This window comes from Arachis stenosperma, chromosome 8 (genome assembly GCF_014773155.1).
Source record: "Arachis stenosperma cultivar V10309 chromosome 8, arast.V10309.gnm1.PFL2, whole genome shotgun sequence".
NCBI classification, from domain to species: domain Eukaryota; kingdom Viridiplantae; phylum Streptophyta; class Magnoliopsida; order Fabales; family Fabaceae; genus Arachis; species Arachis stenosperma.
Genome location: NC_080384.1, coordinates 20,306,587 through 20,367,534, shown reverse-complemented (window position 1 = coordinate 20,367,534; position 60,948 = coordinate 20,306,587). Strand labels below are relative to the sequence as shown.

Genomic DNA, 60,948 nt, shown 5'->3' with positions numbered 1-60,948 from the left:
ATAAAATAAAGATCTAGTTTGAATTTGAATTTTAGGTAAACCTAGGATATAAATAAGTGAACATGGTTCACAGAGGAGGAGTTCAGAACTCTAGCCGAATCCTTTCAGCATTATTTTCATCCTTCTCCATGAGTAACTAATTCCTTTTGTTAACAGTTAGGAGCTCTGTTTACTTTTCATGGATTATTAATCTAAGTTTTATTTTATTTTGAGGTTATGCATTGATCTATTTTCAAGATTGAGTTTTCGTTCTTCATTCTTTAAAGATTAGAAGTATTGGAAAATATTCTAATTCTATTTTGAATTCTGTTATTACTTTGAGAAATTTAATATCAGAATTAAACTTGAAAACTCTTTCTCATGACTTTTTTATTTGACTAGGAATGGTATTCTAAAGAGTGTGCGACATTTGTTTCTCATAATTCTCAATTGTTCGGGACTAGCTTTGAATATGTGACATATAATTTGAACTATAACTACTTTTGAATCTTATTTGAAAATAAATCAGAATTGTGCTAAACCTCTTTTCTTAATCGATTGACCAAGGAATTGGCGATTGATTAATTAAAGAAAAATTGAATTGCCAAGGAATTAGAATTTAATTATTTATGATTTGTCATGAAAAAATCTTTGCATGCATAAAAATATATAAACATAAGGTTTAATCTTCTTGGAAAATAAACACCTCCAAAACCTTTGACATTCTCAATCATTGTTTTCTCACAATTAATTACACGTTCATCATTGCTTCCATAATCATTCAAGCATTCAAAGTTTCAAGCAAGACACGGTTTCACCTTTTAATAATCCAGGTTCAATTGATTTAATTAGTGATTCAATTCGATATTTGCTTGCTCAATCCCTTAATCCTTGTGAAAACGATATTCACTCACCGTGGTATTACTTGAACGATTTGGTACACTTGCCAGTATTTGTGAGCACTAGTTTCGCTCATCACATTTTTGGTGCCGTTACCGAAGATTAATTGAGATTCACAACATAAGTCCGGTTGAATCACTAAATTAAATCTTTGTTTTATTCTACTTTATTTTTCTCTTTTTTACTTTCTTATTATTATTCTGCTTCCGTTTCTTTATCTTTCTTTATACACCACACGTGCCTTTGATTTGTTTCTCTGTGCATGCAAGAGAATAAAGATCTCACATCTCTCCAGTACGATCCTGAAATAGAGCAAACTTTATTTCGATTGAGAAATAAATCAAGGAAAGAGGAAAGAATGGCCGAGGAATAAAACAATGAAAGAAAAACCCTGGGGACTTCACCACACCCACCACTGACAGTTGTGGTAGCAACATAATGAGACCTAACATCCTTGTCAAGAATTTTGAGTTGAAGCCTTCACTCATCAAATTGGCACAGCAGGATCAATTTAGCGGCAATTCTCAAGAAGATCCAAACATGCACATATCTAGCTTTCTACAGATATGTGACACAGTTAAGAGCAATGGAGTCTCCTCAAAAGCCATAAGATTGAGGTTGTTTCCGTTCTCTCTAAGGGATATAGCCAAACAATGGCTACAGACTCAACCCTTAGACAGTATAATAACGTGGGATGATTTGGTTAACAAATTTCTAACCAAATACTTCCTACCACAAAAGTTGGCACGGTTGAAGAATGATATTCATACCTTTACCTAGAAAGATGGAGAATCACTCTATGAAACCTGGGAGAGGTACAAAGAGATGATGAAAAAATGCCCTCATCATGCATTCCCTGAGTGGCTGCAAATTTAGACCTTTTATGATGGAATATCCCATGCCTCCAGGACCTTAATTGACTCATCAGTTGGAGGATCCTTACATTGAAAGACACCTGAAGAAGCTCTAGAGTTGATAGAAATATTGGCTAACAATCACTATATGTACCCAAACGAAAGAATAATGAGAAGAAGAGTAATAGAACTAGATACATTGGATACACTTTTGGCACAAAACAAAGCCATGTCCCAACAAATCAACTCACTCACTAAACAAGTGGGGGCACATGCAAGTCTCGGCCATAGGAACACAAGTCGCAACATGTGATTTGTGTGCAGGAGCTCATAAGGATGAAGATTGTGAACTATTCAAAGGTAACTAACCCTCCACTGAGCAAGTAAAACATATGGAAAATCCTTCAAGAAATCCACAAAATGATCTATTCTCAAAGACATACAATTCCGAATGGAGGAACCACTTTAATTTTGGTTGGGAAATCAAGGACAGAGGACTTTTAATACCCCATCCCAACAATCAGCACCTCCAGTACAACCATAAATTCTTCAAAAGCCTTCCTCCCTTGAGATTGCTTGTCTCAGTCAACCTCTACATTTTTACAACAAACCGAAAGCTTCATGCAAGAGATGATAGCAAGCTTCAAGAATCAGGAAACCTCTATCAGGAATTTAGAAGTTCAAATGGGTTAAATTACTAAGAAATTAAAAGAAAAATCCACAAACTCCTTTCCAAGTGACATAGTACCTAATCCTAGAGAAGAATACAATGCCATTAATCTAAGAAACGAAAAGGTGGTGGGAAAGAACCCACAATAAGCAAAGAATGTGAGAATCCCTCATAGGAGAATAAAAAGCAAACACAATACATTCATACACGACCATCCATAGTACCAAAAGAAGATGCAAGGGAGAAGACATATACACAGAGGATTCCATTCCCATAAAGGTTGCAAAAGGAGAGTTAACAACAACAATTCTTCAAATTTCTGGAAGTGTTCAAGAAACTACAAATTAACATCCCATTCGCAGAAGCTTTGGAGTAAATGTCCCTTTATGCAAAGTTTATGAAGGAATTTTTGCTAAGAAGAGGACTCTAAAGGAAGATAAGACAGTGATTCTCACCAAAGAATGCAGTGCTATCATTCAAAGAAAATTGCCACAAAAATTGAAAGAGCCAGCACTACAAGAAAATCGTCGGATACTGTCGGATTCACCGGCAAATTTATCAAGAAAATCCGATGGTAATATGTTTACCGTTGGATTTAGCGGCGGAATAAATTCGACGGTATAAACCTCGTGGATAACTATTTATCAGCAGCTTTTTTCGTCCGTCGTTAATTACTGGCGGATTTAGCGGCGGATATAAATTTTCACTTGGCCGATAGGAAAGAAAACAGATAACACCGGAGTCTGGATTTGTGAGAATACAGGCAGTGATCATTCTGATTGGTATGGTATATATATGTTATACAATATAATTCAATTAAGGTATTTTTGTTGCACTACAGACAAGGTGTGTATGTTTAAATGTGAACAATATGATCCAAGATCATGACATGAAACACAAAAAAACAATGACTACAATATCTCTGAAATAAATGTAACCAGAAAATATAGGCACTATGATCCTTTTATTCTACCTCAAAATGCACGACAGGTATACGATTTGCCTTATCCAAAGTTATGCAAGTCTAGTTAGATTGTTGTGGTTAAGATTAAGTCAAGAGATTGCATCAAGTCTGATGGGACAAAGGGTCAGTAACCTTACCGAATTGATAACCCAATTCCTTTGAAAATGATGGTTGACACCAGTGATCCGATCACCCTTAGGTCGGCTGTTATGGAAGATGACATTATTGACCTTAGGGTAGACGAGGACACACTACCTCTAGAGGACGACGATCTTCAAGAAGAAGAAGAAGAAGAAGAGTTCGATGATAGGAAATTACCTTGGAAGATGGGGATGATGAACCAGAGGAAGAAGATGATGAATCTGAGTAAGGTTTACCTAAATATAGTTTAACTAGCTTGTTGTATGTTTAAACCTTATTTTAGTCAGATCATATAATAATAACGCACGTTAACCTTAGTTCTATCTTATATATTTCTTTATTTCTTTCGTGTTTTTATTTTATATGTTTAATCTTTTACGTCATATATAAATCACTTTTTCAGGTGAATTACTAATTCATACTTTACTTATTGGAAGTTATATTTTATTTATTGGGAATTGATTATTGATTATTAACTTGTAGGATCCATTATAAATTGAAGAAAATGAAAAAATTGACTTTTTCGTGAGATTTACGTCGGAATTTTTTCGTTTTATATTAACACTCAATCTTTAACTAAATGATGTCATTTCATAAAAATAAAAATTAAAACGTATCTTATTTTAATGATCAATTTTAATCTGAACTCAAATTTTAGAAACTAAATTGAGTATTATTAACTCCAAATTAAATAGATCAGCATTGTACATATTCAATAAAGAAGTGTTACAAATTATTACAAATTATTTTATAAACATTTTGGGGCATGAAAATCTCGATTGCAGTTTGCCAACTGGCTCTCCGTTCCTGGATAGATTGTAGATAATATGCGATGTATGTCCTAATAGATGATTGTGAACTCATCTCTATCTTGTTATGTGAAAAATGTGTATTTTAGGGCCTCTCTAACATGGTGGAAATCTATCTCAGCTCCTTCGAATAAGGCAATAATGCATCAAGTAGTCACTGCTTAAACAAATTCCTATTTTTCCTTGAAAATATAAGACCCTTTGATTTCGTTGAAAATTAAATAAACAATATATTATATAAATTTAAAAAAAAAAAACTAAAATCACATTCACATAAAAATCATCCGTGCTAACGTAAATTATTTAAACTAAATAAATTAAAACTAACTAAAATTAACATACATATAAATTTTATCAAATTCATCGAATAAATTTCTATTGTATATTTTTTTAATAAAAATATTATTTATACATTAAAATTAATTATTAAAATTTGTTATTATTTATTTATATATAAATATATATTATTTAATTTATTTTTAATATATATTTTATATTCTAATATATATTTTATATTAGTAGTTGATTTTAGTGACTGGTTTTATTATAGATACTGCGTATACTTCCCTCAAATACCTATTGAACATAATAACTACCCTATAATTTATGTGATCTTAAATATCAAAAACAGCCCCATTTATTATATTTTGGAATCCAAGTAAAAACACACTTCTAATTCGAAAATGAGATTTATCATAAAAAATTAGTCTAGCATAATTAATATATTCTTAATTGTTAATCTATGCAATGAATAAAGTTTTTATTTGTCTTAATACTATGCAACAATATTTCAATCTACCCTAACGAAATAAAAAGAACTTGCAAAAAGTTTAACATATTTTAAAATTTATTTTTAATCTACCAAGTGTATCCACATTCATAAATCCTCATTATGTCACTAGTATATTTTATGTCTACAATGCATAATAATAATAAACACAGACTTTCTAATAACAAGTAATAATAGCTAAAGTAAAATTAATTAAACGAGAAATCTCCATATACAAGCATTTTTTTATACAAGTCTTTACAAATTATTTAATTGCATTAAATAAAAAATCATTATATATATAATATTATATCTTAATATATGCCATTCATATACTCTAAATAGAGTGATATAACATCTAAGAGTTAAATTTGGACCGTAATAAAAATAATTTTTAATGACAAATATTTAGTGAAAATAAGGTAACGACGACAACGTCTTAATTTAACTTGTAATTTGTAATGGTTATATATTTATTCGTTATAATAATAATAATAATAATAATAATAATAATAATAATAATAATAATAATATTATTATATATTTTGTAATTATTAAAAGGATTTTAATCGAAAATTATATAATTGTCGTTAAAAATTTTGACGACAAAACATAAGAGTCTTCTGTCTAGTTTTCGATAAATATATTAATATCAATTTTTTTATTGTAGTTAAAAGTAAAATAAATAATCGCTAAAAATTATACATTGATAACGTAAAATTAATATTTTATTATAATTGTCTAATTATATCTCTTCTTTTAAATGACTATTTATGTAATTAATATAAAAGATAATTATTTTTGTTAATATAATATTACATAATAAATATACACGTAAAATTATTTTATATATACTTAAAATTAATTTAATATTAAATTTAATATTTAATTTGTATATTTAAAAAAAATACTAAAAAAACTAATATAATTTATTATTTTCAGTCAACAATTAATCAATAATATTTAAAATTATATACTAAGAATATGTTGTTAGATTGTTAGCCAAAATTTTACTGGATTTTAAATATTTTTTCAAAATAAAAGAGGGTGTCTTCCAATTAGCATCTAGTAAAATCTAAAAACAACAATTAGGGTATGAAGATGAGAGCAACTTATAATGAAACTTATTTCATATTGTCTTATATTTCATCCAGTATGAGAAGAATTTGTATTCAAGACAATATACTAAACAGAATATTTAATGAATATACAAATTAAAGTATATTTTCCATACAATATATATTACCCTTGCCAGGGTGGTTGCTTTTGATTTTGGTTGCCATACGAAGAAGAATCCAAATGATGATGATGAAGACCAGATATATTGAAAATATCTCTCTGAGAAAACACCCCAATCCCCAAAAAATCTCTAGTCTCATCGTTGACACCACCGCCACCGCCGCGGGATCCCGCGGATCTTGAAACAAGTTCATCAAAGTTATTACTATTATTATTATCAGCATCTTCTCTCGTAGGATGATTCATGATTCCTCTCATTAGAGCCTCCTCAAAGGTACTAGTACCATCCATCATATCATTATGAACAAGAAGAGAAGCTTCTTTTGCGTGACTGTCATAAGATGCCAAGAAGCCATGATGATGACGAGCAAACATCATCCCTGTCCCTATCTCTTCACGTGAATCCATGTCCAATAATCCAGAAACAGATGATGAAGATGTGGCCATTGACGACAAGGTGCCATACCCCGTGGTGGTGCTTTCAGGCACGTGACCCCGATGGTGATGATGAGCGTGTAGATAGGGTTTACCCAGCGACACCGTTGCACCTATTTCTGATGCCTTTTGTAACAATGCAGTAGCAGACATGAGATTATGAGAAGAAGAAGAAGAATAAGAAGAAGCCATGCCTTCAAATAATAAAGCATTATTATTAGGTGGCAACATAGTAATATTAGGGTTAGGGTTTTCATGGTGGATCATTGTAGAGAGCGGCGACGTCGACGGCGGCGGCGAGGAGAATAATAATGTTGGATTATTATTATTATTATTATTGTTATGAACTACTCTTCCATGGCTTCCTTCTCCTCCTACCGACGTTGAGTAAGACAACCATGATGGAACATTTTCTGATCTAAAATTAACTTCCTGCAATTCCTTCTTCACTGATGATGATGGGTTCAACAAGGTTGTGATTGCTTTCGTACTCTCTTGTGCTAGAGCATCACAGAATGCCCTGTGAGCGATGAAACTATCCCTCCTACAACCACACAAAAAAAAGGGAAAGCAGAAAAAACAAAAAAACACACAGGGAAACATATATTTAGGTGGAAACTTCACGTGAAGTTAGATGATTTAACTGATTTGACTAAATTTTTATTTAACGACTCTCAACTTAGCTTCACGTGTGAAGTTGACTGCACCTGATTTTTCACCATAAATAATAATAGTAATAACCTTCAACATATAATTATTCACAATATTGCATAAATAATGATAAACCATATTTAAGTGCTCTTTTGACGCATACACTCTTTTTGTCATCTTTTTAGCACATTTCTTTGTTTTACTCGGAGACATAAAGGATAAGATAAGTAACAATGGAAGGTTTATATTACAACCACTTTTCAATTTACCATTAGAACATGTGAGCACTATTAGCTACTACATACATTAAATCATTAATCAGGTGTATATTTAAAGTAATAACAAGTATAACCAATTTAAATTGGTTAGCTTATTAATTAGTTTAAGTAAATGTTTCTGTATGTAGCATGCTATTCACCAATCATAAACTGTTAAATAAAAACCAAAATGTAATAATAAGTATAGTTTTGATGGTACCTGGAAAAAATGGTTCCGCAGTCACATTTGTACTCTCGGGTGCCACAGATTTTGGAGTGAGCTTTCCAATCTGAGTGAACGGCGTAGCGCTTGGAGCACCTGTCACACTTCCACTTCTTCTCGCCGTGCTTTCTGCAGAAGTGCTTCTTGATTCCGGTGAGGTCGCCGAGTGCCCTTGAGGGGTCATGGTGAACGCAAGTTGGCTCTGGACAAACGTACACCTTCTTCCTTATTATCTCTTTGTTACTTCTTTGCTTTAGCTTCCATGGCAGATTGTGGCCCCTTCTATGAAGCTGCAGATTCTGGTCTCTTTGAAACCCTTTGTTGCAAACATCACAAACGAACCGGTTTGTTGCCAACAGGCTCTTTGGTGATAAGGCTATCACTTCAGCATCAGGGTCTAACAACAACCATATAGTCAAATCAGTCAAATTATTTAATGATTTTCAACTATCAACTATTCTAATAAGTACCTGGGTGGCCTGGGAGATTTCTCTTCTTCTTTATTGGTAGCGAAGTAGAGGCACTTATCTCACTTGATGCAGATGTCATGTTAGAAAGATATTATATTATTGTAGCACAAAGTAATAAAACCTAGGTACTAATAACGGGAAACAAAATTATATTATGAGAAGATCCCACTTCAGTTTGTAACGCTTTCTTTTCTATGCTTTAAGTTCCATGAACGTAAGCTTAATTGCTTTCAGATCCGGGTCTTGATGAACAAGAAGTAATAATCTTGCTAGAGAGAGAGAGAGAGAGAGAGATGTAATTGCGTGTGTGAAGGTGATGAAGAGGGAATAGAAAGAAAGAGATGATAAGAGAAGGGTGAGAAAGGGACGTGGTTGAAGCTCGCACCCATACAAAACCCAAACCAAAACCAAAAACCAAACCCATCAAAGCCAAAAGACGTGCAATTTCTGTCTTTTCCTTTGTTCCCAGCTCTTTAATTAATTTGTGGAAACTCAGGTGCATTCGATTTCAGTGAAGTTGATAGTTAAGAATCGTTAGATGAAAATTTAGTCAAATTAGTCAAATCATCTAACCGCTCTCAACTATATATCAACTTTACATGAAGTCGACTGCACCTGAATTTTCACTTAATTAATTTTTATTAATAAATGCTGGCCCTTGTCTAAAATTCTTGTCCTTAATAATTGCGTTACATTATGACACTATGATTTTAATTTTCCCCTTCGAACTATACATATGTGTATATTGGAGTGATAGTGATTGATTTAATTTGCCGCCGGGCCAACATTCTCTGCTCCTAAAAAGTAGAGATAAAGCTAAGTAGTAAACACGAGATTATGATGAAATGTTGATTATAAACTTTTCCAACTTTTAATTAACAGCATATGTTGTAGGGTAAAACTTAAAAGCAAACCTGCTTTTCCTCTTATGCACTCACACTTCCAAGAATAGTTTAATTAGTTTCTCATCATCATGATTATTACCACACATGGGAAAGGAAATTATACTTATATATAAATCGTCTCAGTTTTTATTTGATTTTTCGTTATACAACTTCAAAGAGTATAACTTTTATTTGATTTTCCTTTATATACATTTCAGTCATATATAATAATGTAAAGGGATTGGACGATACCTATATCAAGATTCCACAAGTATAAGAATTCAATGAGTTAATACTACTTAGATTATTGTCTGAAATTATATTTGTGTTTTAATTTGATACTTAAAATTTTAATTTATTCAATTTAGTATTTATGATTTATGTTAATTTTTAATCTTATTTTTATTATAAAAAATATTTTACAATAGACTAATGACTATTACATTAAACTCTGAAACAATTTTTTGATGTACCATTTAAAAATTTTTTCCTAAAAAACTTTTTAAATCCTTAACTAAAATTAGGATTATAATTTTAAAGATTTTATAAGAAGAATAAGATAAAAAAAATTATTTATTACATTAGATAGTCATTAAAAAATTTAGTATAATAATCATCAATCCATCTCAATATACCATTAACAGTTTTGTAACCAAAAAAAGGGTCAAAAATCAACATAAATTACAAATATAAATTACATAACTAAATTAAATAAATCAAAATTTTAAAAATTAAATTGAGACATGAATATAACTTTAAATACTAATATAAATATTAACTCGACTTCAAACTATACTAACTTGGACATAGGAAAGCAGTATCTTGGCTTGCATGCATAAGCTAAATAAAGGGTGAGACATACATACAATTAAGTAGTTCTTAATAATTAAACAGTAATCAAACATGTAAATCTTTGAGAAATTTTGTGACGCATAGGCCTTTAAAGAAAATAGTGTCAAATAAGTATTAATTTTTTTTACTATAAATGGATGAATCATATATCCGATATTACAAATTATCAGATATTTATAAGTCAAGTATTTCAATTCATCGTGAATTTATTTAATATATTTTTCAAGAATCTATAAATTTATTATAATTTTTTAAATTATTTGTTAACTTTAACTACTTACCTGTCTCAAAGTGAGATGTCAGAAATGTGTACATGCCACAGAATAATCCCATAGAAATTAGACAGTAGATATACATTATTAGAACGTGAAAACTCAGGTTTAGCTTTATGTGGAGTTTATAACTAAGAGTTATTAGATAATTTAACTGATTTGATTAATTTTCATTTAACGATTCTCAAGTATTAATATCACGTAAAATTAAGTAAACCTGAATTTTCACTTTATTAGAATAACTAAAAATCCTTAGGTACTACTTTTACTTGCATGGCAATAAGCAATCAAAGATAGATGATCGTAGCTCAAAAATAATTATATAGGAAACATATATAGTGGGATATGATTAATTGAGAGAGACAATAAAATATAAAGACTAACTGTCTATCTACATCAATCTCAATAATTATATTATATAAATGAAGCCAATACAATAATTTATCCACTTTATTATAAGGGGTAATGGGGTCCTCAGGCACCGAAAGCCTTAGAAGGAAAGGCCATATGAAGTTGTGAACTCTCTTTAATTTGAACCCTTACTCATCATGATAAATCCAACCGGATCAAAATATCATCACAAATTGACAATATTTTGCATTCATCTAAAACAAAATTTTAATTTCGATACTATATTTGGGTTGGACCCAATTGAATTTCAAGCCCATCGACTAAAACAATTTTCATGGTATCGTTTTAGTAAATACCCATTTTGGGCCTATGTCCTGTAAGGGATAGAGGCACTATAGATGTTGATTTGAACCAACTTGGGTTGGTCGAATGATCAGCTCACTCGTCCGCTTAAGCAAGTGTCGAGAGTTTGAACCCCACTTTATGCATGCAGCAATTTATTGGTCAGCAACAGACCCTTAAATTGAGCTCAAATTTGCGATAGATTAATAGATTAATTCTTAACCTGTCGGGTTGGAGAATACGTTTGGATAAACAAAAAAAATGTTGATTTGCTAATTGACTTTTCTACATCTACTTCAAAATGAATAAGGTCTAAGGTGACTGTTTTTATCAAAATATCTTTATAGGAAGAATTATTTAATAATTTATAATATTATCTTCATATAAAGATATTTTTATAAAAATAACTATCAATAAATAAATATAATTGACTTGCCAACAAACTATAATTTAAATAGTATAATCTCCCAATATTTATCTAAAGGTTGCAAATTTAAGTCTTATTTCTAATTTTAGAAAAAAATAAATAAATATAGTTTAGTTTAAAATTCAGCTAAATTTGAGAAATTTAAGAGTTATCTAAAAAAAATTCTTCTTTTTATGTTTATGTGATGAGCATGTGTGACTAAAAACAAATGTTAATAATTAATCAATTAATTTAATCCACTATTGAAGAGATTAAGTATATTATACTATCTCCCTCTATTATTAGACAGAACTGAATTATTAAACAAATAAACAAATGAAGGGTTTGCTATCAATATCATCACTTCAATAATCGGATTGGTTTAGCGTAGGCCTCACTTCTAATTTTTAATCATTATCCTTAATCAATTATACATTAGATTATTATATAGTCAAGATTCAAGAACACAACTTGAGTCAAACAATTCTAAATTAAATATCTGTTATAAGCACCAATACAAGAAGGAGAAAATCTAAAAAAAAAAAGAAAAGAAAAGATTATTGTCACAGTTCATTTGGTACCTGTAATCCTCTTAACTTTTCCCTTCAGTCCCTAATTATCATCATGGAGATATCTGCAACACTAGTATTAGTGTTACTTGCCTTATTTACTTTTCTGCAAAACGTTGCTAATGGATTTGATTCATGGCCACAAACTAACGCTATCAATCCTTTCAAGTACAGGGTACCTGAAAACCCGCCTTATCGAACTTCTTATCACTTTCAGCCTCCACAAAATTGGATGAACGGTATTACACACCCCCATTAAGCTTAGAAACATGTATCTCTATTTTCTGTTTCATTGACTAATCCTTTTCCTATATGGTTTTTCAAGTTTCACTGAAGAAAGTTTGGTCATGGATGTCTTCATGATGCAGATCCTAATGGTAAGCCTCTGAATATATAAAAGGCTATGTTTTAGTTAGTATGTTTAGTGTAGAAAATATAGAAATATGAGACAAAGATAAGATAATAAAATTGTGTTTGTCCTTGTTCTGTTATCTCTAAATTAGATGGAGAAAAAATTTGGTAAATTTTGTTTTAGGATAAGGATATTTTGCCCTTTTGTCAAGACTGTCCTTCAATTTGAGATTTTGCTAATGACCCATAATATGAAATAAAGCTATACAACTATTGTTTCAGTGGAATGTGAACTACAGCTTTAGAACTGATAAAATTGTGAAAGAATAAGAAAATAAAAGAATGCGAACTTTTATTGATTGTTGATTGATTGAATTGAATTGAAGTGTATTGTAAACGATGAGGGTAAAACTAAATATAAATAGAGCATTGTCTTATGAAAGATAAAAGCAAATCAAGATAAGATAAGAACAACTAAAGATAAGATAAAGATAACATAAGATAAGATAAGGACAAAAAGCATAATTGAGTTTATGTATTCTGTTGGGCTGAATTTGTGGGCCACGAGACTTTTTTATTGTTGTCATGAGCTAAGGTAGAAGAGTAATTTAATGAGAACTACTTGTTTCAATGAGATCCAAAAAGCATGATCAGGTGACTTATTTTGATCTATCTGTGACAGGACCAATGTATTACAAAGGAGTTTACCACCTTTTCTACCAACATAACCCTACTGCAGCAACTTTTGGTGATGGAATAGTATGGGGACATTCAGTGTCCTATGATCTCATCAATTGGATTCACCTAAACAATGCTATTGAACCAAGTGAGGCATATGATATCATTAGTTGTTGGTCTGGTTCAGCCACAATCCTCTTAGATGGAAAACCTGTTATCATGTATACTGGTATTGATCATAACAGGCACCAAGTTCAGAATTTGGCTATGCCAAAGAACTTATCAGACCCTTTTTTAAGGGAGTGGGTGAAACACACTCAGAACCCTGTGATAATTCCTAGTGAGGTTGCTGAAGTGGACAATTTTAGAGATCCTTCAACTGCTTGGTATGGAAAGGATGGTAAATGGAGAATAATCATTGGTGCTCAAAAGGGTGATCAGGGGAGGGCAATTTTGTACCAAAGTGAGGATTTTGTTAATTGGAAATTAGAAGATGCTAATCCTTTTTATGCAACAGATAATACTGGAGTATGTGAATGCCCGGATTTTTATCCTGTGTCCATCAATGGGACTAATGGGGTTGATTCATCTGTCGAAAGTTCGAGTGTTAGGCATGTCGCGAAGGTAGGCTACCTAAGAATGGCACATGACTACTATTTTGTGGGAAAATATCTCTCTGATGAAGAGAGGTTTATTGCTGATGCTAAATTTACAGGAACTAGTTTGGACTTGAGGTATGACTATGGTAAATTCTATGCTTCCAAATCATTCTTTGACTATGCTAAAAACAGGAGAATATTGTGGGGTTGGGTAAATGAATCCGACAGCGAAAAAGATGATATTGACAAAGGCTGGGCTGGTGTACAGGTATCCTTTTCCATGATATGCATTTTGCTCTTGCTCCTAATCAAACAGCATCATTGAACATTGTTTTAAAGTCATTAAGATATGGAGGATCATAGTTTGATGTATCATGTATGCAGTCAATTCCAAGACAAGTTTGGCTTGATAACAAAAGTGGGAACCGATTAGTACAGTGGCCAATCAAAGAAGTCGAAAAACTGCGAAGCAAGAACATCAGTATTAATGGAGAGAAACTCAGAGGTGGATCAATACTTGAAGTATCAGGTATCACTGCATCACAGGTAAGTGAAAAATGTAAAATGAAAGTGTTTTCTTCTCAGATTTTCCTCAAGAGATATTCAAGTGACTACTAAAGTTGTGTGTTAACCAGGCTGATATAGAGGTATTGTTTGAGATTCCTGAACTAGAAAATGCTGAATCCTTTGATCTCAGTGATGTTGATCCTCAACTACTCTGTAGTAATGCTCCAAGGAGTGGCATAATAGGGCCATTTGGTTTATTAGCTTTAGCTTCAAAAGACCTAAGAGAGCATACTGCAATTTCTTTTAGAGTATACAAAACATCCAATAAATTTGTAGGCCTAATGTGCAGTGATCAAAGCAGGTTAGGTTGCTTCTTTGAGAATATTTTTGGTTCATATAATATATTTTAGGATTAAAATTCATTAAGGAGTTTTGTGGTTTACAACTTCACAGGTCCTCACTGCAGAATGGCCTTGATAAAACAACATATGGAACTTTCTTTGATGTAGATTCTAATCTCAGAACAATTTCACTTAGAAGCTTGGTATGTGGGTTCCTTGTGATTAACTTCATCCTTGTTTCATCTTGTTAATCTGTTATAATACTTGTTGTTATTGTGCAGATTGACCACTCTATTATTGAGAGTTTTGGGGAAGGAGGAAGAGTTTGTATCAGTAGTAGAGTTTATCCAAAGCTAGCTACTGGCAATGAGGCACATCTCTATGTGTTTAACAATGGAACAATGAGTATACTAATCTCAAAATTGAATGCCTGGTGCATGAAGGAAGCTGAGATTGGACACGTGAAAAATATGAGCTATAAAACTTGTTAGCAGGGTTTAGTAGGATACATTTTATGATATCAATAAATCTAGGTGGCCACAAGATTTCCAAACCAAGTCCCTTTGTTATGTGCACTTTTTTAATGATGATGTCTTTTTCTTCTTTTTGGTCAACTTTAACTTCTTCTTCTCTAGTTCGATCTTTTCTTTTTTCTTTTGTCTTTTCATCTTCATTTATTATTTTTGTCATCCAAGTCTTCATCTTCTTCTCCTTCTTATATATGTTCAAAAAATTAAAGCATAAAAATTTTTAAATGATCATATATTATTTAGAACATTAATATCTAACTAATAAAATATATACAACACAAAAATTTAAGTGTATTATACAGAAATTTTAGTGCATAGTATTAAATTTTTTTATGCACAACACGTAAATTTTTAAAAGACCACAACTTAACCAACAAAATATATTTGTAGCAAAAATTTTTATATTATAAATAAAAATTTTATACTATGTATAAAATTTGTTATGCTATATCGATAAAATTGTGTTATATATAAAAAATTATATTTATATATATAATTTTTTATGCTATGTCAATAATTTTTTGTGTTCTTCAACAAAAATTTTTGTATTAAAAATAGACAAGGAGATGCGACAACACATGCACAGGGTTTTGTTTTTTATTAGACTTATACTAATTTAGTTGGACTTAGTTATAAAAACACTTTTACTTATATCATTAGCTTTGCGATATTGAATATTTGATATTTATACTACTTTTATAATATAAAATATTTTTTTAATTATTTTTATACGATACTTGTATTTTCACTTTTTAATTTTGATATTCGCCTTCCAATAGTATTTTCTAGCATTATTGAAACTTGATGTGTTTTACTATGATGTAGAATATGTAAATTTAAATATCAGATTTGTTAATTTTAATTTTAAATATTTTTAAACATACAAAATAGACCCCTCAAATTTGTCATTTTAGTATTTAATTTTTTTATAAATATGTTGATCAGACTCTCGAATTTATTTTAGTAAAATAAAAAAGTTACTTCAATACAAATCAGATGTTATAATTTAGGTGGATTCTATGGTGTAGAAAGGAAATTATTTCTATATGTGCAGAAGGATAGGTGTCAATGCATTAGTAGTTTATGTTGATGGCCCTTGGATGGGGAAGAATTAACTAGAGTACACAATTGTTGATTTATTGGACCCACAAAAAAAAAGAGAGTGTGTGACATTATATATGTGTCATAGAGATAACTTATTAGATTTTTTATTTTAATAAATTAAATAAATATTTTATTTATTAAAATAAATAATTTAAAAAATTATTACCATGTAGACGAGATATATATATTTTATAAAAATAATAAAAATATTAATAATTTAAATTAGACCAAATTCTTAAAAATAGAACATTTCAATTAATATGGAAGGTGGACGATCTTAACTGTACTACTTCCATCCACCCGCGTTTTTTATTAGAATTTACACTAAATCAATTCAAATAATAATAAGGCGGAATTCAAATCTCCAACACTTGCTTAAGCAAATTAGTGAGCTAACCACTAGACCAAGTTCATTAATTAGTTAGTTAAAACCGCCTATTTCTTCTATTATTTTGAAACTGCTCATCTTTTCTATTATTTGAAACTGCTTATCTTTCTTATTATTTGAAATATTCTATTTTTAAAAGCGGAAAAGCTCTGCATACAAGCCATTAGGGCTTGTATGCTCTACAAGTACATTAAACAAATACGCGCTGCTCCACGTACGTTGATTACACGTGCTATATAACATCCCGCGTATATCTAACTACCAAATTTAAAATATTTGTTTCCTTCTTCGTTTTCGATATTTTGAGATTTGGTTGTTCTTCTTCTCGCGCATCTTCCCTCCTTCTTCTCCATCGTTCTTTTGCTGTCCTTTTCTCACTGGTATGTTCTTCGTTTACGTTACCTTTTTCTCTCTCTGCAACTCGACCTTCGTTTTCTATTTTGATTTGTTGTTTTCTGAAATCAAATTTTGAACTCGTTTTTGAAGATAATGGATCATTCAACCTCTGATTGTCAGCTGAATCCAGGCGAAGTGGATTATGAGTTTGAATTTAACGAATTTCCTGAGGTTTGATTTACATAAGATTAGTATGATTTTTCTTTCAGTAATTGGTATAGCATTGTGTAGTTGAAAAATTGCTGAACATTGACTGTGAAAGTAACACGTTAACATGAATCTGTCCATTCAATGTATTAGTTGTGACTAATTACCTGGAATTTATAGCAGACGCTCGGGTGTAGATCAATTCTTCTTTGGGTGTATTTTAGCTAGAAGTGTGGGTGTATCTACACTTTACTGGTTTTTTGTTATTTTAATTGAGTTGTTGTTGTTCAGGTGTATTATATCAGACACGATTGGGTGTGTTTTAGTTTTTGACATGGTGTATTCTGCAGCCTGAGTATTTACAGTTTATGGCTTTAAAGGTCATTCTGTAGTTGAGTTGTTGCGGCTCGGGTGTATCATATTAGACATAATTGGGTGTATTTGAATCATATCTATGGGTGTATTTACAGTCTGACACGGTGTATTGTGCAGCCTCTCTCGGTTGTTGATGACGAGCTTGTTCCGAAGGTCGGAATGACCTTTACCACCCTTGAAGATGCTGGAAAATTTTACAGGGACTATGCCAAGGCTGCAGGTTTCTCTACAAGAGTTCGGTGCACAAATAGGAAGGGAAACGAGATTAAGAATCAACTGATTACATGTAGCAGAGAGGGAAAATGGAAATCTAAAATATCTCCGACCGAGAAGACCAATCCGACAGCCAGTCTAAACTGTCCTGCAAGAATTTATATACACACATTGAAGGATGTCGGTGCTTGGATCATTTCAAAGGTTGTGCTGGATCATTCACACCCCTGCTGTCCAAGCAAAGCAGAGATGCTCAAACAGCACAGGGAACTAAGCATGTCCATTCGTCGTACGATAGAGAATAACGAGGAGGCCGGTATCAGACCAAGCAAAACCTACCAATCATTTGTTGCTGCTGCCGGGGGTCACCGCGAGTTAAACTTTATCGAAAAGAACGTGAGGAATTACATTACCAGGGAAGTGCGGAATGTTTCCGAACAAGAAGATGCAAAGGAATTTGGGAAATATTTCTTAAGAATGAAAGAGAAGAATCCGAATTTCTTTTTTGAGCTCGAACTCGAGGAGGATCAATCGATTAAGCTGGCTTTTTGGGCCGATGCCAGAAGCAGAGTCGCCTTTGAGTATTTCGGAGACGTCATTTCATTCGACACCACCTACAATACAAACAGGTAACAAACTGTCCCTGTTTATGATGCTAAATTAATTTATTTTTACGAATCCGCAGCAGAGGTGTATATTGGCTGTTTCATTGGGTGTATTCGAAGCATTTGTTAGGGTGTACCTAATGATTTTGCATTCTGGACCATGGTAATTTGTTTCAGGTATAATTTGGTCTGTGGTTCTTTTGTCGGGGTGAATCACCACGGTCAGTCAACACTTCTCGGATGCTCTTTGATGAAGAACGAAGAAATTGAATCATTCAAATGGTTATTTCAATGCTGGCTTCGTTGCATGGGAGGAAACGCTCCGAAAGGGTTTCTCACCGATCAGTGCGCATCAATGAAAAGGGCTTTAGAGGCTTGTATGCCAACAACAGTTCACCGCTGGTGTATTTGGCACATCATGAAGAAGATTCCAAGCAAATTAAATGGGTACAAGGGACATGCGGATATCGAACAAGAAATGAGCCATGTTGTTTGGAACTCTCATAGCAAAGACTTATTCGATAGGAATTGGAACGATTTTCTGCTAAATTTTGGTCTTGCGGACAACAAGTGGCTTTCAGGTAATGTGTTTTTAAAATCTGCAGCAGAGGTGTAAATTGTATGTTCTCTCGGGTGTATTTTACGGTTTGTGTTTGGGTGTATTATGCAGATCTGTACGAAGACCGTCACATATGGGTTCCTATCTATCTGGATCACCACTTCTGGGCAGGGATGAGAAGCACACAAAGGAGCGAGAGCATGCATTCATTTTTTAACAAGTACATCACCCGGAACAGCCCGCTTATTCAGTTCGTCAAACAATACGATAATTGCCTCGGAAGCAGGGAGCAAGCAGAAAGAGAATCAGACGCTGCAGATTTTCATACGGTCATACCGTGTGCAACCAAATCCTCAATTGAAGCTCAGTTTCAAGATGCGTACACTCATGCAAAGTTTAGGGAAGTCCAAGCGCAATTCAGAGGAAAGGCGAATTGCATCACCAGATTAAAGAATTTCGCTCTAGGCTATTCAATATACGAAGTCGGAGAACAAGTTTCCAGCTCAATATTCAACAAGTTCGCTGTTACCTACGACTCAGTCGCAGCCGAGGTAAAATGCCAATGCTTATTATTCGAGTCGAGAGGGATACTGTGCCGTCACGCACTAAGCGTGTTAAGCTTCGAACAAGTAAGCCAAGTGTCCCCTAGATATATACTGGAACAATGGAGCAAGAAGGTAAAGAGGCGACACACACACATCAAGAGCAGCCACGACGAGCCACTAATGGAGCCAAGAAGCAAGAGGTTCGACCAATTGGTTTTTCGTTCGCAAAATATTTGCGAATTTGCCTCCGAATCGGAGGAGCTGACTGCAATTCTACACCGTACGTACGATAACGTCATGGCCGAGATGGAAGCATTAAAAGCCAAAAGGAAGGGGAGATCTTCTTTATCCCACGAAGACGCCAACTTGGAATCAGTTAACGAGCTTCAAAGCCCGCCAAGGATTCGAACAAGAGGACGTCCAAAAAACAGGCTAGGTTCAAAGCTAGAGAAACAGATTGCAAATGCCACAAAGAAGAAGAAGACGAAAGTTTTAAGCGAGGTACAAGGAAATGTTCTTTAAATTTGTGGCAATTGAGTTTATTTTTGTCGTTAATAGTTTAGCTAATGTGTGAGTGTTATATTCAGATAAACATGTTTGATGCTGCATCAGCGGCGCATTCAAATTCCAACCAATATCAAGGACACGTTATGAATTATCAGCTCAGGGTACCAGCGGCAGGGGATAACTCTTTGGGTGTATAGTTTTATAGGATATGGGTGTAAAAGCTCTGTTTCTTTTGGGTGTATTTTTGTTAATTCACAATTTACATATAGACACATATATAGATACATATAGAACAAAAGCTATAAAAATTCGCAGGTTATGGGTGTATATTTCATTTGATGTTTTTCTTCATATTTTAGTACATGTAATTCATACATTTTGAGTACATCGCAGACAGTTGGGTGTATAGTTTACGCAATCTTGGGTGTATTATTAGACTTGCGTTGGGTGTAACAGTTTATAATTTGCGTTCACCACCTGTAATACAGTTTTTAATACATCACAGACAGTTTACCAGCACAGATAGTTTAACTATGGGAAAAAAAATACATGGAATAGAAGTTGTTGATAATTGGCAAATATTTACATCATTTGTTTAAATTACAACTACGCAGCAGTTGGATTACCCAGTTTCTATATCAGCAGAATTAATCTGACAAAACGGACTCAATAATACAGAGGATGGCTTCGACAGCCTTATAGCACTACTCTCTCTAATTGCCCGATCTCTCTGTTTATTCATCTCACTGAATAGTATCCTGGAAGCATACTCCACTCTATAGTGGTCCACCTCCTCCTACAATTAAAAAGTATATTCTGTTTAAACAGCAATATTAATTCAGTAAAGTAATACAGAGTTATATAGTTCTAAAGATAGTTACCTGTGGCCAATTATCCCATTCATACTTCCCCTTTTTGATGTTTTCCGGCTCAATTAACTCAAGCCACTTCATAACGTAGATAGCGCAGTCATAGCTGAAAACGAAAAAAATAAATTACAAATCTCATTTAGGAAAGTTTAATGTTCAGACTCACAAATTTATACCTTGTTTTTTGCCCTGATATTTTAACATATGATGCTTTAATTTCCTTTTCCTTCTCGCCTTTCTCCAGAGGTTTCCCACCGGCATATGTTATCAAACTTGAAAATACATATCCCTTAAATACCAAAACAAATCATTAATACACCCGAATGAATGCACAGGATACACCCAACTGAATATGAAATATACACCCAACACAACCTTCGAAATAGACCTATCTATTAAAGTAAAGAAGACAGAGGCAACTTACAGTGAATTTATTAATGTCCTTTCTCTCATCGCTTGGAGCTTTTTTGTGTAGCGGGTCAAGTATTTGACATTTCCGCTTTGTTGTATTTATTAGCCATAACCACCAATGTCCCGAGTGGCAAACAGGAGCAAAAATCTGAAGGATTGCCACATTTCAACAGTGTGTTATTTTATTTGGCATATAAGTAAATAAATTAGCGTACTAACAAATTTAGCAAACGAAAACTTACATATGGATGCGAACTTAATTTTTTTCTATCTATGAAGTGAATGAAACTCGGGTAGGCTTCCACCCTGAATTCCTTTTCCGTTTTCGGGGATATGAATTCCCCCTTTGGGTGATCCGAAAGTGCCATGCTCTGCAAGAATTGCGAAACAAGAAATGAAATACTGAAAATACACAACTTACACCCAATCGAACCCAAAAAATACACCCAAATCAATGCAGAAAATACACCCAAAGTTCGTAGAAGTAACACTTACCACAATATCGGGGGGGGGGGAGACAGTATATTTGTTCCTGAAACCTCTTTTCATTTTTCTGGTTTAGGATGAGGCAGATGGCAGATACAATCTAGAAATATATGCCGAAATCAATTTTACATTAATAAACATTGCAGTTTACTTTGGTGTAAAAACATTAATGTTAGTCTAATATTACCTGAGATTCTATATCACTTTTTGCCTGGAGGGATGCAAGGTGCGATCTGATCAAAATGTATTCTCCTTTGCCAATCAGATTGCAAATCTCCTCATACTCGTCAGTATTGCCATTTGCGTCTTCCTTCAGTCTCGTCCCCCAGATGTAGCACTTTTGTTTCATATCATCTGTAATTTGATTTATTCCCCCTGGAGTTTCAAACTTTGCAGAACTTTCTCCCCTAGTCTCCCTCTGAATTTGTGGACTTTCGTTTGTTCCCATCGCCGCATTGCTTGCTAATTTTTGGACCAAAGTGTCTAATTGTTCTAGCATACTTGCAGTTTCTGGAGATTTTTCCCTTTCTGTCTCCTGCGTTGACGCCCCCTCCTGGCTGGAATCAGTCAGTCCAAGGCTGAATGATGGTATCCCTGAATCTGTTTTAGGAACATAGGTTGCTGTCCGTGCCATCATCAACAGGGCAGCAGCGTCTTCTGCGGCTGGATGACTGCGTCATGATGTATAAGAATAAGAGTAAGAATAATAATATACGGATGATAAGCAAAGATTGATTTTAGTCTGATGAACTTACATTTTTGTTGGAGCTGGGGGAAGCGTGGGTGTGGTTTCTTGAAGTTGCTTGGGGGATTCAGGAGTGCTGCACAGTAACACAAAATTAATCATGGCGTAAAGAAAAAATTGATCAGGAACAATATACACCCAAACTGTATGCAAATATACACCCAAACCCTAAACAAATATACACCCAATACTATTTCTTACTTTTCTGTAGTCCCTTCAATCCGTAGCATAGGGGTTGGTTCGAAATCTGTCTCAGGGGTTGTTTGGGATGCCGGCACAAAAACCTGGATCGGGACTCTAAACAAGAAGAAAAATGAAAGGTTAACAACGCCTTTGAAAATAATAAGGTTATAAGGTTGAAATATTCTTGGAAAACTCACATTGCAAGCGCTTCCGACGGTGTTTGTTCCCTCACAACCATCATATTCGAGTCAATCGGACTCAACCTAAAATAACCCAAAAAAGGTAAAAAATACACCCGAACAATTCAAAAAGAAGACAGGCTTTGTTTTTTGAGAACTTACATAGTTGCAGTTTTTGCTTTTTTTTGCTGCCTTTTTTTTCTTGAATAAAATAATAAAGGGCTTTTTTTTCAAAAAAAAAAATATATACAGAATTAGAAGTAGAAGGTAATAGAAGAACAAAAGTAACGGTTATTTGAAAGAGAAATTACATGCTCTGTGATGGCTGGTTTACGCTACTCTGTTCTGTGCGTCCTTGAGAGGAAGGATCATCACTTCCCAAGTTCACAGCCGGTAGTCTAAACAGATTTCATGTTATTCAGACAAAATAAGATACAGGTATAAAATACACCCAAATGAATGCACAAGATACAACCAACCGAATGGACAATATACACCCAATAAAACAAACGAAATATCCCTAGTAAACAACACACACCCAACTTGATCCACAAAATAAACCCAAATGTTTCCAGAAAATACATCCAAATCATGATAACAAGATTTTATTAAATAATAAAGGTTCTTACGTTTCAGAGGACACATAGCGACCTTCTGTCGATCGCAGGTCAGCTTGGTTCTCCCTGCGAAACAAGATACAATTATTAGCAAACAAAACACACCAAAATCTCAAATACACAGCCCCGCAAGACATACCCCTCCGCAGCAGATTTATCAACGGTTCCCCTTAGCCATTCATCGATTTCGTCACTTGATATTTCATATCTCTCACTACATTCATAAAATAAGATGTTAACAAAAATAATTACGATGATAGACCGTAATATAGCTTACGAGGTACTGTACCCGTCAAAGTATTGATCTTCTTTAGGAGGTGAATCCTCCACAACAACTTTTTCCTTTTCTTGTTGTGTTCTGGGTAGAAAAAAAAGAATACCAATCAGAAATAAAAAATTAATTTTATCACAGAATATTAATGAAAGAAGTGCTTACTCTTTTGGTGTTGTTTTTGTTTTTTTCTTTTTCTTCTCCTTCTCCGCAGGTGATGATTCTTCACTCCTATAAGTTAATAATAGACACTTCAATTAATACATGAAATCTTTATAATGAAGCCAAAAGAAAGGAGTAATAATTTCAGGACATTACTCATCACTTGGTTCAGATTCAGATTCTGAATCAGAATCTGGCTCCTCTTGCCTCTGCTTTCTTTTTCTGGAGTCCATTCTGGAAGGCAAACAACATCATTTAGAACATACTTAAATACACCCAAATGAATTCACAAGATACACCAACTGAATTAAATATACACCCAACGCAGCAAACGAAACACACGCTGCTTAATAAACTACATACACCCAACGTGATCAAACAAAATACACCCAACTCGAAAAAGAAATTACACCCAAGTATGGTTCTTACTTTTTCCCCTTTTTGCTGGGGTGTTTTCTTCCTGAATCCTCTGAGTCTTCTTGAGCCTCAGACTCAGAGGTAGAAGTGTCACTGTCAGTAGTTTCTGTCTTCGAAGACGAAGTTGGACTCGCCTTCCTTTTTTTGTTTTTTTGATTTCTTGTTTTTTTTTCTTTTTTTTCTTTTTTTTTTCATTTTTTCTCTTGTCTCTGCGATCTTCAGAATCCCCTGAAACATGAGATATTTTAGTTAGCAGCATTCAGGTAAATAAAATACACCCAACTTATTATGTTTACTTACCAAAATTTCCTGTCTTTCTGCAGACATTCTTTCCACCAACTGCTCCTTAGTCCAGTTGGCAATCCAGGGCTTTGGTGGTCTTTGAGTCCTGTTTTTGCCTTTGTTTTTTGAAAGATGAAAGTAGATTATCATGAGGGCGAAGAGGCAGCCATTAATTGATTTCTTCTTCTTCTCCTGGTAGTCTGTGATGCCGTTGACCATGAAGGTCAAAACATGCCCCCCCAGTTTCTCTCTGATATGCCGCCCATCTTAAAAATTGGGGCCAGGTGCACGGGCGATATTTTGTTTATCGTCGTTGGCAAAAGGAACGCCATCTGTATGTAGAGGATGAATATCCTCTTGAACATCAGGCGTTCCTCTTTGCTGCCAACGTCGATTTCCATCATTTCATCAGTAAGACTTTTGAGGGTCTTACCCTGGAATCTTCTATAAATTATTTTGTCATCATCAGAAAGTTTCTTATACTCAACTTTCTCAGGAAATAGATCTCCTACAAAAAGGAAGACAACAAAGTATCCAAGTCGGTTCAAAAACACCCAAGCATCAACTTATATAGACCCAAGCAACAACTTAATATACACCTATAATTTTAAGCTAGTTACCTGTTGCATTGATGCCAAGTGCATGACCTATTTTTCTTGGTGTTATTTGGAAAGAACCATATCCTGTCTTCAGTCTATTCTCCCCAAGTTTGAAGTTGTTTGTCAGCTCCCTTAAGAGTTGGTGATCCACCCTTAGTGGTGGGATGTGCATCAACCCACCGAATCCAAGATCCCTCACAATTGCCTTCTTCTCCTCAGTCATGTTTCTGAACTTATCACTCAGGAGATGTGTGGCACACTTAAGGTCTTTTGTTTGGTTTCTTGCTGCCATTTTCTCTGAAACGAACAATACACCCAAAGATAACAGTAAGATACACCCATATATATATGAGTCAGATACACCCATTAATAACAATAAGATACACCCATTGATAACAGTAAGATACACCCATATATGATTCAGATACCCAAAGATATCAGCAAGATACACCCATTGATAACAGTGAGATACACCCATAGATATTATTCAGATACATGCGTATAGATATTAGTCAGATCACTCAACCATGCTTCAATATCAAGCCACATTACAAGGTTAAGCAGTATACACCCCCGAATCTACGGAATAAACCCCCAAAATCAACAACAATAACAGAGAACTTAGAACAACAACGTAGAACTTAGAAGAACGACGTAGAAACTTAGAAGAACGACGTAGAACTTAGAAACATGTAACAAAGAAGCAAGAATAATAGTAAACCCTAGAAGAACGACGTAGAAGAAAAGTAAAATATACAGGAATCTAATGAACTTACGTTGAGTATTGTTGCTTTGTTTTTCTCTTCAGATTCTTCACAGAGAGTTTGATGGTGTTTTGATGGAGGTTTCGAAGAACGATTTGTATATTTTGAACTTTGATTTTCGCTCGAAAATTGGAGGGTTTCCTTGTTTTCGAAGTGCCTTGAAAAATGGAAGAAGTGGAAGAAGTGGAAGAGTCTGCCATACGTAACCGTTTGAGTGTTGAGCGATTTAATTTAAAATATTAATATTTTTTATTATTTTCAAAAATTATATTTTTATATTTGCAAATACATATATCTCGTTTACAGTAACGAGATATATGAAAATTGAAAAAAATACACATATCTCGATACGGATAAAATTATCTCGTTTACAGTATAAACAAGATAAGAGATGCTGATGTATTTTTCTAATAATTTTTAAAATTATTTATTTCAGAAAATAAAATATTTATTTAGTTTATTAAAATAAAAAATTCCCACATATTATTTGATTTATTGTTAATAAATATGTATTTCACTAATCAAATTAGAATTAAGTCCATTAGATGAAAAAAATTTTGAAAAAAAAATAATATTTTTTTAATATTAACCAAAATATTTTTCATAGAATTTAAAAAAGAAAAAAATTTGGAGACTAACTTATTTTCAATCTTAAAATTATTACTATCATTTAGTGGTTAACAAATTTAATTTGTTTTTATAATATATGTCCTAATATATACTAATTATTTTATATTTTTAATATTTACATGTTTAATTTATAAATTGAATTGATAATTACTATTATTAAAGGTATCCCATTTTTTTAGAAGAAAATATTAACTTTGAACAAAAGACTAAATTAGAACGATATAAATATTTTAGACAAAAATAAAATGTTTTTAAACATTAAGGATAAAAGAGAACTTTGTTCAAATATTATGGACCAAAACAATATTTTTCAATTGTAAAATGTTATTTATTTTCAAATATTTAATAATAGGGTAAAATATATTTTGTCCTTAATGTCCTTAAGTCCTTAATGTTTTCGATTCATTCAATTACAATTGAAAAAAATATTTTATTTTTGTCTAAAACATTTATATCGTTTTAATTTAGCCTTTTGTTCAAAGTTAAATATTTTCTTCTAAAAAAATGGGATACCTTTAATTATAGTAAATTATCAATTCAATTTATAAATTAAAACATGTAAAATATAAAAATATAAAAATAATTAGTAATATTTAGGACATATAATTATAAAACAAATTAAATTTGTTAACACGGTAAATGAATAATAATTAGCTATTACTTAAATTATACATTCTTTCATTTTTAATAGTAATAATTTTAAGAGTGAAAGTAAGTTAGTCTCCAGATCTTTTTCTTTTTTAAATTCTATGAAAAATATTTGGTTAATATTAAAAAATATTATTTTTTTTCAAAAATTTTTCATCTAATGGACTTAATCTAATTTGATTAGTGATACATATTATTAACAATAAATCAAATAATATATGGAAAATTTTTATTTTAATAAATTAAATAAATATTTTATTTTTTGAAATAAATAATTTTAAAAATTATTAGGAAAATACACCAGCATCTCTTATCTTGTTTATACTGTAAACGAGATAATTTTATCCGTATCGAGATATGTATTTTTTAATTTTCATATATCTCCTTACTGTAAACGAGATATGTGTATTTGTAAATATAAAAATATTTTTTGAAAATAATAAAAATATTAATAATTTAAATTAAATCAAACTCTTAAAAATAGAATATTTCAAATAATAAGATAATAATAGAAAAGATGAGCAGTTTCAAATAATAGAAGAAATAGGCGATTTTAACTAACTAATTAATGAACTTGGTAGTGGTTAGCTCACTAGTTTGCTTAAGCAAGTGTTGGGGATTCGAATTCGCTTTATTATTATTTGAATTGATTTAGTGTAAATTCTAATAAAAAACTCGGTGGATGGAAGTAGTACGGTTAAGATCGTCCACTTCCATATTAATTGAAATGTTCTATTTTTAAGAGTTTGATCTAATTTAATTATTATATTTTATTATTTTTATAAAATATTTTTTTTATTATAAATTATATCTCGTTTACATGGTAATAATTTTTAAATGATTTATTTTAATAAATAAATATTTATTTAATTTATTAAAATAAAAAACCTAATAAGTTGTCTCTATGACACAGATATAATGTCACACACACTCTTTTTTTTTTGTGGGTCCAATGAATCAACAATTGTATACTCTAATTAATTCTTTCCCATCCAAGAGCCATCAACATAAACTACTAATACATTGACACCTATTCTTCTACACATGTAGAAACAATTTTCTTTCTACACCATAGAATCCACCTATAATTTATGTATCATAAAATATAAATAAATACTTTTATGATGATATTTTTACATGATAACATCTTCATATAAATATAATATTATAAATTGTTAGATATTTTAATATAATTGACCGAATATATTTAACTGAACTATCTAATAATTTATAATAATACTTTATATAAAGATATCTTCATGTAAATATATCTATAAAATATAACAGTCAATTTTGCTTACAAATTTTATTATTTGTCCATTCTAAAAGTCTAATTTATTAATTGAAATTAAAAAAATATATTAAAAAATATACACCATCTACCCATTACACCACATTATTTACCATCTTTCTCAATTCCTTTGCTTAAAAAAAATTAGCCTCATACTTCATCATTATAGCAATAATTCATTTGAGGATAAAGGAAAGGGATTTTTTTTTTCTTAAATAAAATAAAAAATTATCTAATTTCTTAAACAAGATATTTGAACTTTATTTCTCAGAATATAATTTTTTTTTAGTAATTAAGGCAAATTCATCGCACCTCTGACGAATTCTATATAAATTATGGAGTTTGCCGCATCTCTCGACGAACTCTATAATTTATATAGAGTTCACCGCACCCCGGCGAACTATATGATTTATATAGAGTTTGTCGAACTCTCAGGTGAACTCTATGTTACGTTTCCAAAATAAAAGTATGCCTGTTGGAGAGCAGATCAAAGAGCCACAATTTCATTGTCCACTTTCATTTTCACTGTTGACATTTTTCTCTACAATGTCAAGGAATCCATTGTTATCCATTCATTACGATGGTGAAATAGTGTATGATGAAGAAGGTTCTATCGTTTTTAGATTGGGACAACCGATAATTACCTATATGACACCAAAAGTCAACAATCTAACAGCGTTAAAGAATTTGATATTGAATTCCGTCGGGCAACAAGAGGCAAAAAGGGTAAAAAAAAATTTACTATAGATATCCGACCAAAGTAGATGGCAGTTTGTTTTATAAAAGGTATGTTACAGTTGTCTTCTCTTTGTTGCTAGTATATTTATCAGGCCAAGGTTATGAGAAATATTTCTATTGTTTTAAATTAGGTATCGTCTACGTGACGACAAGGATGTACGACTTATAAGGTCATGGCACAACCGATGGACAAATGTTCATTTGTTGAAATTATTCGTGTTTCTCCTTGAGTTGGGTGGTCGAGGATCATCTGCAGATACTGTCGATGATAGTCCGTTGAGTGGAGCTGTTAGATGAACTATCAGAAGGACGATGGGTGATCTAAATATGCCACCTGAAGGTAGTCAAGAGGGGTCTAATGTTAAAGTTTGTGATGTTGACTTAATGGATGATGGTGTTAAAAGTCATGATGGTTCTACTATCAGGGATCCGATGATGGATCAGTATGAAGTTAACCTCAATGACGGAGACGACGTTGACGAAGAACCACCCGAAATTCCTGATGATGGTGACAAGGAAGAAGAGATGAACTACTATGGTGAAACACAAATCGCTCTACACAGCCTTTCATTTCTCGACTATATGACCGGCCGAATCATTTCACGAGGTTGATCTAGATACAATGACTTCCGATTGGTCATTTACCTAGGGAGGCCTCAAAGAGGATCCAAACAACGAGTTTGAGGTTGGACAACAATTTAAGAACAAGGAAAAAGTCATATTGGTAGTTGAGCAGTACAGCATCAACAGTAGTAGAAAGTGACCAGTTGAGGTACAATGCACAGTGTATCTAGTTCGGGACCGATTGTAATTGGAACATACTCATAACATATCGCCGAAAGCAAGAAAAGTGGGAGGTTAGGAGATACACTGGTCCTCATACTTGATTGCAAACATCGATGGGTCAAGACCATCGTAGGTTGTCCTCTGGGTTGGGAACAACACCCAAAATTTACTTACATAACTCCTCAATGGTCCGTCCCTAATGGTACTGCTCCCATCCACCAATGCATTCACTCGCAGGATCACCGTCAATCTTGAGTCCTAGCTGATAGGCCACGTCCTGTAGGGTGATAGTCATCTCCCCGCATGGTAGATGAAACATGTGGGACTCAGGCCTCCACCTTTCAATCAACGCCGACGCAAGTGGCCAGTTGTGCTCGAACTCGACCATATAGGCCACATACTCAAACTCGGTTCATCTGAGATATGGCATAATCTGCTCAAGCGGCCGTGTCATCAAATTCTGCTTGGTGCGCAAGATCTGAGGCGCCTGCCAAATGGAAACAAAAAATTAACAAAATAAGGACGGTGAACACATAAAATAACAAGTTCACTGTTTATTAATTACACTAAAATAAACAACAATGAAAAAAGTGTACCACTCGATCAAGCATGCCAGCAATGTGCTCAGCATGATCCAATCTGTACATAGTATCCTCATAGCCTAATAACTGCTGCTCCATCTAAACACATTCTAGTAAAATGAAATCAGATACACCGAATTCAGTTCTTTTTACGTTAACTAAATTATTAAAAAATATATTTTAATCTATAATAGCTTATAAACTTACTAATTTAAATTTAACCCAACTAACTGACGTAGTCAACTAACATCCTAATTAACAACTAACTAAATCCTAAATTTTACTAATCATGTTTCTTTCTAATCTAACTTAACCTAATTAATTATTTCACTAATTACCTTCTAATTCACAACTTAAACTAATTATTCTGACTAAACTAACAATTTACTCTGTTATACTAATTAACATGTTATAGGTAATAAACAACAACTATACTTGAAAACAATAACATAAAAAATCTAACTAACATGTAAACAGTTAACAATAAGTCTAACTAACATATAAACAGTAAATTTGTAACTCTAATTAACATGCAACCTATAACTAGTAATTTTATCTAACATGTAAACAATAACTCTAACTAAGCTAAAAAAAAGTAACTCTAACAAACTTATTATTTACTAATCTGAAACTGAGAATGTCGTCTACAACAAACTTCACGGACATCGAAAAGACAGAACGGAAGAACAAAATAAATTGAAGGAGAGATTGGAAAAGAAAGAGACAAAAGAAAATTGTCCCACCAGGTATATACAGTACGCCAAACTCACCTTAGAGTTCGTCGGAGGTGCGACAAACTCCATAATTTATATAGATTTTATTGGGAGTGCAGCAAACTTGTTTTAATTAAAAAAAAAGCATATTTTAAAAAATAAAACCCAAATACCTTGTTTGAGAAATTAAATAATTTTTTTATTTTATTTAAAAAAAATCCTAAAGAAAAGAAAGGGAAAAATCACTATTGATATCCATTATTGGATAAACTCAAAGAGATGTCTTTCCATTCCCAAACTAAATATTATTGATGGAGATAAGATCGGAAAATGAAACACGTAGCAGTAGTTGTTATGCCTTGTGATGGTTCAACAATCTGGATTCAATTCTCTTTGCTTTCTTGGTTTCATTCCCTTCCATTTGAAAACTTCCCAACATAGCAGTAGATCACTACACGTGGAATAATCCACGCAGTCAGAGAGAGTAGAGAGAGAGAGAATCAGTAACAAATGAAAATGAAACAAAACTATCTTTATCGGTTTATCCATGGCTGCCGTGACCGGAAAGTCAAAATGGAACAAACAAGATAAAGAAAAGAAACCCATTCCACTCTTTAACCATTTACTCTATCACCATTAGAAAATAGAAGCCCATCACGTTTTTACGATTCCCTCCTTTTCCTGATTCTTGATATTGATAAAGGTATTAAAAAAATTATAAAAAAAAGAAAAAAAAATCAAACTTGCTTTGAAGAACTACGAAATCACATAGGCGGTGTGCTCCGGGCACCCTTGTTTCTTTATTAAAGGAAAACCAATAATGGGTATTTGCAATTTTGTGCAAAGTTTTTAACTTGGAGAAGAGGAAAGTATTGTGGTGAAGGAACGCAAAAGGGGGAAATTTTGAAGGATGAGCGGTGAGGATGATGACCCAGAAAGAGCAAGATTGAGATTAAAAAGAGAACAAGAAAGATCGTCGTTGAATTCAAAGCTAGTGAACTTTCACCGTGATCTCATGGCTGGGGCGGTGATGGGTGGGGTGGTTCACACCATTGTGGCCCCTATTGAGAGGGCCAAGCTTCTTCTGCAGACGCAAGAGAGCAATTTGGCTATTGTTTCGAGCGGGCGTCGAAGATTCAAGGGCATGTTTGATTGCATACTCCGCACTGTTAGAGAAGAAGGCGTTCTCTCTTTGTGGCGTGGTAATGGCAGCAGTGTTCTTCGCTATTATCCTTCCGTTGCACTCAATTTCTCTCTCAAGGTTTGTATTCTTTCCTTAAATTCATTCTTTTTCTTTTTCCCCCAAAGAATTTATTGACAATCTTCCATATTTAGGCATTAGATTCCCCATCAATTGAGCCAAGAAACTTAACACACTATGCATATAACATGGAGAGTTTGAGTGATATTATTAGAAAACATAGAGAGTTTGATTGATATTATGGACCATTGCAGTGAGTCTCTGATTACTTCAATGTTAAATGGTCCTTGAAGAGTTGAAGTATTTGCAGTCATATATCATTTGCATTTTTGTTGACATACTATTTTGGTTGCGTCGGAGACTACTTTAAAGGTTTATGTTATGTTTGAAAACAAAATGAAGAATGGTGGATGATGTCATCTTCTAGATGCCCTGTGAATGAATCTGTTGTATGACTATTTGGAACTTGTATTCCATGATGGTGTTTGTTCCATGTTCCCAACATTTTTGCACCTCCCGTCTTTGTGGTGCTATCAAGGATGACTAGTTCTAATTAAATGCCTCTTTCTTTCCCTAACTTTATTAGATGTTTCCATTTTCCAGTCCTTTAGGTTAGATTTTTCTTGAAATGCATGATATCAGATAGATGTTTCTGCATTCCTTGCTGCCTTCATGTTATTGAGACTAGTACTCAATGGCCAGAAAATTTGTTTGTTTCTGCTGGGACTAAGAGTAATACCAGTTGACGAATTCATCTATGGGCATGGGTGTGAGTGCAAGTGCAAGTTTGTAAAAGCATCAAATTATGAAAACCACAAAGAACATGTATCGGCAAAATAAGATAACTACAGTTAATATTTTTCAATAGAACAATATATTGATCAACACGTTTTGCAATAGGAGTTAGGTCTTGATGCTAACTATAGGAGTTAGGGACTTACATAACTTAGATACACACGGATTGATTCATTATTCATTTCGTTTAATGTTTGATTCGAATGGTCAGGATTTCTCGGCACCATAAGAGAATTTCCTTTTGGAGAAGGATAATTTGTGTGCTTTCAATTATCAAATTATCTGCAACTTTTTTTTCCCTTCCAATTATTATTTAGCTCCAGCATAGTCAATATAGTGTTTCAGCATAATTCGAGATTAGTTAAGTAGATTGTTTCAGGATCACCAGTTACTTTTTTAAGATGAAAGTAATTTGATTCGTCACTCTGCTTTTTCTTTCTCCCCATCAACCATCACCACAAAAAATCTAACAGATGCAAATAGGAGCATCATTTTTAGATTCCAAAACATCTATAGATTTATAGATCACAATTAAAGGGAGTGAATGGAACTGATGAATTCTGAGCTGGGCATCTGATTTCATTGTTCGGAAGGAAAATATTTTCTCTCTGGAGGATTTTATGTGAAGTTTCATTGAAGTTGCTGAGTGAAGAATATGGGAATTCTTTCTGGCCAAATGCACTTTGCTGATAGTGGTCTATAGTATAATAACAGCAGTATCTTTACCACAAAAAGAACAGAAAGGATTTAAGCATTTATTCTCATTTAAGCTGATGCTTTAGTAAAGATGCGACATACGTACAACAAAGTTCCTCGCATAAGATGCGACTCATGCAGCCATTATTATTGTGTATTTAGTGTCCTAACCTAAGACATGACATGATTATTTGGAAGATAATTAAGTCTAAAGTTGCTAATCCAGCTATTCCACACTTGAACAGTGACCCCAAGGTTAGTTAATAAATTGCCAAAAAGCAATCATAAGAACCCTTGAAATCTACTTTTGGTTGTGTTGCTTTGCTATTCCCTGTTTCCTTTTCCTTCTTGTTCTTTTTTAACCATGAGTGATTCAGACAAAGGTGATCACAGCTTGGTGCCAGACCATATTTTCCGTGTAAATTGTAAAATAATGAGGATTTCTTGTCGTGAGATGATAGATGGTATTTTTGGAAAATAAAATTCACACCAACTTACCTGTCTTTGCCCTTATTGAAGTATAATATGCAATATTAAAGAAGATAGTGTATAGAATAGTGTATAGAAACATGCAACATTTGAGTAGAAAGTTATGTTTCTGTAACAGAATGTTATAGTTAATGTAAGAATCTTGATAAATTGTTCCTTCAACAGGATCTATACAGGTGCATGTTAAGAGGTGGAAACTCTCATGACAGTACTATCTTCTCCGGTGCATCTGCCAATTTTGTCGCTGGTGCTGCGGCCGGTTGTACAGCACTTATCTTAGTCTACCCCCTTGACATTGCACATACCCGCCTTGCTGCTGACATCGGAAGGAAAGATGCACGTCAGTTTCGCGGCATCTACCATTTCCTGGCTACCATATTTGAAAAGGACGGGATCCGGGGGATTTACAGGGGCCTTCCTGCATCCCTACAAGGAATGGTGGTCCACAGGGGCCTTTACTTTGGAGGCTTTGATACAATAAAAGAGATTCTATCCGAAGAAGAATCCAAGCCGGAGATTGCTCTGTGGAAGCGCTGGTTGGTAGCTCAGGCAGTCACAACCTCGGCAGGGTTGATATCTTACCCATTAGACACGGTTCGCAGGAGGATGATGATGCAGTCGGGGATGGAACGGCCGGTGTACCACAGCACCCTTGATTGCTGGAGGAAGATCTATAGGACAGAGGGGTTGGCTTCATTCTACCGCGGCACGGTTTCAAATGTGTTTAGAAGCACAGGTGCTGCAGCTATCTTAGTCTTGTATGATGAGGTTAAGAAATTCATGAATTGGGGGAGATTGTAACACCACCAACTTACCAACGTTCATTGATTTCATTGACACCTAGGACTAATTACATCATTGCATCAAATTTGGTATACACTTAAAATGAGGATTAGGATTAATTTTTGTAAAGTTCAAGTGAGCTCAATTACAGTTCATTTGTTATGATGTGTCTTCATTCTTCACTGGCATTCCAACAACAATGCCATGTTGCTCATATGGCTCTGATATACCAATTTTTCCTTTGTATATTTTTTCAATTATAAGAGATATGACGAGGAGTTGTGATTGGCAAGAAAGAAAAGAAAAGCGCTTGCCCTTTTTCTGTTTAAACTTTAAATATATGTACTTGTTATTTTTCTGGTTCTGTTTTCAATGTTTCAAGTTTCTACAAGTGAGGACCCTACTGCCACAGCGTTGTCTCGTGCTGCTACAGAGCACAAGTGTGAACCCAAAGCAGACAAGAATCCCCTAAAGGCTATGAAAAACTAGCATAACATATCCTTAAAAAATCAGTAATTATTATATGTTTATATACATTTATATATATTTACACATTTTTAACTAAATAATTAACTACTAGAATAATTAAATTTATCATAGTAAAATAACAGAAATTTATATAGTTTTTATGTTAAATTGATATTTACAAATAGTTAAATAATTTGAGATATTTGATTTTGACCGTTTTTATTTGAACACATGACTTTTGCATTTTGGCACACATTGCTTTGTACCATATTGACATAATCTGATAAGAAACTTTCTAATCATCGAAAATTTTTGCAACGAACTTTTGGTTAGCCAACCAAGTCTTGCTATAACTTACAGTATAGTTGAATTTAAATTAAATTTCTGCAATAATAGATTTCACTTTTAGCAATGGATGTACTTCAACCAACGACCTAATAGCATCTTCAATCGTGTCTAAGTCCAATATGGCTTGATCTTGTGAAATCATGCCCATGGTACACGTGTGTTTGCTATTGTATCTCCTGATATCCCAACAACATTTCTTTCAAATCAAGCTAGCTCAGATAAACTAATCACATCTTCTATCATGTCCTTTGCATTTTGTGTAGAATATCTGCAGCTTCGACTCATATGCCATGTAATCAACTCCTCTAGTCTCTAGAGATAGTGTAGCTTTTGATTGTAGATATCACCGACTCTCTAGAACCAAATTTTATTTTGATACTAAACTCACCGTCTTTTGTCATTGCATTGCCTTCACCTACCAAATGCGAACTATCGTTAGTCATTCGAGCTTAAATAAAAAAATGATAATGGTAACTAATTTTGAATAAATATAACATACCCATATTCGCATACTCATAAAATTTCGAAGCATGCATGGCTGCGAGATCCAGAGCTCACATAAAAGACGGAATACCGAAGAGATGCTAGTTGACAATAGTATCTACTTCATTTTGCACTGCCAGATTGACTGCCTACTTTCTGTCATCATTTTTGTCATCAATTTCATAGTTGACTTCGAATTCCTCTTCACTGTCATTGTGATCATTTTCCCAAGATATGTCCTTGATTTCATCTATATTCAACTCCCTGTCAACTGCATCCAGGCACATATGTTGTTCAAACTCAACGTACAACTCGATCATCGGCACGTGAAATTGGGTTTGTTGATTGTGAGAATACAGGAAGGCAAAGAGCAAACTTAGGGAGTAAAATAAGGTTTGCAAGGAGTTTTAATAGGAGAGAACTTGTAGGGAGTTTTCATAGGAGGATTTTATTCTTGATCATTGAAGTTATAGCATAGATGATACTATATATATTTCTATAGCATTGTAATTGAAACATCATCAAAAATAAAAAAGAAAATTAATTCACATCATATTTTCTCATATTGTCTTTGTTATAGTTAGTGCATTATTGTGGGTAGTGCTCAATTTCATATTACTTTGTATCTATTAGAAGTCCAAATTCCGCTGCAGACTCAACAATTGGTATCAAGAGCCAACGTTATATTATTCATTATTTGCATGGTAAAATTTAATTTTGAACATAATGGCTTCTACTAGTGGTAATGTCAAAGTAGGCAAATATGAAATCGAAAAATTTAATGGAAAAAGTAATTTTTTCTATTGAAGGATGCAGATGAAAAATCTGCTTATATCACAAAAATTACACAAGGCACTGACAGGAAAAGAGAAAAAGCCAGAGGAAATGAAAGATAGGGATTGGGAAGAATTAGATCTTGAGGTGCGGGCTGCAATAATCTTATGCCTTGAGAGAGATGTTGCTTTTTGGTAAATAAAGAAGTAACTGCAGCAGGCGTATGGGTAAAGTTGGAGAGTAACTTCACGACGAAGACTCTAACTAACAAGATCTACTTAAAATCCAAATTGTATACATGCAAGATGGAAGAATACCTCAATTCGAGAATATATCAATAAGTTTGATAGGATTATATCAAACTTAAAGGATATAGATGTTAAGATTGATGATGAAGATCAGGCACTCATATTGTTACTTTCTTTACCGAAGTCCTATGAAAATCTGGTGCAGACATTGATGCTGGTGGGTGACACTCTGACCATGGATGAGACGAGAGCGTCACTTTTAGCGGATGATCTACGTAAGGTTGCTACAAGTGTAATGTCATCTCCAAATGGAAGAGAGTATAATGATCAAGTACAAGGATTGTTCGCAGCTAGAGGAATGACTAATGAAAGAGGAAAAGGTAATAAGCGTGGAAAGTCTAGGCCAAAATCTAGACCTCACGCGGAGAGAACATGCTTTAAATGTGGGGAGCTTGGACATTTTAAAGCAAATTGTCCAAATAAGAAGATAACTTTCAAAAAACAGAACAATGACAACCCAAAAAAAAAAGCTAGAAGCAAGCTACGTCTCAAATGATTAGAAGGACTATTACTCTGTGACAGAACAATCTTATGAAATTTTCAATAAGTGGATTCTTGATTCAGGAGCATCTCACCATATGTGCCCAAATAGGAAGTGGTTTACTACCTATTCAAAGCATAAATGGTGGCACAATTTTAATGAGCAATGATCATGCTTGAAAAACTGTGGGGTTGGGTACTATAAGAATCAAGATTTATGATGGAATAGTAAGAATCTTAAAGGATGTGAGACATATTCAAGACTTGCAGAAAAATCTTATCTCCATAGGTTTGTTGGAGAAAAATGGTTGTAAAATAGTTGCGAAAAATAGGGTACTAAAAGTTGTTCGTGGTTCTTTGGTAATGATGAAGGGAGTTCGTCACGATAATCTTTATTCTCTTTTGGGGACAACAGTCATAGGTGACTTAGCAGTTGGAATCTGTGGAAGTAGAGATCAAACAAATTGCACAAGAATATGGCACATGCGACTTGGACATATGTCAGAGAAAGGTCTATCATTGCTTTGTGGACAAGGTTTGCTGAAGAATATGAAGAAACCACAAATGAAATTTTGTGAGCATTGCGTGTATGAAAAGGCACACAGGGTGAAATTTTTTACAAGCAAGCACAAAAGTAGAGGGTTGTTAGACTACGTGCATACTGATATTTGGGGCCTGTCTAAAGTTGGTTCCAGGTATTTTGTTACTTTTGTTGATGATTATTCCAGGTATGTTTGGGTTTACTTCCTCAAGTATAAGAATGAGGTATTCGACACTTTTAAGCGATGGAGAGCAATGGTCGAAAATTGAACAGGTAAGAAGTTAAAAACTCTACGATCAGATAATGGCACAGAGTACACGGATGGGGCTTTCAAGGAGTTCTGCGATCGAGAAGGCATTGTGAGACACTGGACAGTTAGAGAAACACCACAACAGAATGGAGTTGCTGAACGACTGAATCGTACGCTACTTGAGAAGGCACGGTGTATGCGCTCTAATTCTGGGTTAGGTAGAGAGTGGTGGGCGGAGTCGGTTGCTATAGCATGCTACATAGTGAACTGATCCCCACATTCTTCCCTAGATGGAAACACACCTTATAAGGTGTGGTCAGGGAAACATGCAGATTACGAGAAACTTAGAGTTTTTGGATGCACAACCTATTATCATGTCAAATATAATAAGCTTGATGATAGAGCTAAAAAGGTAATCTTTTTGGGGTATCCAAGAGGAGTTCAAGGGTATCGTCTTTAGAGCATAAATGATTCTAAATTTGTAATTAGTAGGGATGTTACCTTTGATGAACGATCTATGGTAGCTCTGTCTAAAGATACGATGCCAGATGATGGTGATGTTGGAAAAACCTCAAATACTCAAGTGGTGGAGATAGATTCTAAATACTAACAAACAGATTCTAATAATGTTCAGGTGGAGCATCCTAATGCTACTCGAGATGATGCAGAGGATGAACTTGATCACGAGGAGATTCAGCGAGAAAATGCACATGCATTACAACAACAGCAGCAGGATTCTTTGGCATCCACTAGGCCAAAGAAAAATTATAAATTCGTTCAGAAGTTTGGGTCAAAGAAGCCTTTGAGACATTATGGGCAGGTAAACTTGGTAGATTATGCACTCTCGGTGGAGGATGATGAGCCAGTCACCTTCAAATTTGCTATCAAAAATAAAGATAGAGAAAGTTGGTTGGTTGCCATGGAAGAAGAGATGCAATCTCTCCATAAGAACAAGACATGGGAGGTGGTCCCACTCCCATTGCCTATGGAAAAGACTGCAATTGGTTGTAAATAGGTGTATAAAAGAAAAGAAGATCCTACTAAGTCAGATGGTACAAGATTCAAAGCTAGGTTAGTATCAAAGGGATTTATACAAAAAGAAGGTGTTGATTACAACGAGATATTTTCTCCTGTGGTAAAGCACACTTCCATAAGGGTGCTTTTGAGTCTTGTTGCTCAGGGTGATCTTGAGTTGGAACAGCTAGATGTAAAGACAGCTTTCTTGCATGGTGACTTAGAGGAAGAAATTTACATGTATCAACCTGAGGGTTTCAAGGTTGAAGGTAAAGAAAATCAGGTATGTCGCTTAAAGAAATCGCTATACGGATTGAAACAATCTCCTCGACAATGGTATAAGTGATTTGACTCCTTTATGTTAAAACAAGGTTTTTCCAGAAGTAATTATGATTGTTGTGTATACATTAATAAGCTTTCTGAAAATGATTACATCTATCTTCTATTATATGTGGATGACATGCTTATTGCTTCTAAGAGCAAGGTGTAGATAGACAGGTTAAAGGTTCAACTTGGTAAAGAATTTGAAACAAAAGATTTGGGTGTTGCACGAAAAATATTAGCCATGAAAATTAAAAGAGAGTGATCAAGCCAACAATTGTTCTTGAGCCAGAAAAGGTACATTGAGCGCGTTATTGAAAGGTTCGAAATGAAAAATGCTAAGCCTGTAGTAACACCGTTGGCTCCACATTTCAAGCTCTCTAGTAAACAATCTCCCACAATAGCAGAAGATAAGGCTTACATGAAAAATGTACCTTATGCTAGTGCAGTTGGTAGCCTGATGTATGCTATGGTGTGTACACGCCCAGATATTTCACAGGCAGTCAGTATTGTTAACAGGTTTATGGCAAATCCGAGTAAGACACATTGGGAAGCAGTCAAGTGGATATTAAAGTACTTGAAGGGTACCATTGACATAGGTTTATGCTTTAGTGAAAAATCATGTTAAATCAGCGGTTTTGTTGATTCTGATTATGCTGGTGATCTAGATAGAAGATGTTCTACAACCGGTTATGTATATAAAATACAAGGTGCTCCAGTTAGTTGACGATCGATATTACAAACTACAGTGGCACTATCTACTATAGAGTCTGAGTACATGGCAGTAGCAGAAGGGGTGAAAGAAACATTGTGGCTAAGGGGTCTTCTAGATGATTTGGGGTTTCAGCAAGATTGCGTGAGTATGAGTTGTGATAGTCAAAGTGAAATTAATTTGGCAAAAAATCAGGTTCATCATGCTCGTACCAAGCATATTGATGTAAGATATCACTTCGTGCGTGATGTTATAGAGAAAGGCAACATTTTTCTTGTAAAAGTACACACAGATGAAAATCTCGCAGACATGTTGACTAAAGTAGTGTCAGGAAACAAATTCCAGCATTGCTTGAATTTGCTCAACATTATTCCATGTTAAGTATTACATGGCAAATAAAAGAACTACATTTCGTTTGATCCTGGTAAAGGGTACGTAGGCAGTCGTTGTCAAGATGATGCAACTAGATACGAGTACTACAATTTGTTTGTTCAAAATTTGAGTCAGTTTTTCAAATTGTGACCGAGGTGGAGAATTGTGAGAATACAGGAAGGCTAAGAGCAAACTTAGGGAGTAAAATAAGGTTTGCAAGAAGTTTTAATAGGAGAAAACTTGTAGGAAATTTTCATAGGAGGATTTTATTCTTGATCATTGAAATTATAGCATAAATGATACTATATACATTTCTGTAGTATTGTAATTGAAACATTATCAAAAATAAAAAAGAAAATTAATTCACATAATATTTTCTCATATTGTTTTTGTTATAGTTAGTACATTATTGTGGGTAGTGTTTAATTTCATATTACTTTGTATTTATTAGAAGTCCAAATTTCGCTGCAGACTCAACATTGATAAATATAAAACATCTATTGCATATATGCGTCGTCAGTAATGGGCATTATTTGAAATTGTATTAGCCCACCAAATACGACAACAAGATTTCTGTATAAAATGTTATTCACCTTCTTTGAATGTAACTTTGTTATCACAAAGACCATTTTATAATTTTGCAAAACTCATGGTGTATAGAATAGCAAAAGAAAATGGAGATTCACACACAAAAATCACTCCCTCATGTGTGTAGTATGATCTCACAGTTATAATACACTCGTAAATTTATAATATTTTCCATAGCTTTAACCTCACCTTATCCAAATTTTTTGATACTACTAGTTGTCAAAAAAAAATCACAAGCATGAAAGAGATAAATGACAATGATATTTATAGGCTTATACAAAATGCAACTTACGTTTTATAATTAGAAAAAAAAAACAAAACACAACATGCATTGTATAAACTGCATAAAAATCATAAAAAGCCTCTAAAACATAATCTGCATTTTGAAGGCTTCGAAATTAGAAAAGAAAGGTTAAAACATAACATATGTTTTGCATGTTCTAAATTAAAAAAATAAAAAATTAAATCGCAACCTATGTTTTACAGGTTTCAAATTAAAAAGAAAATAACAAGTTAAATCTTAACATGCATTTCACAGGTAAAAAAAAAATTAAAAAATTCTACTTTACACAAATTGTTACTTGAGTTTTGCTCTGACATCATACCATTGTAATTGCTTCATGCATATCCATTTTAATGTGTAACTCTAAATTTTTTTCCATATTAAAAAAAATTAGCCATACTAAATTATAAAAATTAATTTTTTTATATAGAAAAAGTAGTGGTGCTTTTATATAATATTAACATTTTGGGTATTTTGAAGTATTGTGGATGTACATAGTTTTCTGATGGAACGTGTTGTCTCTGCGTCAGATATTCTTCATAATTTTTCAGAGATTCGTCACAATTTTGGATACATGACGCCACCGGAGCAACACGCAGGAGGCATGTTGACTATTTTTGCAGAGATTCCTCAGAGATATTTTGCAACTTTTCGCAAAGATTCTTAACATCTCTGTCCATGTGGCACAACGACAACAACACGTGAAGAACGTGTTGACTACTTTTTCAGCATACCCCATGTAGGAGACATGCTTGTTCTTCAGAAACAGTAGCTAGTCATAAGTGCTTCGAATCTTTAAAATGGGGGAGTGGGGTTCTTGCCGGTGAATGCGAAAGAGATTGAGAGCGAGAAATATTGAATAAAGTTCCTAAGCGAGATTAAAAGTGAAAGAGTAATGTACTGAGAGTAAAAGTATTACCTATAAAAAAATTATAAACGTGTCTTTAGCAAAAATGGTACGTGATTATATATTGACAGAAAAATATATTATTAATTACTTAGAACATGCTAATTATGTAATTTTATTCTTTTTGCTTAGTTTGTTACCGTTTATTTTGTAATTATTTTTTTGTTATAACATTATTTGAATATTCATTAATTTGTAATGACTAAAATTGATAAATAATATAAATATTAATAAATAAATTGTTTAGAATTTTTTGTCATAATATGATTATTTTTCTATTAAGATATTAGTTTATTTTAATTTATAATTATTGAAACTAAATAAATAATATAAATATTAATAAATAATTTTTTTAGATTTTCTATTATAATGTTATTATTTTTTATTATAATATTATTTTATTTTAATTTGTAATTATAGAAATTAATAAATAATATAAATATTAGTAAATAAATTTTTTTAGAAATTTCTGTAATAAAAGTATTATTTTCAGTAATAATAATATTTTATTTTAATTTATAATTATTAAAATTAACAAATAATTTTTTGATTTTCTGTTATAATAGTATTTTTTAGAAATAATATTATTTTATTTTATTTTATAATTAATAAAAAATATAAATATTAATAAAAAATTTTGGTTTTTAAAATAATATGTTATTTTAATTTATAATTATTAAAATTATAAATAATATAAATATTAATAAATATTTTTTTTCCTAATTCTCTATTATAAGATTATTATTTTCTGAAAAAATAATATTTTATTTTAATGAATAATTATTGAAATTAATAAAAATGAATATTATAATAATTAATAAATATATTTAATTCCAATATTTTTTAAAATAGATTTAGTTTTAATATTTGTGTAATTAATAAATATATTTTTTATGTACTAGCCTAACACAATGTGGAATCTGATGGTAGATAACGCCTTACGGATAATAGGGTTCTACGACGTCTCGAGAATTGGAGAGATCAAATGACCTGCCTCGTTATTAGCTAGTTGCTCTTGTCGAAAAGTGGAAGTCGGAGACTCATACCTTCATATTGCCCGTTACACTTAAAGATGTGGCACATATATATGACCTTTAGATTGATGGAGAGATTATGACCGGGTTGATAGGCAACAGTCATGACTTCTTGATCAATCAGAGTATGACAATTTTCGCCAATAAATCTAATGTGAATAGTTCTTCCAAATGTTACATAAATCTGGCATGGGTTCGATAAGAGATTATCCCGTGCCGTTTCTCCTAATAATACTTTTCTATAAATTACTGAGAAAAAAATATTATGCATCAGCAGTTTTTTCTTCTACGACGACAAAAGCAATCAGCACAATATTTTAGTTTTATATTGTGCAATTATAACGAAAAAGACACATTTGTATTTTTTATAAAGGTGTATGCCGTCAACTTAAACCAAAGGCTTGCAATGCCAGAACACTCTAAAACATGGATTAATGAAACTAAAAAATATCCAGTGAAGTATCCTAACACCGTCCACCTCTTCACTCCTGTTATACAAGAGTAGTATTTTTATTTGGACAACTGTACCATGCATGTATTTTTTGAATCATTACGGTGCATCACAATGGCAAGGCTTGATAATTAAGATTCTTCCCAACCACGAAAACTTTTTGATCGATTTCTGCTTTGTTAACTAAATTTTTCAGTAACTGATGGTGTAGTTAAACCTGAATTGGACTTCTACAATTATAAATTTCACCTTTAGAGATGAATCGGTTTCAATCAATGGCCTTATAGGTTATAGCATCAGCAACTGTGTCTGAGTTCAATTTGAAACAATTATGTGAAATCATTCCCATGGTGCACATGTGCCTCCCGTTATATCTTCCTATCTCCCAACAACCTTTTTTCCGTATCCAGCTGACTTGAACAAGTAAATCGCACCCATGACCATACGTCTTACATTTGCATAGAACATTTGTGCCTCAGATTCATAAACAGTATAATCAACTCCTTTAGAGATAGTGTACCTTCTAATTGCCACGACGATTGACTTTTTAGAATAGTATTTCATTCTGATCTTAAATTTTTTTTTCTCAGGATAAGTAACACCTACAAAAAAATTTGTCACTCATTGATCTATCACGCTCTCTGTATGTTTGGTTGTTTGTCATGTGTCCAACACACTCTTACATATTAAATCAGCACGTTCCCTGCGTGTTGAGTCTGCTCCACCCACTTATAATTACACCAAATTAATCAATTTCTAGTCAAAATACCAAAACTTTTTCATACATAAAAAAATGAGCCCCTGAATTACATATCTCATGTGTATTTTATATCATCTTACCATTGTGATACACTACTATATTTATAGTAATATCCTCCAACATACCAACAACACACTAAAATAACTCTCTTATCATATAAATTGTGTGTTAAAATCACATCAAATCAACGCCTGATACATATCCAACACTTTTATTTGTGTGTTGGCTAATTATTGTTTGCCACGTATCCAACACGTTTTCTACATGTTTGACCTAATACTCACCCAATATGTTGGGCCTACTACCTACAACATTTAACTATCTACAATTATATCAAATGAGTCATTTCTAGCCAAAACACCAAACAAATTAAATTTTTCAAAAAAGAAAAAAATTGCCACTGAATTACATGCCTCTCTAAAATAGCAAGACAAAGTCACACGGCATTAACAAAACTCAAAAGTTAAATAGTGACGTAAAAATGCATCACAGCAACAAAAAGAGTACATAAAGCCAAATTTACAGCATACTACGAAGATGAAGTGCAAACATGAATGTAGCATGATCATGATTGATGAGAAAAAAAATACGGACAAACAGCCAAAAAATCTTTTGGAAGCAAACACACATGTATATGAACTATGAAGAACCCTCTTTTGTTCTTAGAATTGGAAAATTTTTTTTCTTTTCCATAAGACATGTGAGGTTAAAGGAGCAAAAAGATACCACGCACTATACGGAAAGCACCGTTTGTAGTTCTAGCGTACGAAAATTAAAGGGTTAAAGATATAGCATGAAAAAAGAAATAAATAAAACTAAAAAACTTTTGATGAACCCATGTTGAATAATGTCCAACACCAAACTAATTATCATTCATTCTCTCTATGGATATAGCACGTAATTCGATCATTGTAATTATTTAAAGTCTTAGTTGAGAAGAAAAAGTAAAAAGAAGAGAAGTGGGAACTCCATATAAACCAGTAAAGAGAAAATGGAAAGATTCCCTCCTTTTAATAAAAAAATAAAAAGATATTCATCCATGTATAAAATAACCAAAGAAGCCTTTTGATGTTGAACTTTATATATGTATTGTGACGAGAGTGCAATACCTAAGACCCCAGCATTAAGGAACCTTTGATATTGATTGAGGGTGCTATGCACCTATGCCAGTATGCCACTTTTGCTCTTCTACCTGCCTAATTTTGTTTATTTAATTATGCATTATTATTATTATATATACACATTGCAAATATATTTTTTAAAGAAATAAATGTGTGTTGAAGGTGGCTTAGCTTGTCCTTGCATTGCTCCAGTGTGTGGAAATGGAATCATCAGGTGATTCTTCTTACGTGAGTCTGTAAAGATTCTATTTTGATCCGCCACTGTTTTTTATTTTTTTTTTTAAATTAATCAAAAGCCATTGAGCCGTGGCATGGTTGCCACGTCAGATTTTGTATTAAATTAAAGAAAACCACGAGAATTCGGAAAGTTAAACATGTACTCTCGTAGTCTTGGCTTCCTTGGATTGTAGCTGTTGCCATAGTTTTCGTAATATTCTTCAAATTTTTTGATACTATGATTTTTAATGAATTAATTAATTTAAAAAAAATTATGTGATGAATATTGGCATTATTTTTAATATAAAAATAGAGATGGTATTTTTTCATATAAAAAAAGTTAGCTTTTAATTTACAGAAATCATTTTTAATATAGAAATGAAGATGATATTTTAGTTGAACATTGATATTTTAAGTGTATTACAGTATCGTAAAAGTAAAAAAAGCTAAAATGATGACACGTGTCCAATATCTACCCCACGTGTTGTTAGGATGATGATGACATGTGTCCAATTAACACGCACAGGGACGGACTCAGGCACAACAATGAGGGGGCACTTGCCCCATGGTGTTTTTAATTTTTGTTTTAAAAAATATAGTTATATATAATATGTCCCCACTTTAAATTTTAAATGACCCCATTACAAATAAAATAAATTCAATTAGCTAAAGTTTTAAGTTTACTTTTTTATTTTTCTATCATTTTGAATATTATTTAACCTAATCAAATTTAATTATTGTACTGTCACTCTTTTATTCTCTTAAACCCTCTTCTTATTTTTATATTTTTAACATTCTTTTTCTATTCCTTATCTAGTGGTTATTTTTTCTTCATCAAAAAATAAATTTTAAATTCTCCAATTTTTTTATATAACTCTTCATGACTCTATGTATCTTTTAATTTCATTGTTTTTCTTTTTGATATTTTCAATTGCAATTTTTAATTCAAACAATTATAATTTAGGTATTAATCTAATATTTTATTTTTTTGTGACTTTATATATTTTATTTTATTCTCAATTTATTCATCTTTATTATTTATTTTTTATCTTTTATTTTATTATATGTACCTATGTTCCATATAAAATTTTAAAATGAACTGATTAATTTACTAATTTAGAATATATTTTTTATTTTTAAAAATAATAATAAAAATATTTTAATTACAATATATAATTAAACAGATGCATAAAATCTTTTATCTAACATTATATTAAAATTAAATTAAAAAAATATATAACAAATTTAATTATTTAAAAAAAAAGAAAAAAATTGTAAATTATGTTTCTATTATTTTATATAAACATATTTTTTATATAAAAATTTAATTTTTCTAGTATTTATATATAATTCTAATTTTAAATTATAAATACTAATGTATTATTAGGCGTTAATGTGCCAGTTAATTCAATCTTTTATTATTAAATGTCTATAAAAAATTAGTTAGGATAATAAGTTATCTATAATTTAATTAAAATATTTTAATTTCAAGTTTTAGAAATAAAAAATATTTTGTTATAAATTATATATAATGAATAGTATATTAAGAATAAAAATGTTCACTAACTCTTTTTAATTTTTATATCTCCATATAATTAATAATATTTAACAAAATTTATTTAGTATATATATTTTTGTCCCCACTCCTAAAATTTTTTGGGTCCGTCACTGAACACGCACCTTGCTTATTCACTCTTCACTTACAAAATTCACCCCAAATAATTATACCAAATAATCTCATTTTCAATAAAAATACCAATATTTTTTCTATGTAAAAAAAAGTAGCCTTTAATTTACTCTACTAATTTTATATAATTTTTTTTTATTTTCTCTATATCATGATCAGTTGTAGTTGCAGTGGTTGATGGCATTGATGTCATCACCTCCTTCTGTCTTTTCCCCTACTGAAAGGAGAAATTATTGGTTCACATGGTGGCATAGTGGGGTTAGGATTGTTTTCTTAGGACTCTTACCCTCGGCTTCAATTATATAAATATCATGCGCCCCTCGTTTTCCTTAATGGGGAAAAGTTCCTCTCATCCCCTCCCTAATTTTAATTTGCTTCCCTAACTTCATACTCTCAAGTAATAATTTGAGGCCTATATACAAAACCTATATCATGCTATATGCTATATTTAGTTTCATACTTATTTTTTAAACTGACGTGTTTCCTAGAAGTAAAATTTAAGTTCTTCTAAAATCGTAGGTCTATCATATGTATGGCAAACCTTGCTGGTATATATTGAATATCGATCAATTAATTATTATTCTTAAAATAATCACTATATTTTAACCTATAAAGTACGGATACGAACACTTCGTTGAGTTGATATGTTTGCGTATCGGATACATTTTGGATATGACACTCATCCGATACGCGTGTCTGTTATGTCTTAATAAAAAATAAAAAAATTTTCTCCGGACACACTTGAACACACCTAAATATCATCACATGTCCGTATATCCAGCCTTATTCTTAACATATATCGTTGAAATGAGTTTAGAAATAATATATATTATTATTTATTAAAACAAAATATTTTAGATACTTTTATATAGTTAAAAAACATTAAAAATATATAATTAAAAAATTATTTTATATTTTAACTGTAATAAAATATAAAAAATTTATTGTAATTTATCTAAAAAATACTTTATATTCTATATATATACCGTATTCCTATATCTTCTAAGATTTTAAAATTCGTGTGTCTTTGTGTCCCGTATCTCGTGTCTGCCTCCATGCATCATAGATTTTAACTACAATTTCTTAATAAGCTTCACTTTTTCAATACCTTTTTTAACCAACGAGACAAGGAAAGATGCTCGATCTATTCTGGCTATCATTCAATAATGAATTACCACGAAATTACCTTTTTTGTTTGCACCCTCCTAAGTGGCTTGGTATATGGGGCAATAAGAAAGTGGATATTTATATTTATATTCTTGGTTATTAATAATGATGGGAAATATATGAGAGTCGATACCAGAATTGAGGTTTATTATGGAGGGAGCATGTTGTATATATGCTATGCTATGCCGTGACGCACTCCCTCACCAAAGTTGTCTCTTGCCATGACGTCATCGATCAACATGATACATTTTTCTTCATGCGATTATTCTGAGGTTGTCCTTGCCCCTTGTTTTTTGCTTTGAATCTTTCTGGGCTCTTTTGCTTTTGCGAATTGAATGATAGAATGATGATTGATAATATAGTAAAAATTAAAGTATCTGATTTATATATATCTATATCTATATCTTTGCATGACTTTTCTCCCATGCGAATATATACTTGCTTTCTACACAGATTGATTGACAAAACAAAGAAAACACTATTTATAGATCTTTTATAATATAAATATATATGGTGATGAAAATTGATACCCTTTAAATGCTCAAAAGGAGATGAAATTTATAGTGATGCAGTCAAATTAAAGAAGACAATGTAAAAGAGAATAATGTATATGATAAGAAGCAAGAGGTTTCAAAATTCCAACTTCTTCCATCTCGATGATTAATTTGCTACAGCATAAATGTGGATAAAGAAGTAATATTAATATGAGTAATTACTCGAATCAATCCAAGATTTTAAAAGCTAATATTTTAATTCTCATAAAAATTAATATACAAAATATTTTTAAAATTTTATTGCGACACATTTTCATATTAAATGCCTTTGTAGACGAGTGCATTACAAGAGCATGAGTGGCAGCGAAGATCCCAAGGGCCGGGAGAAGGATTTCAGCAAAAACAAATACTATTTACATTATTTTTATCTCTTTTGAGTTTAATTAAGAAGTTAATTTTTCTTAAATTAACATCAACTAATTATTTTGAATTATAAATTATAAATTTTAATCTTAACTCTACATTTTCCATAAAATTAGCATTAAAATAATATTTTACAATAAAAATGTTTGTTAATATTATTAGCTACTTAAAAATGGATTCTTATGCTTTTTCATTTCTTTTATATATTTTTTAGTATTAAAAATAATTGAATAAAAAATAAAAAATGTTTCAAAGTGTATAAAAATTATAAAAAATGACGCAAACATCATTTTTTATTTTTTATGCCATAATATTGGAGGTGCATGCCAAACGTTATTGCTTAGGGTGCTTTAATTATTTGGCTAATTATTTCTATATTCCCTTAAACTATCTTCCAGTAATGGAGATTAGTTTTACTTTTAAATGTTCACAATAACGAGGTATATAAATGATGAAACTATCCTTTATATATACAGTTTCGATTATATTTTAGAAAATAAAATGTAATATCTAAATTGTTGAATGAAAAAATAATAATTTTGGATTGTTAATTAATCATGCACGTAGTTATATTAGTAGAAATGATAAAAAAACATCAGAATTTATTATTTTTGGTTATTAACTAGTCATTAATTAATATTTAAAAGTATAAAATAAAATATATTATTTAAAAATTAAACTAAAAAAATTAAAACTAATGATTAAATAATACCAAAATAAATAAATTTTAATGGTCTCTAGTATTTTTCTGTTTGAAATTATTAATCTTTTCACCAATAACTTAAATTTTTAAATTATGAGTTATGTTACGTAGGTATAAAAAACATATTTGAATATAAATATACATTAAAAATAAATTAAATTTATACATAAATATATTAATGACTGATTTTAGTAACTAATTTTAGTATATAAATAATATTTTTGTTAAATTATTTATTTTTTAAAGTATAAGAATACATTTTAAAGGAAGTGAATCCTTAAATAATTATTTTAACAAAAAAATAAAATTTACTGAGAGAGAAAAAGAAAATGATCACCTCTTGTCATATGGACGGCCAGGGCTGCAATAATAATGGTCCCACCCAAGCAAGTTGAGATTGCCATTCTTAAAATGAAGCAAAAGCAAGAGTAAAAATGGAAGAAGACGATCAAACTATTCATAAGTAGAAGTAAACACAAATACATCCATGGATTATATATATTATTAGTAGTAGTAAAATTTAGAGAATAAGAGAAGAAAGAGATAAGCTTAGCGATTCCCAAAGCAAAGCGAGAAAGTTACTGTGGTATCCTACGGCCTTGATTGCTTCATAATTTGCAATGGGACCCAACCTACGGACCTGATCAATCCCACCCTAAAAACCAAATCATAGGCGATCAACACGACGAAGACCAATACCACACTCACGCTGCCAGATCCATTCACAAGTTGAATTCGTGATTGAGTTTGAGAACTAATTAAGTTCATGTGTTAAAAATAATCAAGTTGCAAATTAAACTCGAGTCATCATTTTTATCTCTGCTTAATCTCACTTAGTTTTGCTTATGACATGGAAAAACATACAAGAAAATAAAAGTAAATAAGATCTGATATAAATAGTAGTACAATTCAAAAGATGGAGAGGATCCTAAATTGTACAATTACTAGAAGGAAAATAGAGATGCATGGGATCATACTATACCCAGAGATAGAGCACCGACTTGGACGAGCTTGGGGACGAGGAGGCCGCTGACGTGGAGTGCAACCAGGGACTCCAGGCCGCCTATGAAGGTGCCGCCGATAAAGGCGGCGGGGGCGGAGGGAGAAGGGAGGGCGTCGATCTCATCGTCGTCGAGGTTGATGACGGTAGGGTTGACGCCGATGGTGGCGAGGAGATTCTTCATGACGTGGCACATGCAACAGGAGGAGCGGGTGAAGATGATGACTGGGTGCTCTGTGATTAGGCGCTGGATTCGGGATTCGGTGGATTCGTCCAGCTCCATGGACAAGGAAGGACAAGACATGGTGCTAAGATGGAGGGGAACCGGGACGACGACGTCGTTTTGAACTTGCATCGGAGGAGGAGGTAGCAAGAGGACTTTTATTTATACTATCAAACTTGACTCCACCCAAGGAGGACAGTGCTTGCTTACGTCACTTCCTACTCTCTTTCATTTCCTCTCACTCTCACTCTCTCTCGAGACCTAACCCACGCGCGCTTTCTCTTTTGTTTAACTATTTTCTTTTCTTTCATTTTCCCTTCCATCGCTTATTTACTCCTCTCTCTTCTCAAAATTTTGCTACGTTTTCAATTTATTTAAAAACCTATATATTTATACATTTTGAGGAGGAAAAACATATTAAACTAGTATTTTTATTTGTAGTAATATTACAGAAATATAAATCTTTTAAAATTATATCGCTCCTGATATTATAAATTATGATACAAAAAAATATATGGCATTAAACTATTTTTACAAAAAAGTTGTAAGAGATAAAAGTTTTTATCGACTAAAAAGACTAAGATCTTTGTAGATAAAAAAAATTAAACAATAAATTTTTTAGTTATTATTTTTATATGAAAGAGTTTAATTTTTTTATTAATAATTAATCTTAACATTCGTTATCTAAAATTTAAAAAAGTTTAACGTGTATACTTTTATATTTAATTAGGTGTTAAATCTATTGCACAAATAGAAATAATTAATTTTTATGTTTGCTATTTAAAAATAATATATTTTTTTCTCTATATATACAAAATTATAATTAGATATTAACATAAAAAATTTATATTGATAGTTATAAAATTAACTCAAATTTATTTTTTTAAACAATTGAATCCTGATTCTAACTTTTAAACACGATATTAATATTTTCTCTAAATTATATGTAATAAATATTTAAAATAAAAGAAGTAAAAATATAAATTAAAAAGATAAGCAATAAAATTTAAAAATAAATAAAAAATATGTATATAATAATATTTTTTATTTAAATTATATTATGTTGTTAATTTTATTTTTGTAGAAAAAAAATAGAAAATAAGAGAAAATAGAGAGATATATAAGGAAGAAGAATGAGAGAGGGAGTTTGTTAATTTATTTTTTTCAAAGATAAATGTTATTTTATTAATATAAAATAAAAGTGTTTCTATACGAAAGTACAAAAGAATTGGGTATTCCCATTTATCACCAACTGTGACTGTGACTGAAAGACTAAGAGTTTAGAAAAGAGTAAAGTAAGAGTAAAGAAAATTAGCAGCATCTATCAGGTATGGCTCATGAGTTCACGCACTAAATTGCTGGCTTCTTTCACTATCTCTGGTGCCGGGCTTATTACCTTCTCAAAAACAAACCGATTCCTCGCTTTCTAAGTGCTCCAACACAGCGCCGCTATGAGGAGGGTCTTTTGTCTACCGTTGAATTGAACCGCTGCCCAGGATAAGACTCATTGCCACCAATTGAAAAAGGTCTCTTCTTCTCTCATCCATAGGTAAGGGGTTATTAGGTTTAGGCTCCATATTATTGAAGACAGGCGGCATTGGAACAAAGCATGAAAAATTGATTCAGCCTTCAACATGCATCTTGGACAAGTGGCAGGAGTGGATGCGAACCGGCTATGAATTTGTTGCAACACCGGAAGCTTTTCATGAAAACTTTTTCATAGAAAAATCTTAATTTTATGAGGTAATTTCAATTCCCAGATGCTATTCCAGACTCTTTTGTTCTGTATGTTCTGGGGCCTCAATGAAGTAGGAGAATGAAAGAATTCATAAGCAATTTTGTATCCTAACCCAACTTCATATATACCAGATTTTGTCCGGCATCAATTAATAAAAGAGTGTAATGTGACACATTTTAGTTATTAAATTAGTTAGTAATATATAAATATAATATAATATATAATATAGCTATATTTTAATTTTAATATTTTAATTTTAATTTTAATTTAATTTGAATGTAATTAGAAAATGTCATGTTATATATTTTGATTGTCAAATTTGTAATTAGTTATTGGTAATGATATATAAGAGATATAGAGAGAGTGAAGAAATGAAAGAGATAGAAAAAGAGAGAGAGAGAAGAAAAAAACTCTTTAATTTTGAAAAGAAAAATTTAATTTCAATTGCAATAAAAAAATGATATGTAATAAATTTTAGTTGTAAAATTAGTAATATATAATAGATAATAGATGTGGAGACTATATACATAGACACATTATTATTAGGATTTTTATTAGTTTTCTTAATTCATATATTTTTATTTTGAAATAAAGCGAAACTTCACCTGTGAAGTTAATAGTTAAAATTTATTAAATGATTTGACATATATCACTAAATTATTATCTAATAATTTTTAATTAGTAATTTTTCATAAAAATAACTATATATAAGTTTTTATGTTAAAATAATTACTGTGAAATAATAAAAGTAGTATCGATTTTGCCAAATTTTTTAGAAGATATTAGATCTGTGCTAGAGATATGAAATTCGTTGTAACTAAAAATGTTATATGTATACTAAAATTAATTATCATATATATATTTGTAGATATATAAATATATATATTGTTTAATTTTTTTAATGTGTATATATTATATATTTTAACATGCATTTTATATTGTAACTGCTTCTCTTATTCTAATACTTGTTAGGTTACTCCTTCTTGATTTTAGGGAGAAATTGATCATCTCAAATTTTTTTAACAATTGAAAAAGTAAAGTGTAATCTTTTACCATTAATTTTATAAGTGGACAAAAAAAACATAAGAGAGAGAGAGCAATAAAGAGTTAGAGATCACACTTTCCTCTCTCAATCTTTTTTAACAATTGAGAGGATCTATTTCCATTTTAGGGTGAGTAAGTTAAGCATAATGTCACGTTAAATTTTAAAATAAATTATATCATTTTTATCTTTAATATTTGGGATAAGTTTTAAATTTGTTCATAATATTTATTTAAATTTTTAATGTTTTGTCATGAAATCATTTCTCCCAAAAATTTAAGTTGATAGGAGAAGACAATATGAATGGTTATATCTTTTTGAATTTGCGGATTTGCTAGACTTTTTTTGTCTCTTTTTATTTGTCTTATGTTATTTTTTAATTTTGGAATTCACCAAAGATCGAACTCTTAACTTTTCGAATATAGAGCTCTGATACCATGTTATGAAACCACTCCTTCCAAAAGTTTAAACTGATATGAGGAGGCAATATTAATGTTTATATCTCTAATATGTTAAAATTGTCTTCATGTGTTGTTTGTCGTTAGGGATCTATTAATTGAGTTTATGACAGGTCAAAATTGAGATGATTTTAAAATGTTAGGGATATAAATAGGATGAAAATTTTGTGGACAAAAATGATACATTATTTTTAGAAGGATTATCAAATCAAGAAAAAAGAAAATAAATTATAATGGAATGAATGTATTACGAATTCAAGATTTTTACTCATCATAAAATACTTATAGAATGGCTAGTAATACACTTTCGGAAAAAAATGAGTATGATATATATAATAAAGTATAAATTATACATTTTTGTCTCTATTGTATCAAACTTTTTTAATATTTAATTTAAATAAATCTTATTTTTAACCTAAAAATAAATTTTAATTTTATCCTTTAATAATATTAATTTTTTACGGTACGTAGTTATTCAATTATTTTTAATCACATCTAAGTAAATTACACTTAATCACGTTACTTTCATTCTAAATAAACTTATTTTTTTTAAATTGTACTCTTAAAATTTTTTACTCATCATGAAATATTTGTAGAATGACTATTACATAAACATGTGAAAAAGAAAAAAAAATATGGTACATATACAATAAAGTATAAATTATTCTTTTTGTCTCTAATGTACCGAAATTATTTAATGTTTAATTTAATTAAATATTTTTAATTTTAAATAAATTTTAATTTTATCCTTTAATAATATCATTTTTTAATTGCATCTAAGTAAATTACTTTTATTCTAAATAAATTTATTTTTTAATTTTATTCTTAATCACATTACTTTTATTTTAAGTAAATTTATTTTTTATTAAGAAAAAATTAAAAATAAAATAAATAATTATTTGTCATAAAAAATTGAAATTATTGAAAAAAAAATTAAAAATAAAGTTTAATTAAATTAAACATTAAATAAGTTTAGTATATTAGAGACAAAAAGATATAATTTATACTTTATTGTATATCTACATGCTCTTTTTTTTCGAAAGTTTATATACTAGTCATTCTACAAGTATGAGTAAAAATCTTGAATTCGTAATGCAATTTATTTTGTTAAAATTTACTATCATTTTACTTGATTTGGTAATTCCTCTAAGAATAATGTATCGTTTTTGTCCCTAATATTTTTGTCCTATTTAAATTCCTAATGTTTCAAAATCGTATCGATTTTAATTTGTTCCACCGTCAATTATGTTAACAGACCACTAACGACAGGATAATATTGAGACAATTTTAAAATGTTAGAAACTTAAATAAGACGATTTAAACGTTAGGGACAATTTTGAAACTTATCTCAAATGTTGAGAATCAAAACGATACTTTACTCCTAAATTTTAAAATGTTACTTTTAATAAGGGTATTTTTTTAGTATTCTAGACTGTTTGAGAATACTTTGGATAGTTTTAAAATTTTCTAGAAAATTTCGGAAGGTCCTGAAAAATCTTAAAATATTCTAGAAAACTCTGAAAGATCGTATAAGTACATTCTAGAAGAAGAGTATGGAGATATATAAAGGTGTGAAGAGTGGTATAAAATAATCTAGAAGAGTTTAAAAGATTGTAATAGGTAAGATATCTATAACGAAGGTTTTGGATATTAAAATCTAGACTGTTGATTAGATTAAATCCTAACTATCTTAAGGAGGTGGATGGCTATAAATAGAGAATGAGTGTTTAGTATTGTGTATGTAAATCATTTGTAACAATCACTTATTTAGTGAAGTATTTTTTCTATTAGAACTTTCTTTTTCTTGTATTTTTTTGTATTCTTAGCTTTCTTACTAATTATTAAAGGTTAGACAGACTTGATTTTAACTCAAGAAGTTGAGTAAGTCTAAGTGTTAGTATAGTAGTATTGAAGTGTGTCTAAAACCGCGACAATAATTATCAAAACCGAATCGGTAATTGATTCGATCAAAGTACCGAGTCGTTGAATTACTGAGTCAATTGTTGAGTCACTAGTTCAACTGGTTGACCTGGTATAATTAAATAATTATATAATTTTTTATTATAAATATTTTTTATTTTATTTTTATATTAAAATAACTATTATTTTTAGATTTCAATAATTTATTAATTAGTTTATAGCTATTATAAATCTTACTATATATTGTAAGATTTATTAAAAAAATAATAATTAATAGGTATCATATAATCATGAAAAGAAAAAAATAAGTTGTGATCAATAAAAGATTTTATATTTATCTTTTTAATTTATAAATATTTAATAAAATTTATAATTTTAACTAATGTTATTTTAGAAAGAGTGAGTTTACAATTAAAATTAAAATAAATTAAATAAATATAAACTATTTGATAGAAGTATATATATTAATTAGTTTACACAGTAATGGACGATGAGCGATCAAAGGATAACGACAAGGTTAGATTAGACTTGATGGACATTTGTAGGCGATCAGATCTGAATTTAAAGGAATTTGATAACAGGCTGTGGGTTAAACCAAAAGCGGTAGTCGCTCTACGAAGGAGTAGAAACAAAATATTTGTATGTGAATTAAAGGATTAAGGTTTCCTGATGGTTACGTTTCTAACTTAGACAAGTATGCAAACGTGTCACAGGGTAAGCTTGTTGGGTTAAAAAGTCATGATTATCACATCTTCATGGAGTTCTTGTTTCATGTCATGTTCAGAGAACTTCCAACCAACATCTGAAAATTTCTCACAGAAATGAGTGAGTTCTTTAGGGAATTAATATGCTATGGTATCACTAAAATTAATGTAACCAAGAAATATAGGTACTACAATCGTTTTATACTACCTCAAAATGCATGATAGTATACTATTTACTTTATTCGGGTTCATGCAAGTCTAGTTAGATAGTTGTGGTTAATACTAAACCAAAAATCTGCATCGAATCTGATGATAGGATAGAGGGTCAGGAACCTTACTAGATTGAGAACCAAATTCCTTCGAAAATGGTGGTTGATATCGGTAAGCCAATCACCCTTAGGTCTGTTATGGATGATGACATCATTGACCTTTGACTAGATGCCGACGCACTTTCACCAGAGGACGATGATCTTTAAGAAGAAGACGACAACGAAGAAGAGGAAGACAAGTTCACTGAGGAAACTATCTCGAAAAAGAAGAATGGTGAACCAGAAAAAAAAGATGATGAATCTAAGTAGAGTTAATGTAAACATAATTCTGTGATATGTATTTTTTTTAAGAAACTTTGCATATTTAATTTGTAATATATATTTCAGTGAATGTAAACATATAGTTCTGTGAATGTAATATAATTAATATTGTTTTAGATATTTCAGTTACTATCATTCTGTATTTATAATATATATTTTTTGTACTTCACATCAGATTTAAAACACTATTTTAGTTATTAATTATCAGGGTACATTAGAGATGGATGAAAAAAGATAATTAAAAAAAAAAACAAAAAAGCTATCATCGAAATTATCGATCGAATATTCCAATGGTAACAGCCAAGTCAAATTTAAAAAAAAATTAAAACATTTCCGTCAGCATTATCGTCAATTTAATCCGCCGGTAATATGGTGGGGGAGAATAATAATGTGACGCCAATATTATTGTCGAAAATTTTCAACAATAACGCCTAACATATTTCGTTTTCATGCTAATTATATTCCGTTGCTAAATCCGACAATAATTGCCGTTAGACGAAAAAATTTTGACGATAAATATTTACCGACGAGATTTATACCATCTGATTTTATCTGACGATAAATTTGACAGTACTCAGTATTGTTTTTGTAGTATTATTTCTAATTCTGACCGGCTCATTGAAAGTTCTTGTTTACCATAGAGATAAATTGCCCTCTCCATCATCCTTTCCCAAAAATTTAGTGATCATTTGAATTCAGTTAAGACACCACCTTAGTATGTCTCTGATGCAGCAGATAAAATTGCTGCCAAAAAAAATCCCAATCTTACGAAGACCGGGTTTAATAAGATTATGACAATTAAACCTGACTTTTCTCCATTATAGATATTTCATTCTATAATCGCACTAGTTGGATGCAATCATGCATATCAAATTTGGAAGAAACTTGATACCTACTTAATTTGTTGCTCAATACTCCAGGATATCTCTTTTAAATCAAGAAAATTATTAATCTTCTTGCGGCTGTTAGTTCTCCCCTAACCACTAATGATGAATATGTTAATGTCATTCTTGATGATCTAAAACTCTTATTACAAAGTCTTTAGGACCTTTGTTCTTAATAAAAAATAACCATGGACCATTGTTGAGTTAGAAGCATTCCTTATAGCCCAAGATGGGATGCATGATCAATTTGTTAAGGAAAAAGCACCTTTGGACTAGCCTAATATCATACAAACTCAACCCTTTTCTCAGGTTACCCCATACTAAACTTCGTCCTCAACCCTTTTCAATGCTTCAAGATTTTCTAGACATGGCCTTAATGGTAGAAGAGGCAGAGGTGGGCATGGTTTTTATGGTGGACGAAGTTCTTGGCAATAATCTGCGACCTAGATCCAGTGCCAATTATATGGATGCCATGGACACTCAGTTCAGCAATGCTATCTTCTATTTGACCATTATTTCAACAATCCATATTTTGCTTTGCAAAAACCCGGGCTAACTCCTCTGCCTGCCTCTTTTCTTAATTCCCGAGCTCTTATTATCACTCTCTCTTTGGTTCATGGCAATGCTTGGTATATATCCTTATTCTGTTGCCTCCAATCATCTAACTCATGATAAGCAAAATATTACAGCAGTAACGAACATGTTGTTGGTTACCTATATTTTTTCTTTCTCTTATTCTTCTCATATTTGGTTTGTATTATTGAATCTTGGATTTAGCTAATATGTATCCTAATGACATATGATAAGTTTATTATTAGTAAATTTTTTTTAAATATTTTCATTTAATGAAGACAAAACAAATATATTAAAAACTTGATTTTTTTTAATAAATTTTTTTTATTAATAACAAGTTTATCATATATCTTTAAGGTACATGTTAATCTTGAATATTTTATATGTTCTTGATATTGTAAGAATTTTTATTAGTGTGCAAAATTTTACTGAAGACATTATGGTATTTATTATCTCTTAAAGTATGTCCATAAAACACAAAAGAGCTAAAGCCAAAAATAAAAAAGCCAAAGCATTTAAGTCATTTTCCACGATAAAAAGGTATGGAGAGGATCATAGGTGGTTATTTGTCAAATGGGCTAGTTCGATTAATTAAGTCTGTCCCATTTAGCTTCATAGATTATACGATTAGTTTGGTTGAACCCATTTTATTTATGTACTATAATCTTTAAGATTAATATAACGAGTTAAATG

The 60,948-nt window shown here is 31.5% G+C and overlaps 6 protein-coding genes and 1 non-coding gene across 9 annotated transcripts; 2 read left to right on the top strand and 5 right to left on the bottom strand.

Annotated features, from left to right (window-relative positions):
• Positions 1–1,625: 1,625 nt before the first annotated feature.
• Positions 1,626–1,733, bottom strand: LOC130947082 (small nucleolar RNA R71). The gene has a single exon (XR_009072494.1). It is a non-coding gene; the product is annotated as a small nucleolar RNA R71 (small nucleolar RNA).
• A 4,465-nt stretch (positions 1,734–6,198) lies between these two features.
• On the bottom strand, positions 6,199–8,709 carry LOC130943474 (protein indeterminate-domain 12-like). The gene is made up of 3 exons (XM_057871363.1): positions 8,362–8,709; positions 7,889–8,288; positions 6,199–7,304 (listed from the first exon to the last, which is right to left on the bottom strand). Exons 1-3 carry the CDS (start codon positions 8,438–8,440, stop codon positions 6,329–6,331), a joined length of 1,455 nt encoding a protein of 484 aa, XP_057727346.1. The 5' UTR covers positions 8,441–8,709; the 3' UTR covers positions 6,199–6,328.
• Positions 8,710–11,975: 3,266 nt separating this feature from the next.
• LOC130944671 (beta-fructofuranosidase, insoluble isoenzyme CWINV3-like) lies at positions 11,976–15,167 on the top strand. Of its 3 annotated transcripts, none has more exons than XM_057873108.1 (7): positions 11,976–12,276; positions 12,406–12,414; positions 13,071–13,933; positions 14,050–14,211; positions 14,301–14,533; positions 14,626–14,716; positions 14,795–15,167. In XM_057873108.1, exons 1-7 carry the CDS (start codon positions 12,093–12,095, stop codon positions 15,002–15,004), a joined length of 1,752 nt encoding a protein of 583 aa, XP_057729091.1. In that variant the 5' UTR covers positions 11,976–12,092; the 3' UTR covers positions 15,005–15,167. The 3 variants fall into 3 exon arrangements, with proteins under 3 accessions (XP_057729091.1, XP_057729092.1, XP_057729093.1); XM_057873109.1 differs by having other exon boundaries at positions 12,039–12,276; positions 12,363–12,414; XM_057873110.1 differs by having other exon boundaries at positions 12,060–12,276; positions 12,374–12,414.
• Positions 15,168–20,352: 5,185 nt separating this feature from the next.
• On the bottom strand, positions 20,353–21,667 carry LOC130945552 (uncharacterized). The gene is made up of 7 exons (XM_057874261.1): positions 21,658–21,667; positions 21,405–21,533; positions 21,176–21,310; positions 20,928–21,040; positions 20,764–20,857; positions 20,509–20,678; positions 20,353–20,359 (listed from the first exon to the last, which is right to left on the bottom strand). The coding sequence occupies exons 2-7, from the start codon at positions 21,528–21,530 to the stop codon at positions 20,353–20,355; spliced, it is 645 nt and encodes a 214-aa protein (XP_057730244.1). The 5' UTR covers positions 21,531–21,533; positions 21,658–21,667.
• A 2,881-nt stretch (positions 21,668–24,548) lies between these two features.
• On the bottom strand, positions 24,549–25,326 carry LOC130945551 (uncharacterized). The gene is made up of 2 exons (XM_057874260.1): positions 25,125–25,326; positions 24,549–25,012 (listed from the first exon to the last, which is right to left on the bottom strand). The coding sequence occupies exons 1-2, from the start codon at positions 25,324–25,326 to the stop codon at positions 24,729–24,731; spliced, it is 486 nt and encodes a 161-aa protein (XP_057730243.1). The 3' UTR covers positions 24,549–24,728.
• A 6,236-nt stretch (positions 25,327–31,562) lies between these two features.
• LOC130944073 (probable ADP,ATP carrier protein At5g56450) lies at positions 31,563–35,380 on the top strand. The gene is made up of 2 exons (XM_057872216.1): positions 31,563–32,515; positions 34,601–35,380. The coding sequence occupies exons 1-2, from the start codon at positions 32,165–32,167 to the stop codon at positions 35,234–35,236; spliced, it is 987 nt and encodes a 328-aa protein (XP_057728199.1). The 5' UTR covers positions 31,563–32,164; the 3' UTR covers positions 35,237–35,380.
• A 16,086-nt stretch (positions 35,381–51,466) lies between these two features.
• Positions 51,467–52,504, bottom strand: LOC130946500 (glutaredoxin-C6-like). Its single transcript, XM_057875262.1, has 2 exons — positions 52,106–52,504; positions 51,467–51,778 (listed from the first exon to the last, which is right to left on the bottom strand). The coding sequence occupies exons 1-2, from the start codon at positions 52,476–52,478 to the stop codon at positions 51,768–51,770; spliced, it is 384 nt and encodes a 127-aa protein (XP_057731245.1). The 5' UTR covers positions 52,479–52,504; the 3' UTR covers positions 51,467–51,767.
• Between the last annotated feature and the right edge of the window lie 8,444 nt (positions 52,505–60,948).

What these genes read in the sequence shown, in the direction of transcription:
- LOC130943474 (XM_057871363.1), bottom strand. Translation starts at nt 8,440, where the DNA reads ATGACATCTGCATCAAGTGAGATAAGTGCCTCTACTTCGCTACCAATA. An exon ending in AAATCTCCCAGGCCACCCAG is followed by an intron (nt 8,289 to 8,361) that starts GTACTTATTAGA and finishes GGTTGTTGTTAG; the next exon opens with ACCCTGATGCTGAAGTGATA. An exon ending in TGCGGAACCATTTTTTCCAG is followed by an intron (nt 7,305 to 7,888) that starts GTACCATCAAAA and finishes GTGTGGTTGTAG; the next exon opens with GAGGGATAGTTTCATCGCTC.
- LOC130944671 (XM_057873108.1), top strand. Translation starts at nt 12,093, where the DNA reads ATGGAGATATCTGCAACACTAGTATTAGTGTTACTTGCCTTATTTACT. An exon ending in AAGGCTGGGCTGGTGTACAG is followed by an intron (nt 13,934 to 14,049) that starts GTATCCTTTTCC and finishes TCATGTATGCAG; the next exon opens with TCAATTCCAAGACAAGTTTG. An exon ending in ATGTGCAGTGATCAAAGCAG is followed by an intron (nt 14,534 to 14,625) that starts GTTAGGTTGCTT and finishes ACAACTTCACAG; the next exon opens with GTCCTCACTGCAGAATGGCC.
- LOC130945552 (XM_057874261.1), bottom strand. Translation starts at nt 21,530, where the DNA reads ATGGCACTTTCGGATCACCCAAAGGGGGAATTCATATCCCCGAAAACG. An exon ending in AGGACATTAATAAATTCACT is followed by an intron (nt 21,041 to 21,175) that starts GTAAGTTGCCTC and finishes TTGGTATTTAAG; the next exon opens with GGATATGTATTTTCAAGTTT. An exon ending in AATGGGATAATTGGCCACAG is followed by an intron (nt 20,679 to 20,763) that starts GTAACTATCTTT and finishes TTTTAATTGTAG; the next exon opens with GAGGAGGTGGACCACTATAG.
- LOC130945551 (XM_057874260.1), bottom strand. Translation starts at nt 25,326, where the DNA reads ATGACTGAGGAGAAGAAGGCAATTGTGAGGGATCTTGGATTCGGTGGG. An exon ending in ACTTGGCATCAATGCAACAG is followed by an intron (nt 25,013 to 25,124) that starts GTAACTAGCTTA and finishes TCCTTTTTGTAG; the next exon opens with GAGATCTATTTCCTGAGAAA.
- LOC130944073 (XM_057872216.1), top strand. Translation starts at nt 32,165, where the DNA reads ATGAGCGGTGAGGATGATGACCCAGAAAGAGCAAGATTGAGATTAAAA. An exon ending in CACTCAATTTCTCTCTCAAG is followed by an intron (nt 32,516 to 34,600) that starts GTTTGTATTCTT and finishes TTCCTTCAACAG; the next exon opens with GATCTATACAGGTGCATGTT.
- LOC130946500 (XM_057875262.1), bottom strand. Translation starts at nt 52,478, where the DNA reads ATGCAAGTTCAAAACGACGTCGTCGTCCCGGTTCCCCTCCATCTTAGC.